Here is a 72,089-nt window from a genome sequence, read left to right on the forward strand (position 1 = left end):
GAGAGGGAAGTCACTGCAATGACCCAGGTATTTTACTTGTGTCAGTGTTGATAAAACATGTGCACAGCTTGCAGACCAGGTGTCTTCCTGACTTCACCCATTGGGCTGTGTTAAGTCATTGATCCTTCTATCAGAGGTAGAACTGCTTACTAGGCAGATGAAGTAGCATTAGGTGACCCGTAGTTGGAATGCCATTATATAGTCATCTAACAGAAAAATAAGTCCTGGAAGAAAGGAAAAGACCTTGAAGATTGTTTAGCTAATGTAGTCAGTGCGGGCTGCCATAACAAAATACCATGGAGTGGTTGGTTTATCCTACAGAAATTTATTTTCTCACAGTTCTGGAGACTAGAAGTTTAAGATCAATATTTTAGCCAATTTGATTTCTGATGAGATCTCTTTTCCTGGCTTGCAGATGATTGCCTTCTTGCTACATCCTTATGTGGCCTTTCCCTGATCCGTGCATGTTGAGGGAGAGCTCTGGTGGCCCTCCTTCTTTTATAAGGACACCAATCCCACTGGACCAGGGTCCCATCCTCATGACCCCATCTAATCCTAATTTACTTTCAAAGGCCCCATCTCCAAGTACCATCACATTAGGGATTAAGACTTTTAACATATAAATTTGGAGGAAGACACAATTCAGTCCATAACAGCTAAACACTGGTCTCCAAGTAACATCTGAAATGACCAAGGTCACATAGTTAGAATAAGATCTGAGAGAGCTGCTCATTCATCCTACCTTGTTTTGTTCTTTCCCACTGGTGGGTAGTCATTTGGCTGAGTTTGTCAAGAAGGGCTCTTTTTTTCTTTACCTATTTGGTAGTCAGGAGGCTTCTGTAAGAATTGTGCTTCCTTATGAGCAAAATAAACAGTTACCTACCTAGAATAATTTGGCTTGTCCCAACCAATCCTAAACTATCCTTGACTTTGTCACCTGAAACTTCTACCATGAAAGAAATTCCACTGGATAAATGCACAGCCTTTAATAGTGTAGAAAGCCTGGTTAGACGTAAGTCATTTAACATTTTAGTGTGAATTAGTTGATATAATCTTTTCTGATAAGAGAGCTTCTATGGATAAATGCTAATAGGAAAACCTTTCGGTTCATTCTGTCATCAGTTTGAATTTCAGTTTCCTCATCTGTCAAATGGGGATAATGATAGCATGGATAGGGGCATTAAAAATAGATTAGAAAGACCTATAAAATGGGAGAAAATATTTTCAAATCATATATCTGATAAATGGTTAATGTCCAGAATATATAAAGGACTTCTACAGCTCAACAACAAAAAATAACCCAATTAAAAAATGGGCAAAGGATTTGAATAGATATTTCTTTGAAGAAGATATATAAACGGTCCGTAAACACAGGAAAAGATGCTCCACATCATTAGGGAAATGAAAACCAAAACCACAATGAGAGAGCACATCATACCCATTAGGATGGCTATTATGAAACAAAACAAAACAAAAAACTAGAAACTCACAAGTGTTGGTGAGGGTGTGGAGAAATTGGAACCCTCCTGCATTGCTGGTGAAGAATGTAAAATGGTTCAGCTGCTCAGGAAAACAGTTTAGTGGTTCCTGAAAAAATTACATAGAATTGCCATGTGATCCAGTAATTTCACTTCTAGGTAAATACCCAAAAGGATTAAAAACAGATACTGGTACACCAATGTTCATAGCAACATGATTCACAATAGCCAAAAGGTAGAAACAACCCAAGTCTCCATCAACAGATAAATGGATATACAAAATGTGCCTACAGTGGAATATTAAGCCATAAAAGGAATGAAATTCTGATACACACTACAACATGAGCTTTCTGTCCTCCAGCTTTATAAACATTAAACACATTATGCTAAGCGAAATAGGATAGATATTGTAAGATTCTATTCCTGTGAAGTACTTAGAATAGGCAAATTCATAAAGACAGAAAACAGATTAGAGGTTATCAGGGCTGGGGGAGAGAAGAAGGGGGAGTTATTGTTTGATGGGTACAGAGTTTCTGGATGATGAAAAAGTTTTGTAAATGGATAGTGGTAATGGTTGTACAACATTGTGAATGCGTGTAATATCACTGAATTGTATGCTTAAAGGTGGTTAAAATGGTAATTTTTAGTTTATATACATTTTACCACAATAAAAATATTTTAAAATGGATTGGATATATTACATTGATATTTGATCTGCACTTTGTCTAGGAGTGGTATATTAAAACTTTGTCTAGGAGTGATATATTAAAACTTTGGATTCCCAGTTACAAGGTGAAATTATAAGAGGCGCAAGAAAGCAACACAGCATATCAGGGTAACCTAGCAGAGAGAGGGAGACCAGTAGTCAAACTCCATGTCATTGGTATATGCATTGAGCCTTGGTATCTAAGAGGGTGACATTATCAATAAACCAATAAAGGAGATACTTCGTGAGCTCCTACTCTATTCTAAACTCTGCTCTAGGCATTTCTGGGGGTTGTCTGTAGAAATCTACAGCATAATTCCTAATCTTAAGGATTTATAATCTGGTTGGGAACAGCAGCTTAATCACACGTAAGGCAACTGATGAGAAATGCAAGATTGGGTTGGGTGATTTAAAACTGTGAAGTACTAGAGTAGGGGAGATTTAGCAAAAGGGCTAGTGGTGTCTGGGAAGGCTCTGACCTTGAGTGGGGTCTCAGTGTGGGTTAATGTGTTGATGAGCCGGACATGTGCCAGATCTGCTGCATTATTGATGGGTCTCCTCATGAATGCTGAGCGGTTCGGGGGCCTGGTGTTCCAGCAGAGGCTAAAGCATTTATCAAAGCTTGCCATGAAAGCCTGTACTAACTGGATTAGCTGCTAACGTGGACTGAGGCTTTCAGTGGGATTAACCCCAATTGCAGTGAATTAGTTTCTCTTTTTTATCCTTTTCTTTCCTTTTCTTGTAACTTGGCTGTCTGGCAGAGCCAGGTAGGACAGAGGGTAAAATGCCCAGGTTTAAGTTTCTGGAGTTAAAGAAATCTGGTGAAGGAATTTTTAAAGTGACCTTTGCCTGTTTTTTATACCCTGGGGGATTCAGTTCAGAGGTGAGGAAATCTTACCTCTCAGCCTCTCATCACAAGTTTCTCTATCTTTCAACCTCGTAGGCTCAACTGCTGCTTTAGGATTTCTGAAAATGTGGGGAGGCCTGAGGCCAAAAAGACAGCTCCAGATTATCCCAGTGTGGAAGCTGGAGAATTGGTGTTTGTGAGACTAGTTCAAGGTGGTTTAATCATTGAGCTCCTTTTCTAGAGAGTTTTCCAAGTTCTTGATGGTACTATCATGGCTTCATTGATGAAGAATTGTCCGGAAAACCTCATCTTCTCTTGCTTTTTTCTCTTCCTTTATTCCCTCTTGTTCTTGTTCCTTCCATGTTAATTGAGTATTGCTAAAAGAAAACTAAGTTCTGGGTATGCAAAAATGAATAAAAAGCTCACAATTGATCCTTAATAAATGTTTTCCACACTGAACTGAATATATAAGCGTGTTCCCTTGCTGTTGGGGGCCTCTGCCTGGCATTCAAGTCTGACCATAAAGTGGCTCCACTCACTCTTACATTCCTCTGAAGGATCCTCTCCTCCAAAGATGTCCATCTCACCTTTTAAACACAGTGTGTGCATTCCAAGCTTGATGTGCTGACTTCTCTACAAGGAATCCCTTTTCTCTATCCCTACGTCTTGACCCTTCAAATCCCGTTGCCTTCCTAGATAGTTTTGCACACATTACTCTAGATCCTATGTTCTCTCCATCCTCTGCCTCCATCTTGTTCTCTGTGCTCCACTAATAATTAACGTGTACACAGCAGACTTTATCACCGACTCCTGGCAGATGCTACTACACTAGAGAGTGTCTTCACGTGCATTTGTTTCTATCTGTTTCAATATCATTGGGAAACTTTATTGGCTTTTCTCCACATCACCACACACCGAATGATTGCTTTTGCAGCTTGTCAGGTCTTTATTGGGCACCTAATCCCAGTATTGCCTGGAGTGGTTTTCAGCAGCTCTTCCTCTAATTCCTCCAAATTCTCTCGTGGCGTAGATACTCAGTCTCAGCTCTGGCTCTGTCTGTGCCTGAGGGTTATGACTTGATCTGTGACCAAGGTCTAGAGTCGATTTATGTTTGGAGTTATATCATCACAGTAAATACCTATAAAATTGCAATTAATTGACTTTTCATCTGTGCGACATGGATATTTTGTTATTACCATAGCCCTATTGCCCAGCAGAGAGCCTGACACATATTAGGCACTTTAATAGTTATTGAATAAAGAATTAATGAATTGCTTCACTCTGTGGTCAGGATCAGAGCCCAGTGTTGGTTGGGGTTAAGGCTAATTCTGTGCCTAAGTTTAGCTGGCAGTCTGTGACTAGTTTCAGGACAAAGTCTGGCTGTTTGTAGGTGAGGTCAGGTTTTACTCTTTGAGTGGGAGCAGGGCTCCGTTTGTGGTCATGCTCAGGGCTGAGTGGGAGGTCAGGGTTGGGAGTCAGTGTCCAGTCAAGGGAGACAGTAGTCAAACCGGTCCAAATGGGATCCAATTCTTGATCTCAAGCTTACTGTCACTGAGTGTGAACCCCAGCATTAACTATCCACTGGGAATGGGAAGCAGATCTCCCAGAACACACTATCTGATTTCAACCTAGAGCAGTAGATGGACTCTGTTACATTTATACCCCCTACTGGCTGGACTTCAAAGATTATTTTCAACTGAATTTTGAGTAAGGGTATCTTTTGCCTTCATTTATTGAAGGTTTCCCTTCATAGTTTAGAAATGAATAGTCTAATTTCAAGTTCTAGATTAAGGATTGCCCTACAGTGAAGTTTGGGCAGTGGTGGAGTTGTTGAATTATGATTTTAAACTGTTCAGTGGTCCCACTTGCTCACTTGCTCTCTGTCCTAGTTAAGTGTCAATCCCTGACACCTCTGTTAGGGTGTCTCTCTGACTCTGCTGCTGTGTCTGTTTTGAGTTCCTCTGGCTGGCTGTCTCGCTGCCCATCTCCAGGTTTCTTTTGTCCTCTCCTGGGTTTTAGCAGTCACCTTGCTGGGTTCTTGCTGAAGCAGCACTGCTCCCAGGTGATTAATAACTTGGAAGATGGCTCTGAATATGGTGATGGATTAATTCCAGTGGAGAAAGAATTACTTGGAGGCCAGATGCCTTGGAAAGGAAATGACTACTGGAAGCTCTTTATCTAGATCTGGGCAAAGTTTTTCCCCCACTTAGGCCACTACTTGGATATACAGAACCTCCTGTTTCACTGCCAGAGCTTCTTATAGCACCTCAGTTTCCAATGTCCTGTTACTATTTCATTATGAAAACTTACCATTTTAGGGTCCTACACTCTGTTCTCTCCTTTGAGCTAAAAGACTCAGATTTTGATCTTGGATCTGTCATACATCAGCTGTTTTACTTTGCACAAGCCATTTAATTTTTAGGCCTCAGTTTACTCATCTGTAAAATGGAAAGAATAGTCTCTATGAGGATAAAGGGAGGTAATAAATTTGTCAGTTCTTCGTAAATTGAAAAGTTTTGTGCAAAAGTAAGGATCAGTTTTATGGGTCTTCCTATATAATTTTTTTCATCTTAGAAGAGGGGTTTCAATGTGATAACTTGGAATCATGAATAATATTGCAGTTATTAGGACAGGTCAGGGACATACATATGTGGTTGGAATGATGGGCACTTTTCAGGGATCTTTATTGGAAACTGATTTTGTGTAGATATCCACTCTTCTGATTGAAGTACACAGTTATTCACACACAAATAAAATGTAAACTTATACATGACAGAGGGAGTAATTTGAGGATAGAACATTTTACCTTTTCTTGTGAATCACCATGATTCTCAGTGAGTCACATTTTATTTACTAGAACTTATATGTTATTATCATTAGTAATATGTGTCATTATTAATTAATGGAAGGAAATACAGATAACATTTTATTCTGCTCTGTCATTATTCTCTTTGGATCTAAGATGAGAAAGACGTTTTGCTCATGTTTATGGTTTCACCATCTTGGAGGAGAGGCCCATGACACTTATGAAGTCTTTCATGTTTGTCATCTATCTTCTTGGATGAGGGATCTTTCTTAGAAACCTCATTCAGCTAATGGTTTTGGAGCACCTGCAATATTGCCATTGGGGATCAGCTAGAACAAGATAGACAGGTACTCTGTCCTCATGAAGCTTAAGTCTGCCATTTTATTTGCTAGGTTCTGTTCTAAGCTCTATGAATGGAATGGTAAAGAAGATATACAGGGCCCCTGTTCTCATGGAGGCAGACAAGACACAAATAAAAATGTATTAGGTTACGTTCCATAAAGAGAATGAGACCGGGTGATTAAGCAGAGAGTACCTAGTGGGAGACTGTAGATGGTATGGTCAAGAAAGGCCACCTTTGAGGGTATGACCTTTAAGCTGGAGCTTAAATGACAAGAACGAATATGCCATGCATAGATTTAGGGCAATGAAAAAACAAAAGAAGGTCGATGTAGCTGGTGCCTTATGGGCAAATGGAAGGGTAGGAGAAGATGAGATTGATGGTGAAAATTGTCTAGGACATTGTGTGTTGTCGATTCTTAGTGCATCAGAAATCCACTCATTTTAAGCAGTAAAGTGATATGTTTAATACGTTTTAAAAAGATCAGTAGCTTATTCTGGCTATTTGTGGACAATGGATTCTAGGACTGAAATGATAGCAAACTCGGGGAGACATACTAGGAGATATTTCAGTAGTCCAGACAAGGGACAATAGAGATTTGGACTGGGGTATTAATAGTGCAGATGGAGAGAAAAGGAAGAATTCAAGGTATGTGTCAGATGTAGAGGAAAATTTCATGTTGGAAGTAAGGGAAATAAAGAGGAATTGTCATCACCATATTTTAATATTTTACTCATGTATCTCTTTTATACACTGTCAGCTCCTTGAGGTCAGAACCTGGTTCTTTCAATATCCCTTGCACGTAGCACAGTGTTTTGTATAATGGGTATATGCTTAATGAATGAGTAAATGCATGCATACATGTATACAAGAATACAAGTAGAAAAAAATTTACCTTAAGTTATTCTTTTCCTACTTAAAATTTAAAAGTCGTATATTTGTATTTGATACGTATTTTTGTTTACTTTTCCTCTTCATAACTGAGTTTTAATAACACCAGAGCAGCAAGATGATATTTATATTAAAGCCAACTATCTCATGACTGTCCAGTAGTGATTAAACACCTCAAACAGTGGCAACCTTACTTTACCAAGGTAGAGATTCTGTGGACTTCATCTTCCATCTTTTACCTGGTTAAAGCCTCTTTTCTCCCAGCAGCTCTGCTTCTGGGCACAGGTCAATTGTAGACTAAAATTGACTGCTCATTGAGAAATGAGGGCTAGGTAATTAAGACTGGAAATTCGAGCTGCAAGTGCTGTCAGACTTTCTGCAAGGACTTCTCAGCCTAAGGAGCTAGGCTCATTGAACAGGGACTGGTATGGATGGAGGAAGATTTAAATTGGAGCTGCTTTTCCATAGGCTTTGGAAAGCTGCTGATTCATCTTCTAAACCAGGCCAGATCAAAGGCAAAGACGAAGAAAAACTTTCTCAGGCATTTGCTCTAGGAGAGGAATGAGAGTTTGGCCTTCCACATAGAAATAAAGTGGATTGTAGGTTCTATCATCTCATGGGGACTACAGAGACCCTACTGACTGCTGTGGCCCTGCCGGGAAGTTTGAAATGCCTATTTCTTCCTTGATTTAAAGCACCAGAGGTTCCCTTGCAGATGCTAATGTTATGATAAAGTTGGACTGGATGATCTATTGTCCATGTCAAAGCTGATATTTTAGGATATTACAATTCTTGATCTTTGAATAGAAGTCCATGGAATTGTAGACATTTCTTCAAGTTAAAGCCAGGCACAGGCTAATAAATCCATTCCAAGTTCTTTCAATCCCAGCCATGGTTCTTCCACTATCATGGTCCTGAAACAATGGCTCCAGCCAGAGGAAGAAACCTGGTCGTCCTGAGATGTTAGAACTGATAGCACATTGGAGATCAGCTAAGTTTACTCTTTCCTTTTTTTTTTTTTTTTTTTTGCCGTACGCGGGCCTCTCACTGTTGCGGCCTCTCCCGTTGCGGAGCACAGGCTTTGGACGCGCAGGCTCAGCGGCCATGGCTCACGGGCCCAGCCGCTCCGCGGCATGTGGGATCTTCCCGGACCGGGGCACGAACCCGCGTCCCCTGCATCGGCAGGCAGACTCTCAACCACTGCGCCACCACCCAGGAAGCCCTCATTCTTTCCTTTTTTTTAGAATTTTATTTTATTAAAAAACTTTTTATATGATTTTAAAGGCTACTTTCCATTTACAGCTATTACAAAATATTGGCTATATTCCCCATGTTGTACAGTACATCCATGAGCCTATCTTCCCCCAGTAGTTTGTGCCTCCCACTTCCCCACCTCCCACCCCTATCTTTCCCCTCCCCCTCTCTCTACTGGTAACCACTAGTTTGTTCTCTACATCTGTGAGTCTGCTTCTTTTTTTAATATTTACTAGTTTGTTGTACTTTTTAGATTCCACATATAAGTGATATCATACAGTATTTGTCTTTCTCTGTCTGACTTATTTCACTTCGCATAATGCCCTCCACATCTGTTCATGTTGTAAATGGCAAAATTTCACTCTTAGTATTCCATTGTATATATATGTACCACATCTTCTTTATCCATTCATCTGTTGATGGACACTTAGGTTGCTTCCTTCAATTGTAAATAATGCTGCTATGAGCAGAAAATTACCGGTAATGAAATTGAATCAGTAATTTTAAAATGCCCAGCAAACAAAAGTCCAGGGCCAGATGGCTTCACAGGTGAATTCTACCAAACATTTAGACAAGCATCAACATCTATCCTTCTGAAACTATTGCAACAAATTGCAGAGGAAGGAACACTTTCGAACTCATTCTATGAGGCCAGGATCACCCTGATACCAAAACCAGACAAATATATCACAAAAAAAGTTGATTCTTTATGTGTCCATTCATTCCAGTATTCATTCACAAAGCATCTATCAAACACCTCAACTCTTCATATGGGAAAATTTAGGCCTAAAGAAAGAAAAAAGACTTGACTGAACTTACCCATTTGGTGGCAGGTCTGAGATGAGTTAGAAACTAGATATCTTATTCTTTCTCCCTTTCCTAACACTTACACTAAACAAAAAATGCCCTCTTGTTTAATTTACAATTTCATCATGATGTAACCACCTTCGTAATTACAGAACAAGTTGATGTCAACACTACATTAATGAAAAAGTAGCCATTTTCTAGTCCCCAATCACTGGCTGCGTGGGAGCTTGGAGAATTGGAAATGAATCACCTTTATTTACATTTGGTTGGTTCAGAAACATCTGAGTAAGAAGCAGTTGAGACTCATGAATCTGGACTTGGCTAATACAAATTGAGATGCGTTCCATGAACTGTAAAGAAAGAGTTTGCTAAGGCAGTCACCATCGTATATCTAATTTCACGACTGTTCCTTCTCTAAAGACTTTAAGAGCAATTTCAAACTAAATGAGAAGAGTAGCCCAAATTAGGAAACTCAGAGACTTGCAGTTTTCTGTTACTTACCAGAACAAGTCTAAGTAAGTGTTGCCTGGTGCATACCCTCAGTTAATTTCATTGAAGCAACAGATGGGAATGATATAGAATTAACAAATAATTAAAAGTATAAGTGCATGGTTCTTATTTGTGTGACAGTGTTTGAAAAATTATTTTCTCTAAGGTTTCCTAAACATTTCCTCTGAATATGTTAAAATACATATTTGTTTGATAAAGCAGGCATTTTAGCTTAAGTTAAATTGAAGTCAGAATGATTCTGTTCCAACACTTACCACTATGTACCCCTAGGAAATTTTATGAATATTTTAGAGGCTTGGTTTTCTCAATAGTAAAATGAGCACAATAATACCAGTTTTGTAGGATTGTTGTAAGTTTTCAATCTGGCAAAACATGTTCAGTGTTCAGTGCAATGCCACTAACATAGGTGTGAAATAGTGCTCAGTGAATACTAGTATTACTATTGTATTTATTAATACGAATATTAGACATTTCAAATATTGGCTTTCCATTTTAAACTATCACAAATTTTATATTAGAAGAAGATAATAAAAACTAAATATGAATACTATCACTGTAAATATTGGTACTGGTGAGCCTGTTGACCTTAGCAGACCCAAATCTGACTCTCTAAGGGAAAAACTGGATACTCATTCCTAACAAAGCCTCCATGAACTTTGAATTATTTAAACTTTTTTTTTTTTTTGGCTGCATTGGATCTTCACTGCTGTGCACGGGCTTTCTCTCGTTGTGGCAAGTAGGGGCTACTCTTCGGTGCGGTGCATGGGCTTCTCATTTTGGTGGCTTCTCTTGTTGCAGAACACAGGCTCTAGGTCCATGGGCTTCAGTAGTTGCGGCACGCGGGCTCAGTCGTTGTGGCTCGCAGGCTCAAGAGAGCAGGCTCAGTAGCTGTGGTGCACGGGCTTAGTTTTTCTACGGCATGTGGGATCTTCCCAGGCCAGGGCTCGAACCCGTGTCCCCTGCATTGGCAGGTGGATTCTTAACCACCGCACCACCAGGGAGGTCCCAACTTCGAATTATTTAAAACCATCCACTTGAAAGGACACGAATCCTGCCCTGACATCTTAGGCCATTATTTTGATATATAGTTTCTTTCAAAGCTCTATCTCAGTATAATCTGTGTCCCAGCCAGGCTGCAGGCTAGTCATACTTTGGCTCTATTGACTTGCCAAGGGGAATTATTTATTTGGCACCAGTAATATGCTCTGTACTGTATGGCACTTGGTGATAGTAATTGCTTTGGTTTATTTGGTATCTTTCCCCCAAGGAATTGAGAGGACTTTCAGATACACAGGGACGGGTAAGCTTCCCCATATTGCTCCTCCTAACTTATAGCCCTGGGCCTCTCACAAACCACTTCGGGATGATGATAATGTTGAGATGTATGTTAGAGAAAAGGACAGTGGTAATGGAGATGAAGAGGAATAGAGGAGGAGGAAGGAAGGAAAAAACTGAGAAGAGGAGCAGAGAAAAGACAAAATGAAAGAGTTCTAATTTCATTGCTGTAGGGAGCAAGAAACATCTTTGAGTAAATGTTACAGGGAACCTGCAGAGTAAGAGATCCCTCAAAACTACGCCACCCGGGCTTCCCTGGTGGTGCAGTGGTTGGGAGTCCGCCTGCTGATGCAGGGGATGCGGGTTCATGCCCCGGTCCAGGAGGATCCCACATGCCGCGGAGTGGCTGGGCCCATGAGCCATGGCCGCTGAGCCTGCGCGTCCGGAGCCTGTGCTCCGCAACGGGAGAGGCCACAACAGTGAGAGGCCCGCGTACCGCAAGAAAAAAAAAAAAAAAAAAGTGTCACGGTTATTTCCTTTGGGAGTCAAATCCTCACCCTGGTACTCAAAGACAGCCATAGTTGAGTTCACCCAGCCTATATAACTTTCTCTCTTTTGTCCTCAATCTTTCCTGAATTAGACTCTCAGGGCTTAGAATTCCTCATTTTACAAGGAAAACATGAATTAAAATACATTACAAAATAAGCCATCATAATTTCTGATGACAAAGGCTCAGTATTAGAAGGGATAAAAGTGGGTAGCACCAGTTTAGTCACCTCCTCAAACAGTAGTCCCTTCCCAAGTAAGTGAGACAGTTGGTTGTCAAACTGCCTTTGTTATGAAAAGCTCCATATCTCACGGGATAAACCATCCCAGGGTTCAGAAGCTCTGGATGTTAAGAAAGGTCTTTCTTAGGTTGACTTGAAGTTTGTTTGTTTTCCACTAATGGCTAGTAATATGCAAGACTTGACAGCCATTGTTCTGTGTGCTTTATAAACATAATTTCCAAGCCTCTCAATAATTTTGAAAGATAGGTATTATTATCCTCACTTCTTTAAATAGGAGAAACTAAGACTCGGGAGTAAATGGCTTGTCTAAGCTCGCATAGCATGTAAGTGCTAGAGCCATATTCAAAGCCAAGTCTATTTGATTCTGTAACCTATTCTCCTTCCACTTCTTAACTGATTGCATTTCCTTCCCTTTCTGCTATCAAACCCTACTTGCTTATAAGGTTACCTTAGATCCCAATTCTTCTATGAAAGCTGTTTTTGAATACATCCTGAGGTGTTCAATTTTCTATTATGAGCCATTATAACAATTTAATTCTTCTTATAGCAATTACTCCATTAGATCATGCATCATGAAATCTCTTCTGCTGTGAACTTAAACTTTATTTAAATATTGTTTGATTCTTTAGAATCATGGAGTACCAGAAGTGAAAGTTACATAAGGGGTAATAAAAATGACAATAGTTTGTAGTTTTATGAGTATTTACTAGGAACCGTGCATTAGTCTAAGTGATTTACTTGCATTAATTCATTTAAACCTTGTGAAGTATGTACATATATTATTTCCATTTTATAACTGAGGAAATGGAAATGCCAAGAAATGAGTTAATTTTCCCATGCTTAATATCTACAGGTTCAGTCAGTTAACTTTGAAATGGAAAGTTATTTTTCTAAAAAACTTATGTGTCAACAAAACCTGATGTGATTTGAACTGATTTTGTGGTAAACCCTGACATGATCTGACATCAGACTACTCATTAATTATTTATGTCACTTAATGTTAATATTCATATGTTTCTGCAGAAATATTTATGTATTTAATTATTGAGTACTACCCCAGACCTTCTTGGTATAGCGGTATGTTGTGTAATATTTTATATGACTTTCCTAACTCTGTCTTCTCATCCCCCATATTTGGAAACACATCTGGCCCTAAAGGCTTTTGCAGAAAGGATTTAGATCTGTACTGAGTGGTAAAAGAACCATGTTTTAAGTCAGACTATTAGATACCAGAGCCTGGATCCATAATAATGATTCCAACTTTTCTTTTTTTTGCGGTACTTGGGCCTCTCACCGTTGTGGCCTCTCCCGTTGTGGAGCACAGGCTCCGGACGCGCAGGCCCAGCGGCCATGGCTCACGGGCCCAGCCGCTCCGCGGCACATGGGATCCTCCCGGACTGGGGCACGAACGCACATCCCCTGCATCGGCAGGCGGACTCTCAACCACTGCGCCACCAGGGAAGCCCGATCCCAGCTTTAAAAAAAAAAAAATTTATTGAACTATAGTTGATTAACAATATTGTGTAGGTTTCAGGTATACAGCTAAGTGATTCCGTTATATACATATATATATAACTTTTTCAAATTCTTTTCCCTTAGAGGTTATTACATAATATTATGTATAGTTCCTTGTTGTGCTATACAGTAGGTCCTTGTTGGTTATCTGTTTTATATATCGTAGTGTGTGTATGTTAATCTCAGTCTCCTAATGTACCCCTCTCCCCACCCAACCCCTTTCCTCTTTGGTAACCGTAAGTTTGTCTTCTATGTCTGTGAGTCCTTTTCTGTTTTGTAAATAAGTTCATATGTATCATTTTTTAGATTCCACATATAAGTGATACCATATGATATTCATCTTTCTCTGTTTGACTTACTTTACTTAGTATGGTAAGTGAAGTAAGCATCCATGTTGCTGCAAATGGCATTATTTCATTCTTTTTTTATGGCTGAGTAATATGCCATTGTATATATGTACCACATATTCTTTATCCATTCCTCTGTTGATGAACATTTAGGTTGCTTCCATGTCTTGGCTATTGTAAATAGTGTTGCTGTTAACATTGGGGTGCATGTATCTTTTCGAATTATGGTTTTCTCCAGATATATGCCCAGGAGTGGGATTACTGGATCATATGGTAGTTCTATTTTTAGTTTTTTAAGGAACCTCCATACTGTTCTCCATAGTGCCTGCACCAGTTTACATTCCCACCAACAGTGTAGGAGGGTTCCTTTTTCTCTACACCCTCTCCAGCATTTATTATTTGTAGACTTTTTGATGATGAATGCCAACTTTTCTAATACTTCCATGCAAAATATAAGAAAACCAAAAGTCAGGGAAGAACAATGACTTGACCAGTGTTGTACAAATGGTAAAATACATGTTTTTCATATATTAGCAACCTTTCAAACAGGACACTTTTCATATTGACCCTTAACTAAACTCTTAGCTCTTTGAGGAGAGAGGCAGTACCTGAGATGCAGGCATTTCCTTCCTGGGCCCACCATGGCACAGTGGTGAAGAGAACCCAAGACTTGTGGTCACAGGGACCTGTGTCTAAATTGTACCTCCATCACCTAATGGTCAATACGTAGCTATGGGCCATCTCTGTAAGCAAAAACAAAATGAAGACAACACTAAGGGGATGAAAGGGAATGCTGGATATAGAATCTGGTACAGAACAAAGGTTAGACAACTGGAAAATTTTCTTCTTAATGGATTTTTGATGATTGAGTTTAACCTAACAGGCTTTGGTATCCCCTTTGCTTGTCTGTCACAGTGTTAGAAACAAGCTCTGTGCTACAGCCCCTGGACCTCACCTTTATCACTACAGTAGGAAGGACAAGTCCTTCTGAGAACTCCTTGTTTTGTTGCCAGCCAGCCACTCATGACCCTAATTCAGTGAGGCAAATGTGGAAGTGAAAATGATTTATATTCCGTTCTCAAAAGCATGATGTTTGGAACTTGACTTGAGAAACATAATTTTTGAGCTGTATAAATTGAGAAAAATCTTCACAGAAAAAGCATTCATAGTTATTTTATAGAGAATGAATATTCAGGCATTGATGAACTCTGTCACTATCCAGTTATTTTCAAAAAAGGAATGATATTCACATGTGCTAATCCTCCCCCAACTTTTTAAGTAGGCCATATCAAGAGTGATTTACACGGAATGTCAGCTGGGCTTTTGTTTTCCATTAGATAAAATATACTAGGCATAAACCAAGGGTTTGGCTTAACCAAAATGGTGAACACCAGCTAGAAGACTGTCTGCAGAGGAATCACCATGGAAGCTTTTTAAACTATAGATTCTTCATCACTCCCCGAGAGATTCTGTATTCAGTAGTTCTACTAGGACCCAGGCATTTATATTTTATGTTCCCAAGTGGGTTTTTTTTTTTTGCTGCACTGAGTGAGGGCTTTCCCTCTATTTGCGGTGAGCGGGGGCTACTCTTCATTGCAGTGCACAGGCTTCTCATTGCGGGGGCTTCTCGTTGCAGAGCACGAGCTCTAGACGCGCGGGCTTCAGTAGTTGTGGCATGTGGGATCAGTAGTTGTGGCTCACGGGTTCTAGAGTGCAGGCTCAGTAGTTGTGGTGCACGGGCTTAGTTGCTCCACGGCATGTGAGATCTTCCCAGACCAGGGCTTGAACCCGTGTCCCCTGCATTGGCAGGCAGATTCTTAGCCACTGCATCCCTAGGGAAGTCCCAGTTCCCAAGTAGTTTTGATATGTAATCAGGTTCCCAGACGACTTCTCTAAGCAACATACTGGTCTAGGAATGGAAGCTCAGTTATTATTTAGCTTATTAATTTGTTATAGGGACTCATTCAAGTCTTTTGCCAGCACTAATTCCCAGGTTTCTCATTTGTGAAATGGGAGGTTAGTTAACTTATCTCTAAGTTGTTTCTGGTGCCGATGTTTTATGACTTTATTTCTGAGAGTATAGTGATTGCAATATATGGCTCTAGACTGCTTAGAAGGATAGTTTGTTGTTGTTATTGTTGATGTTGTTTGCCAAGATAGGCATTGTTCTGTTACACAAGACATAACAAACTGTGGGTATTGATACCAACAGAACAGCAGTCCAGAGAACCTTTTAAAGATAAATTGTGGGGAAGTTCCCTGGTGGTCCAGTGGTTCGGACTCCGTGCTTCCCTTACCAGGGGGCCCGGGTTCAATCCCTGGTCAGGGAACTAAGATCCCACAATCCGCGTGGCACGGCCAAAAAAATATATAGACATATTGTGGTAAAAACACGTAACGTGAGATCCACCCTCTTAATAAGTTTTAGACTGAATACTACAGCACATGTCTGAACTTTTCCCTGCACGACTGAAACTATATACCCACGGAACAGCAAGTCCCCATCTCCCCCTGCTCCCAGCCCCTGGGAACCACCATTCTACGTTCTGCTCTGATGAGGATGACTGCTTTACTCACCTCATATAAATGAAATCACGCAGTATATGTTCTTCTGACTGGATTATTTCCCTCAGCATAACATCCTCAGGGTCCATCCATGTTGTAGCACGCAGAAGGATTTCCTCCCTTCTTATGACTGAATAGTATACCATCATATGTATGTACCACATTTTCTCTATCCACTCATCTGCTGATGGATATTTAAGTTGTTTTCGCATCTTGGCTGTTGTGAATAATGCTGAAGTAAACACAGGAGATCAATCAAAATCCTGATTTCAATTCTTTTGGATAAATGTTCACAAGTGGTATTGCTGGATCATATGGTAGCTCTGTTTTTCATTTTTTGAGGAGGATCCACACTGTTTTCCATAGTGGCTGTACTATTCTACATTCCCACCAACAGTGTACCAGGGTTCCAGTTTCTCCATATCCTTACCAACAATGGTTATTTATTATTTATTTTTTTGTAATAGCCATTCTAACAGGTATGCAGTGATACCTCATTGTGGTTTTGACTTGCATTTCCCTGATGATGAGTGATGTTGAGCACTTTTTCATGTGCCTGGTGGCCATTTGTATATTTTCCTTAGAGAAATACCTATTAATTTCCTTTGCAAATTTTTAATTGGGTTATTTTGGGTAATTATTTTTAATTGGGTTTTTCACTAGTAAGTTGTAGGAGTTCCTCCTGTATTTCAGATATTAATCCCTTTTTGGGATGTGATTTGCATATATTTTCTCCCATTCCATAGGCTGTCTTTGAGGGATCCATGATTTCAATGCAAGAAAACTTAGATTTTTTTCTTCATTCTTTCTTTAAAACCTAATGGGTAGTAGTCAAGCCCTTAACTTCTCTTGACTCAGTTTCCATATCTGCCAAAAGGAATAACACCATTCTTAAATTAATTCTTTATCTTGTGAACACCAGATGACGTAATGTTTATTAAGATGCTTTGCATCATACGCTTAAATTATTGTCATTTTACATAACATTATCAGAATACAACTCACATGTAGGATGTGTTTATAGAAAGCTAGTTTCTCTTAGATTTGTCCATAACAAGAGTCATAGAGATCTTTTTGCAGTCTCTAGTAGGTGGTAAGGAATGTGGTTGTATGTGACTTCTGAAATGTCTGGTCATCCATCTCTCCAGCTATTCATCTATGTATCCAACTCCAGTTAAGAGTATTTATCGTCTCATAATTATTTCATTCATAATTATTATAATGATATTTAAAATAATTACTATAATATTGTAATACCTTACATGTACATGGTGCTTTACAGTTTACAAAGCACTTTGCTATGCATACCATAGCAGTCCTGAGAGGCAATTTTTTTTCCCTATGACATGGCTCTCTACTGAAGGTGGTCCATTTAAGCAAAATTTTAGCTGTATTCTTGCTAATGAGAAACAGAGATGGCTGTCTTAAATAATTGTTTATCTCTTTAACACATTGATCACATAACTTGTATCCTCATGTTAATATCATCAAGCTAGTTAGAGGAAGTGGCTAATTACTTAGCAGGTACCCAGGGCCCAGAGAAAGTCCATGACTTGACTAAAATTAAATAGAAATTTAACCACAAGGGAAGCTCTCTAGTCAGCGTTTCCTGATTCGGTCCAGACTCTGAACGCCTGTATACCTGATGAACCCCAGTATTCTCATCACAACAGCATCCCCGTTGGCCTCATCCCAGGGAGCTACCATCATTGGCTCCATGCCACCTCCTTCTCTGCAGTGCCTCAGATGAAAAAAAAAACATGTCACTCTTCTCCATGTCCTAACCCCATTCTGTCACTCCTGCCTGTATGCTGGTGAAATATACTTTTGGCTTGGGGAAGAAGATTTGCAAATCGCCAACTCAGAGAAGGTCCTGTTGGGGGTTGGAGTGATGCAGTGACCAAGTTCCGGGGGGAGAAGCTGTTCTTTGGAGACGGCTGTCTCCTCTGCGGTCTCTGTACTGAGAAAGGTCACTCTGTTTCCTGTATCAGTTTTCCTAAATTTATTTTGTAATGCGATATATATAAACATATTATTTATATATACTCCCAGGTGCAAGAACCATAGTGTAATGAGGAGACATTGGAATTCATGAGTACAGCCTTACCATTTTACAGACGGGCAAACTGAGGCCTAATGAGTCTGAAGGATCTTGCCCAGTAAAATTGTCATGCACATGATACAGTGGCAGAGCCAGCTCAGAACTCAGGGAAGTCTTGCCTGACTCTGCACAGAAAAAGTACAACCACCAAACATTTCCAAATCAACTCATATGTCTCCTTTATAGCACTTGTAAAAATTAAAACTACATAATTATTTATTTATTCTGTTTACTGTCTTTCTCCTCCACTAGGCTGGGAGCTCCTCGGGGGAGGAACTGGGTTTGTCTTGATCGCTGTCCTATCCTCAGTGTCTCGCAGGACGCCTAGCACACAGAGAGTTCTTAATAAATATCTGTTGAGTGAGTGAACAAATAGATGAATATATTAATGATAAATTAATAAACAAGCTAGGAATAGAGGCTGAGTTTTAAGATTCCGGAGTAGTAGTCCTGTGGAGCAGACTGTCCCTCCATATTTTATATCTTGTAACATATTTTATATTTAATGACGGCATGAATGCATTTTTCATTCATTTTGTGTACAAAGGCAAAAGGTCCCCTTGCTTTTAGGATGACAAATACAAAGTGATATAAAATTATAAAGTATATTGAGGACTGGAACAGGACCAAGGATTGGTTCAAAGCTGGTGACAGGATCTGATGGCCCAGCTGACTGACCCAGGGAGGCTAGTTGTTCCAAGGGTTTTGTTTCCTATATTGCATCCCACCCCATCCTGTCTTCACCTTCCATCCCTTGCTGCCCTCTTCATCTCACTCCTCACCCACCCATTACAGACCCTTGCCCAGTTTTCCACGTAAAGGACAGGGAAAGCTGATTCCCAGAGCTTGGCTATACTTTGTCACTGGGGGTTGCCTGGGTGTAAGAGCTAGTGTTTGCCCAGATGCTCGAGTCAGCTGGATCCTTTTTAGGGCATACACTCAAGTCTCTCCCTTTCCTTCCGCCCTCACCCCCAGACGTTTGTGATCAAAGGCAGCCACGTGTACTGGTGACACTATTCTCCTGTTTTGGTCACTCCTGGGTCACCAGGTTGAGTGCTGGAGGATCATCCTGCTGCATTATTTAGTCTAGGTAGGCTTCCTGGAGCAGAAGGCCTTCGAGGTGTTTGGATAGCTTGTGAAGGATTGTCTGTCCATTGGCCAAAGTTTATCTTTTCGTCTTCTTGCCTGAATCATGGGCCAATAAATTCCTCTGTCTGGTTTTGATTCTTGCTTCTCTGAACCATGTGACAGCACTAGCCCTTACCTCAGAGGGTATTGTCTTAAACACTGAGGTTTGAAAATTAGTTAATATCAGTCTGACATGATGTCCTATTTCTGATTTAAGTGTGCTTCCAGTTAGAGAAGTAGCAGATCAAGAAGGGAATTTAGGCTTCACCTTCCTTGGGATATTGAAGAGCAAACTGAGTTCCAGAAGAGAAAAATGACTTTTCCAAGTCCCCACAGCAAGTTCCTCTCCAGTTATTCCAGTTTGTGATTTTTAAAGCTAGCCATTGTTAGTCACAAATAGACATTTGAGAAGGTGGATAAGAATCACCTAGGAAGCTTGCTAAACATGTTCTCTTTCAGTTGGTCTGTAGTAGGGCCCAGGAATATACACTTTAAACTCCTTTCCCATGTTCTGTTGTCTGAGGACTACACTTGCCCTGGTGTGGACCCTGAGGACACCCTGATCGGTAAAGTTGGTGCAGCCAGGCAGGAAAATGACTATTGAGATGGCCCAAGATGATTAAACAGAGATAGACAAAAAGAGGTTGGAGAAGGTGATGGTAGTGGTGATAGAGGTGGAGGAGGATGAATTAGTGGTACATCTTAAACAGGGTCTTTTGATAGCAAGCAACAGAAATCAGCTCAAGCAGCCTATATAATTTTTCTAGAGCTGCCATAATAAAATACCACAGAGTGGGGGCTTAATCAATGGAAATTTATTTTTCATAGTTCTGGTGTCTGGAAGTCCAAGTCCAAGGTGTCAGCACAGTTGACTTCATTCTAAGACCTCCCTCCTTGGCTTGCAGATGGCTGCCTTCTCGCTTTGACCTCCATGGTCCTTCCTCTGTGTGCACACATCCCTTGTGTCTCTTTGTATATCTAAATTTCCTCTTGTTAAAAGGACACCAGTCAGATTGGATTAGGGTCCCTCCAATGGCTTCATTTAATTGCCTCTTTAAAGTCCTTATCTCCAAATACAGTTACATTCTGAAGTACTGGGGTTAGAGCTCCAACATGTGAATTTTGAGGGGACATAATTCAGCCCATAACACTGTCCTAGGCTCACAGAGTTGATAGGGTGCTGAGAGACCAGGCTTAGTAATGGGTAAATCCAAGTGGTCTAAGTGGAGAGGATGAGGTAAGTGGTCCTGGGAATAAGAGAATAATTTAGCCTGGAAAAACCTAATGTTTTTATACTCTTCATTTCCCCTTCCTGGGGGTTATAGGCATACTTTCAGTCTTGCTGTGTTTCCATGAGATGAGATAGAGTTAAGTTGTAAGGCTTCATCCAAGTTCAAAAATATCAACCGTGCAGATACATGTTGAAGACACGATTTAGCATAGTGAGTGAAAGATCATGACTGTTACTTAACTTTCTCTGAGGCAGCCATGAATAGAATATAAGGGTGTACACTGAGAAATCTAGATTTAAGTTCCTACTTCCACTTTTTGATGGAGACGCAGATAAATAGAATACTGACAGTAGAAAACAACCAAAAGTTTAAAACTGATAATGAAATAACAGATGCTCAAATGTACCAACTATATACCAGGCACCGTTTTAAGAGCTTTACATATATTAACTAATCATTACAGCAACTTTATGAGATAAGCATTGCTATTATATTCATTGTCCAGATAAGAAAAGTTGGTACAAAGAGTAATTTTCCCAGAATCACCCTGTGAGTCATAGAGCTGGAAGTTGAACTCAGGCAGTCTGACTCTAGAGTTCTGTACTATGCTGTCTCTCAATGAAGAGTGCAGAAAATTGGAGATTTTTCTAGAACAATCGGTTTTCAGATGTACTTTAAATTACCATAAGGAAATGTGTTTATTCTGTATGAAGCATCAGGGCAGATCTAGAATCAGTGGCTGAGGAGATACATTGTCAAGCAGTTTCTAACTCAACTGTATAAAGAAATTTGAAATAGTTCAATAAGGATTGCGCTACTATAGCAGATAGAGTTGATGGCCTATACCTAATAGACATTTTCCCTTTTTCTTTGCTTATAAAACTATTCTTTGTTCCAGAGGGCAGTGGGTCCAACTCCAACTGCATTATTCACAATTGGTCAAGGCCAACGGTGTCAATCCTCTACCCCTTTGCCAATGACTGGTTTAGGGATGGGCATGTGATCATGTTCTGACCAATGAGATGCTAGGGAACTCTTAGGAGACTTGGAAAGTTTTTCTACAATAGTTATTAAAAGGGAGAGATATATGAGGAGAAAGCGTTTGGTGTGTACCACTTTTCTTCTTGTTTTAATAGTATCAGATGAGAGAAAGAAAATTGAGCCAGTGAGGAAAACCATCACTGATTTCCTATGAAATGGAAAGAGCCTTGGAACTTGGTGACTCTTTTGAGCAACCAAGCAACCCTGGTGCCATTTCCCTTCGGACTTCTTGTTAAGTGAGATGTCAAAACTTTGTATGGTTAAATATACTGTTACTGTGGCTCGAATCATCCTGATACAGCTGCCTTAGAAGATAATGAATTCAATCCTTGGAGGTATATAAGCAGAACCTGGAGGCCCACTTATCAGGAATGTAATAGCAGGGGCTCAGGCTTTAGATGGGGTTTTACTGGAGAATAATTAAGGTCACTTCTAGTCCTAATAGTCTGTGATTGTCTTCATGCCCCTATACAACCCTGGCGCAATCACTCTGTGTGACTCCCTATGTCTGTGTGTATTGAGTCAGGCTGGCAGCCACGGTTGACATTCTCTATGAGTCACTTGTAGTGTCAGGCCCTTGTAAAAAGGCAGAGGCTGTGATGTCACAGTTCCTCCAGTGACACAGCATCAGGGGACAGCCAGAAATAGACATGTGGAAGCCCTTGCCACCGGCGCTCTCTCGTACTCTGACACAAGTCACATTTAGCTCAGAAGTCAGGCTTCTGGAGAAATGGTGAACCAAAATAGACAGGATGTCTAGTCACTCTCCTAGAATTCCCCATCTGCTCTGACAAAGTTCTGGGGACAGCCAAGGTGAAACTCGCCAAGCAGAACATTGAGACAGTGACAGAGATTTAGCTGGGCTTCGGTTCCCCATCACAGTGGGCCCCTCAGAAAAGAAGGCACTGAGAAAACCTCTAGAGGCAGCTTTGTCCTCAATGCATTCTTGAGATCTAAGGTTGGGACGTGTTGGAGACTATGGTTTGCTTCATCTCTTATGTCCTGGTGCTGCGGGCTGCCGGTTGCTGCTGAAAGTAGCAGCCAAACCCTTCAGAGCCATACCAGCCACCTGATGGGGAAGCCACAGACCTCTGGCACTTTTGCTTAGAAACAATTTTTACATAATATCGATTATCATAGCAGCAGATAATGTTTGTTGAGATTTTAGGGGATCAGTAGAAAATATGTGTCTTTTTCCCTAAATCTAAGCCAATTCAGCGATGGATGTAAGAATCGGGAACATGGTTATCAGTGTCAACTCTGTTACTGATGAAAGTTAGGTTGGAGCATTTGGCTGAGGGATGAGGAAACAATGGATGTCCTAATACTGCAGCTCAGAAAAGAACATTCTCAGACCAGGAGAGCATGTCCAATCACAGGCATCCCCTTAGAGAGTAGGAATCTCCTTTGATGAACCTAATGCATGGCTGAGAGCAGACCCCAAAGTACCCTTCCAAATGCACACTCGGATAAATCTCCTCTCCCTTGGGAAGTGTGAGTAAAAGTGGGAAGAGAGTCCAGGAATGTTGGTGTAGCTGAAGTCCCTGCACATGGAAATATGATGAGTGAGAAATAAGTGTTTTCCCAACCATACTGGCTGAGTCCTCAATATTCGGTAGACACTGTGCCAGGTACCTGCATAGCCTATACAGTTTAATTTTCTTTTTAACCTTCTGAGGAAAGTCCTAGTATTATCTTCATCCCACAAATGGAGAAACCGAGAAACTGAGGCCCAGAAAGATCAAGACCTTTGCTGAGGTGGCAGACCCAGTATGTGATGAGAGGGGATCAGGATGGAGCCGTGTATGAGGCCAGAACCCACCGTCAGGCACCATGCTGCACCTCCTTGTCATGACTGCGCACTGTGGTTGGGGTACCATGAGGAGATGGGGGAACACAGAGTTCATGATCAGGAGACTTGGGCTCTGACCCAAGCTCGGCCATGTCTTAGCCTCACAGTTGTGGTGTCCTCACCTGCAAAATAGGGATTGTGATGCCTTTTCTGAGAAGCTCAGGAAGTCCCTATGAGGGTCAAGTGAGATCATGGGTATTAAAGTGTTTGGTAACTGGCAGGCCCCAGGCACACATGTGCATCTGGGAGTGGGAGAGCTCTGAGTTCCATCCCTGCCTCCGCTAAGAACTTTCCCAATGATGTGGTCCAGCCTCTTGATTTGCAATACCTCAGTTTCGCCACCTGTAAAATGAGCACACTAGTCCTTGACTTAACTAACCTCTCAGAGGTGTTGCGATAACTCAGAGGGGGTAAGACTAAGACAGTGCTTTCTTAGTGCACTATTGATATTCAGGAATATGATGAGGACTGTTATTTTCTGTGAGATGTGTTGAGGACAGTGACTATTTTTGGTGATAAAATGATTTTTTTATACTCTCATAGACTCACTTATCTGAAGAATTTAAAGGTTGGTAAATTTAGCTTTGCATCTCAGCAATTTTATTATACAAAAAATACTAAAAGAAAAATCTTTATCTAATTCAAATGATTCAACTCAGAAACATAAGCAAGTATTAGCTTTGTAGTCAGCCTTATGTGCTAAGGGGCCACGGGGCATAAAATAAAGATCCAAACATGCATATAGTGCTTACCGTGTGTCTATTATGATTCTAGATACTTTAAATATATTCATTTATTTAATGTTCACAATAACCCAGGGAACAGGCATATTATTATCTCCGTTTTGTAGGTGGGGAGTAGGGGAAACAGAGGCTCAGAGCGGTTAAGTGACACGCCCAGAATCTCACAGAGCATAAGCACCAGAATCAGGGTTTGAACTCAAGCAGCGCAGCTTCAGAATCTATTGTCTTAACCATTAGAGCAGGACTTGAGAAGCATGGTTAGCCCCTGCCTTCAAACAGCTTGCAGAACAGTTTACGAACCAGTTGAGAGGCAAGAATTACATAGGTAATAAATAAATTAGAAAGCCATACAAGGCACTGCTGTGTTGAACTACGTGCCAAATGATGCTGTCTGAACTACAGGATTAAAAGATTCAGAGTAGAGCAAGGGCATGGAAGTGATACGGGAGAAGTGGTACCTGACCTGGGCCTTTTAGGGCAGTAGGATTTGAATAGGTAGGTAAAACAATAAGACCATCCATGTGGTACTTGGCCCAGCCTAATGGACCTCTTAATTGAGAAAGCATTGGCTGAAAAAATACCACTAAATAAGGAAATGTATCGTACAAAGAAGACGGCTCTAGGAATCAACAGAGAACAATATTCCAGACCACTTACTAATCGTATGACAATTTGTGCTTCAGTGTCTTCGTCCGTAAAATGCAGATAGCAGTTCCAACTTTGCCTTCCTTCCAAAGTCAGACTCATTTTGATAATAACAAAGTACTGTATACATATGCAGTGAAGTAATATTTTTAAAATAATTTATATTTTTAGATAATTTAAATTTTTATCTTTTTTCTTCCCAATTACAGGGGCTTTACCCTAGTTGACTGAGGAGTCTTTTGCCTAGAAAAAGGAAGGGCAAGATTAGGAATGCCACAGGAGGGATACACACCGAAATGAACATCCATAAAACCAGGCTGTAGTTTACTTGAGAGGGGGTTGCCTAAATTCTTGTAGCTGCCTGTTTGGCATATATCAAGACCAGGCTTTATCTAAGGGATGTCTGCCCCTGAAGGCCAGGTAGAAGAGCCTGCCCCTTTCTGGCTTCAAAGCTAGTAGGAAACAGAAGGAGAGAGAAGGGAGTGAAAGAGCAGAGCAAAGAGACATGGTCCTAATTTTCTCATCCCTGTGTTGGCTTTGGCATAGGAAGCCAGAAGTTCATTAGAGAAATTGGGGCGACATTGACTGAGATTTGCTTCTTCACCAGCCTAGGGCACAAGATGGACCTGCCAGTCCTGTGTGGTGTAGGTTAGTCCCAAGAATACTCGACAGTGTGTTTGGGGATCTTGCCAGTGTGAGTTATGGTGGTAGGGGCAAGCTGGTCCTGCAGTGAAGACTGAGGGTAGACCCGCTAGGTGGGGAGTGGAGTTACAGCCAAACCTCGAAGTCTCTGCTGCTAGCAGTAGGTGGGGTGAAGCCCAGGTGGCCAGGGGCCCCCAGTCTGTTTTCTGATTGAAGAAAAAGAGAAAACAAGAAGCAGTGTCCTGCCAGCTTCCCTTTCTGCCATGTGGGGCAGAGGGGCAAGTGGATATCAGTTGGACAAGAGATGTGATTTCTGGACCACAGTGGGCAGGAGACCATCCTTCTACCTATATATCACCATGAACAATTGTTAACCACAACTGTAGACTTCTCCCTCTCTCCATGTTTTCCTTATACACAGAATTCCTCTTGCTGGAGAAGCAGGGAGAGGCTTTTGAAAGAGTAAAACATTTTTATTCTAAGGAGACTGATACTACCTAAAGTGACCATTTAGACAATAAGAGCAGACAGGTTTTAAACTAGATTGATCATTTAGTTCATTTTTCTGCTAACTGTCAGGTGAGGGTTATAGACAAATGAAAGTTCACTTACAAGCAAGATATCCAAGTTGAAGTGGGAACAAAATTGTGTGATTCAATTATGTATAATGGTATTGTTTTTAAACATTTCTGACTGAAAGTAACCCATCTAAATATTGAATTTTTAAATATTGAGCAACATTAACCTTTGGCTGAAACAAGATAATATTTGTAAAAGTTCCTGGCACATATTAAGTGCTAGGTGAATATTAATTGTTTTCATGTTGTTTGGGGTCAAGGTCAGGAAATAGAACCACTGTGTTCTTTGTATCACAGCTCTTTTAGAGCCTGAACGCTGGGCAAGATGGACCCAGAATAGCATCACTGGTTTTCCTTTGTGTGGTGATGTGAGGAAGTGTGGTCCAGAGGAGAGATTCCCAAACCTGGTCCTGCATTAGAATCATCTGAGCTGCTTATTTAAAAATATAGATAATTTCTCCTCTGGTTCCCCTTGTGATTATGATTCAGTATTTCTGGGGAGGTGCCAAGGCATCTTTTAAACACCATTAGAAATCTGTTCGGATGGCATTGTAAGTACCAAGCGGCACTGTGGTACATCTTCAGTTATTTTTTTCCTTCTTTGATTGTTGTTGACTCTCACAGACTCATGTATGGGTAGACTAGAGAACGTCTGGTTTGTTTTTTTAGTTTTGTCTGTGTCTAACCAGCTCAGCTTCTGTCAATTCCCTAAATTCCAAAACAAAATAAACGTAAGGAATGATGAGATTTTTTGTTGGCCAGGTCAGAGAAAATGGCATCTCCCCTTTACTTCAGAACACGGTCTCCATGCCAAGAGCAAAGATTAGGTGTGAGGGGAAATCCTTAACTGGAAAGAACCATTTTCTTGTTGTTCTCTCCTTTTTTCCTCCCTGTTTTCATGTCCCAGAGGTCCATTGTTCCTATCAACTCTCAAAGAGGATTTTTATTGCAGCTCAAATTGCTTAGCAAGCAAGGTGCATGCTAGAATTCCTATAAGAAAGTCTTCTTTCTTTAGAGTCCTAGCACTTTCTCCCACTTCTGCCACCAGTTTTAGGGTGCCGTTGCCTTACTATGGCCTCCCCAGCACTTTCTGAGTCATTATTTTTGGTTGGTCACGTGACCAAAACTGGTGCCCTGGCTGAAGCTGGCAAATGGCCATTGTGCTGAACATAATCGTTCCAGTAAAACATGGCTGATTAGCAAATAAATCTCCATACGCCTTTCTATTCTAATTTTGCTGTTAGAATTCTGGCCCCTCTCAGAGGTCACGCTAACCTAGTTAAGGCTCTAGGAGAAAATACTGTCGTTCCAGCTCATTGCATTTGCATTAAAATGTGTTTTCCTTCAGCTGACATGCTAACCAGCAACTCGTCATCTGCAACTTCTCGCGAAATCTGAACTGCAGGGCACCATCCGTTATTTAAGCTGGAATCGGGGAAGCTCAGTGAAAATATATGATGGGCAGCAAGACATGAAGGCCCTTAAAGTTCTAGCTCTGTGCACTTCACTCTGGATAAAGTAAAAAGATTTTGATGTAAAGAAGATTACTGCATAGTAAAGGATGCTAACTGCTTGGGTCCTTCCACTGTCGCATCCTGTAGAGATGATATGGTATTGTGAGAGCATGAATGTCAGAGTCAGACTTCCTGGTTGAGATTCCTGTTCTACTACCAACAAAGTTTGGGGATTTGGGCAGGTTACTTAGCTTTTTTGTGCCACAGTGTATATTTCTATAAAACAGGAGTGTTAATAAAATAGTACATATCTCACTGGGTTACCATGAGGCTTAAATGAGATCATTGCTGTAGAGTGATATGTTACATATGCTCAATCGATGTTAGCTATTATTATTATTTTACTATTAGTATTATGTATGCTCAGTCGATGTTAGCGACTTATTTATTTATTTTAACATCTTTATTGCAGTATAATTGCTTTAAAATGGTGTCTTAGTTTCTGCTTTATAACAAAGAGAATCACCTATACATATACATATATCCCCACATCTCCTCTCTCTTGCGTACTCCTATCACCCTCCCTGTCCCACCCCTATCCCACCCCTCAGCTCGGTCACAAAACACCGAGCTGATCTCCCTGTGCTATGTGGCTGCTTCCCGCTAGCTATCTGTTTTACATTTGGTAGTGTATATATGCCCATGCCACTCTCTCACTTTGTCACAGCTTACCCTTCCCCGTCCCCGTGTCTTCAAGTCCATTCTCTACATCTGTGTCTTTATTCCTGTCCTGCCCCTAGGTTCTTAAGAACCTTTTTTTTTCTATAAGATTCCATAGCATATGATATTTGTATTTCTCTTTCTGACTTACTTCACTCTGTATGACAGTCACTAGGTCCATCTGCCTGACTACAGATAACTCAACTTCATTTCTTTTTATGGCTGAGTAATATTCCATTGTATGTATGTGCCACATCTTCTTTATCCATTCATCTGTCGATAGACACTTAGGTTGCTTCCATGTCCTGGCTATTGTAAATAGAGCTGCAATGAACATTGTGGTACATGACTCTTTTTGAATTATGGTTTTCTCAGGGTATATGCCCAGTAGTGGGATTGCTGGGTCGTAAGGTAGTTCTATTTTTAGTTTCTTAAGGAACATCCATACTGTTCTCCATAGTGGCTGTATCTATTTACATTCGCACCAACAGTGCAAGAGGGTTCCCTTTTCTCCACACCCTCTCTAGCATTTATTGTTTGTAGATATTTTGGTGATGGCCATTCCGACTGGTGTGAGGCGAGATACCTCATTATAGTTTGATTTGCATTTCTCTAATGATTAGTGATGTTGGGTATTCTTTCATGTGTTTGTTGGCAATCTGTATATCTTCTTTGGAGAAGTGGCTGTTTAGGTCTTCTGCCCATTTTTGGATTGGGTTGTTCGTTTTTTTGATACTGAGTTGCATGAGCTGTTTGTAAATTTTGGGGATTAATCCTTTGTCATTTGCTTTATTTGCAAATTATTTTTTCCCATTCTGAGGGTTGTCTTTTCGTCTTGCTTATGGTTTCCTTTGATGTGCAAAAGATTTTAAGTTTCATTCGATCTCATTTATTTTTGCTTTTATTTCCATTTCTCTAGGAGGTGGGTCAAAAAGGATCTGGCTGTGATTTATGTCATAGAGTGTTTTGCCTGTTTTCCTCTAAGAGTTTTATAGTGTCTGGCCTTACATTTAGGTCTTTGATGCATTTTGAGCTTATTTTTGTGTATGGTGTTAGGGAGTGTTCTAATTTCATTCTTTTACATGTAGCTGTCCAGTTTTCCCAGTACCACTTATTGAAGAGGCTGTCTTTTCTCCATTGTATATTCTTGCCTCCTTTATCAAAAATAAGGTGACCATATGTGCATGGGTTTATCTCTGGGCTGTCTATCCTGTTCCATTGATCTATATTTCTGTTTTTGTGCCAGTACCGTACTCTCTTGATTACTGTAGCTATGTAGTATGATCTGAAGTCAGGGAGCCTGATTCCTCCAGCTCCATTTTTCTTTCTCAAGATTGCTTTGGCTATTTGGGGTCTTTTGTGTTTCCATACGAATCGTGAAACGTTTTGTTCTACTTCTGTGAAAAATGCCATTGATAGTTTGATAGGGATGGCATTGAATCTGTAGATTGCTTTGGGTAGTATAGTCTTTTTCAAAACGGTGATACTTCCAATCCAAGAACATGGTATATCTCTCCATCTATTTGTATCATCTTTAATTTCTTTCATCAGTGTCTTATAGATTTCTGCATACAGGTCTTTTGTCTCCTTAGGTAGGTTTATTCCTAGGTATTTTATTTTTGTTGCAATGGTAAATGGGAGTGTTTCTTTAATTTCTCTTTCAGATTTTTCATCATTAGTGTATAGGAATGCAAGAGATTTCTGTGCATTAATTTTGTATCCTGCTACTTTACCAAATTCATTGATTAGCTCTAGTAGTTTTCTGGTAGAGTCCTTAGGATTCTCTATGTATAGTATCATGTCATCTGCAAACAGTGACAGTTTTACTTCTTCTTTTCTGATTTGGATTCCTTTTATTTCTTTTTCTTCTCTGATTGCCGTGGCTAAAACTTCCAAAACTTTGTTGAATAATAGTGGCGACAGTGGACAACATTGTCTTGTTCCTGGTCTTAGAGGAAATGATTTAAGTTTTTCACCATTAAGAATGATGTTGGGGCTTCCCTGGTGGTGCAGTGGTTGGGGGCCCGCCTGCCAATGCAGGGGACACGGGTTTGTGCCCTGGTCTGGGAGGATCCCACATGCCACGGAGCAGCTGGCCCCGTGAGCCATGGCCGCTGAGCCTGCGTGTCTGGAGCCTGTGCTCCGCAATAGGAGAGGCCACAACAGTGAGAGGCCCGTGTACCACATTAAAAAAAAAAAAAAAAAGAATGATGTTGACTATGGGTTTGTCATATATGGCCTGGGCTTTATTATGTTGAGGTAAGTTCCCTCTATGCCTACTTTCTGGAGAGTTTTTATCATAAATGGATGTTGAATTTTGTCAGAAGCTTTTTCTGCATCTATTGAGATGATCATATGGTTTCTCTCCTTCAATTTGTTAATATGGTGTATCACATTGATTGATTTGCATATATTGAAGAATCCTTCCTGGGATAAACCCTATTTGATCATGGTGTATGATCCTTTTAATGTGCTGTTGGATTCTGTTTGCTAGTATTTTGTTTAGGGTTTTTGCATCTGTGCTCATCAGTGATATTGGCCTGTAGTTTTCTTTTTTTGTGCCATCTTTGTCTGGTTTTGGTGTCAGGGTTATGGTGGCCTCATAGAATGAGTTTGGGAGTGTTCCTCCCTCTGCTATATTTTGGAAGAGTTTGAGAAGGATAGGCGTTTGCTCTTCTCTAAATGTTTGATAGCATTCGCCTGTGAAGCTATCTGGTCCTGGGCTTTTGTTTGTTGTAAGATTTTTAATCCCAGTCTCAATTTCAATGCTTATGATTGGTCTGTTTATATTTTTTATGTCTTCCTGGTTCAGTCTCAGAAGGTTGTGCTCTTCTAAGAATTTGTCCATTTCTTCCAGGTTGTCCATTTCATTGGCATATAGTTGCTTGTAGTAATCTCTCATGATCCATTGTATTTCTGCAGTGTCAGTTGGTACTTCTGCTTTTTCGTTTCTAATTCTATTGATCTGAATCTTCTCCCTTTTTTTCTTGAAGAGTCTTGCTAATGGTTTATCAATTTTGTTTATCTTTTCAAAGAACCAGCTTTTAGTTTTATTGATCTTTGCTATTGTTTCCTTCATTTCTTTCTCTTTTTTTTGAGGTTTTGAATTTTATTTTGTTTATTTTTTATACAGCAGGTTCTGATTAATTATCTATTTTACACATAGTAGTGTATATATATCAATCCTAATCTCCTAGTTATCACCCTCCCACTCGCCACTTTCCCCCCTTGGTGTCCCTACGTTTCTTCTCTACATCTGTTTCTCATTTGTGCCCTGCAAACCAGTTCATCTGTACCAGTTTTCTAGGTTCCACATATATGTGTTAATACATGATATTCGTTTTTCTCTTTCTGACTTACTTCACTCTGACAGTCTCTAGATCCATCCATGTCTCTACAAATGGCCCAGTTTCATTCCTTTTCATGACTGAGTAATATTCCATTGTATATATGTACCACATCTTCTTTATCCATTCGTCTGTTGATGGGCATTTAGGTTGCTTCCATGACCTGGCTATTGTAAATAGTGCTGCAGTGAACATTGGGTGCATGTGTCTTTTTGAATTATGGTCTGCTCTGGGTATATACCCAGTAGTGACATTGCTGGGTCATAAGGTAATTCTATTTTTAGTTTTTTAAAGAACCTCCATACTGTTCTCCATAGTGGCTGTATCAATTTACATTCCTTCCAACAGTGCAAGACGGCTCCCTTTTCTCCACACCATCTGCAACACTTGTTGTTTGTAGATTTTCTGATGATGCCCATTCTAACTGATGTGAGGTGATACCTCATTCTAGTTTTGATTTGCATTTCTCTAGTTATTAGTGGTGTTGAGCATTCTTTCATGTGTTTGTTGACAATCTGTATATCTACTTTGGAGAAATGACTATTTAGGTCTTCTGCCCATTTTTTGATTGGGTTGTTTGTTTTTTTAATATTGAGCTGAATGAGCTCTTTATATATTTTGGAGATTAATCCTTTGTCATTTGCTTCATTTGCAAATATTTTCTCCCATTCTGAGGGTTGTCTTTCGTCTTGTTTATGGTTTCCTTTGCTTTGCAAAGCTTCTGAGTTTCATTAGGTCCCATTTGTTTATTTTTGTTTTTATTTCCATTACTCTAGGAGGTGGATTAAAAAAGATCTTGCTGTGATTTATGTCAAAGAGTGTTCTGCCTATGTTTTTCTCTAAGAGTTTTATAGTGTCCAGTCTTACATTTAGGTCTCTAATTTATTTTGAGCTTATTTTTCTGTATGGTGTTAGGGAGTGTTCTAATTTCTTTCTTTTACATGTACCTGTCCAGTTTTCCCAGCACCACTTACTGAAGAGACCGTCTTTTCTCTATTGTATATCCTTGCCTCCTTTGTCATAAATTAGTTGACAATAGGTGCGTGGGTTTATCTCTGGGCTTTCTATCCTGTTCCATTGATCTGTATTCCTGTTTTTGTGCCAGTACCGTATTGTAACTTTGTATTATACTCTGAAGTCAGGAAGTCTGATTCCTCCAGCTCCGTTTTTTTCCCTCAGGACTGCTTTGGCTATTCGGGGTATTTTCTATCTTCATACAGATTTTAAGATTTTTTGTTCTAGTTCTGTAAAAAATGCCATTGGTAATTTGATAGGGATTGCATTGAATCTGTAGATTGCTTTGGGTAGTATAGTCATTTTCACAATACTGATTCTTCCAATCCAGGAAATTGGTATATCTCTCCATCTGTTTGTATCATCTTTAATTTCTTTCATCAGTGTCTTATAGTTTTCTGCATGCAGGTCTTTTGTCTCCCTAGGTAGGTTTATTCCTAGGTATTTTATTCTGTTTTTGCAATGGTAAATGGGGGTCTTTCCTTAATTTCTCTTTCAGATTTTTCATCATTAGTATATAGGAATGCAAGAGATTTCTGTGCATTAATTTAGTATCCTGCAACTTTACCAAATTTATTGATTAGCTCTAGTAGTTTTCTGTTGGCATCTTTAGGATTCTCTGTGTATAATATCATGTCATCTGCAAACAGTGACAGTTTTATTTCTTCTTTTCCAATTTGTATTCCTTTTATTTCTTTTTCTTCTCTAATTGGCATGGCAAGGACTTCCAAAACTATGTTGAATAATAGTGGCGAGAGTGGACAACATTGTCTTGCTCCTGGTCTTAGAGGAAATGATTTCAGTTTTTCACCATTGAGATATTTGCTGCGGGTTTGTCATATATGGCCTTTATTATGTTGAGTTAGGTTCTTCATTTATTTCTGATCTGATCTTTATGATCTCTTTCCTTCCGCTTACTTTGGTTTTTTTTTTCTTCTTTCCCTAATTGTTTTAGTTGTAAGTTTAGGTTGTTTATTTGAGATGTTTGTTGTTTCTTGAGGTAGGATTGTATTGCTATAAACTTCCTTATTAGAACTGCTTTTGCTTCATCCCATAGGTTTTGGGTCGTCGTGTTTTCATTATCATTTGTTTCTAGGTATTTTTTGATTTCCACTTTGATTTTTTCGGTGCTCTCTTGGGTATTTAGTAGAATATTGTTTATTCTCCATGTGCTTGTATTTTTTACAGACTGTTTCCTGTAATTGATATCTAGTCTCACAACGTTGTGATCGGAAAAGATACTTGATATGATTTCAATTTTCTTAAATTTACTAAGGCTTGATTTGTGACCCAGATTATGATCTATCCTGGAGAATGTTCCATGAGCACTTGAGAAGAAAGTGTATTCTGTTGTGTTTGGATGGAATGTCCTATAAATATCAATTAAGTCCATCTTGTTTAATGTGTCATTTAAACTTGTGTTTACTTATGTATTTTCATTTTGGATGACCTGTCCATTGGTGAAAGCAGGGTGTTGAAGTCCCCTAGTATGATTGTGTTACTGTCGATTTCCTCTTTTATGGCTGTTAGCATTTGCCTTATGTATTGAGGTGCTCCTATGTTGGGTGCATCAATATTTACAATTGTTATATCTTCTTCTTCGATTGATCCCTTGATCATTAGGTAGTGTCCTTCTTTTTCTCTTGTAATAGTCTTTATTTTAAAGTCTATTTTGTCTGATATGAGAATTGCTACTCCAGCTTTATTTTGACTTCCATTTGCATGGAATATCTTTCTCCATCCTCTCACTTTCAGTCTGTATGTGTCCCTCAGTCTGAAGTGGATCTCTTGTAGACAGCATATATATGGGTTTGTTTTTGTATCCATTCATCCAGTCTGTGTCTTTTGGTTGGGGCATTTAATTCATTTACATTAAGGTAATTATCCATATGTATGTTCCTATTACCATTTTCTTAATTGTTTTGGGCTTAGTGTTGTAGGTCTTTTCCTTCTATTGTGTTTCCTTCCTAGAGAAGTTCCTTTAGCACTTGTTGTAAAGCTCGTTTGGTGGTGCTGAATTCTCTTAGCTTTTGCTTGTTTGTGAACGTTTTAATTTCTCCATCGAATCTGAATGAGATTCTTTCTGGGTAGAGTAATCTTGGTTGTAGTTTTTTCCCTTTCATCACTTTAAATATGTCCTGCCAGTCCCTCTGGCTTGCAGAATTTCTGCTGAAAGATCAGCTGTTAACCTTATGGGGATTCCCTTGTATGTTATTTGTTGTTTTTCCCTTGCTGCTTTTAATATTTTTTCTTTGTATTTAGTTTTTGATAGTTTGATTAATATGTCTTGGCATGTTTCTCCTCGGATCTATCCTTTATGGAACTCTCTTTGCTTCCTGGACTTGATTAACTCTTTCCTTTTCCATATTAGGGAAGTTTGGAACTATAACCTCTTCAAATATTTTCTCAGTCCCTTTATTTTTCTCTTGTTTTTCTGGGACCCCTATAATTCGAATGTTCGTGCATTTAGTGTTGTCCCAGAATTCCTTAAAACTGTCTTCAGTTCTTTCCATTCTTTTTTCTTTATTTTTCTCTGCAGTAGTTACTTCCCCTATTTTATCTTCCAGGTCACTTATTCGTTCTTCTGCCTCAGTTATTCTGCTATTGATTCCTTCTAGAGAATTTTTAATTTCATTTATTGTGTTGTTCATCACTGTTTGTTTGCTCTTTAGTTCTTCTAGATCCTTGTTAAACATTTTTTGTATTTTCTCCATTCTATTTTTAAGATTTTGGATCATCTTTACTGTCATTACTCTGAATTCTTTTTCAGGTAGACTGCCTATTTCCTCTTCATTTGTTAGGTCTGGTGGGTTTTTATCTTGCTCCTTCATCTGCTGTGTGTTTTTCTGTCTTCTCATTTTGCTTAACTTACTGTGTCTGGGGTCTCCTTTTCGCAGGCTGCAAGTTTGTATTATTGGGTGTCTGCCCCCAGTGGCTAAGGTTGGTTCAGTGGGTTGTGTAGGCTTCCTGGTGGAGGGGACTAGTGCCTGTGTTGTGGTGGATGAGGCTGGATCTTGTCTTTCTGGTGGGCAGGACCGTGTGCGGTGGTGTGTTTTGGGGTGTCTGTGACCTTATTATGATTTTAGGCAGCCTCTCTGCTAATGGGTGGGTTTTTGTTCCTGTCTTGCTAGTTGTTTGGCATAGGGTGTCCAGCACTATAGCTTGCCAGTCATTGAGTAGAGCCGGGCCTTAGCGTTGAGATGGAGATCTCTGGGAGAGCTTTCGCCATTTGATATTACATGTAGCCTTGAGGCCTCTGGTGGACCAATGTCCTGAACTCAGCTCTCCCACCTCGGCACAGGCCTCACACCCGGCCGGAGCACCAAGACCCTGTCAGCCACACGGCTGTCCAGCTGTGTCATAGAGTCCCAGGAGGTACTCCTTGCCCCCTACGGTGATGCTGATGTGAAGTGGCATGAGGCTGGGACGATGTGGTCCCCAGCTGCCCAATCCTTTCTCCCAAGTCCTGTAGCCACGTTTCCCCCTTGAGGCTTGGGGCAGTAGGGAAGGCGGCTGTAGGAAGGTCAAGGAGGTCAGCCCTGGGTGCCGAGGGGGGTCACGACTTTTATTAGTAACTATAACACATGTACAGAACGGTTAATCCTTCATGTGTCTCACTGATATAATTCTTTTTTTTTTTTTTTTTTTTTTTTTGCGGTACACGGGCCTCTCATTGTTGTGGCCTCTCCTGTTGTGGAGCATAGGCTCTGGACGCGCAGGCTCAGCAGCCATGGCTCACGGGCTCAGCCGCTATGCGGCATGTGGGATCCTCCCGGACCGGGGCACAAACCCGTGTCCCCTGCATCGGCAGGCGGACTTTCAACCACTGCGCCACCAGAGAAGCCCTGATATAATTCTTAAAGACCTATTTGAGAAAAGATATCCAGGTGCTGAGACTACAACAGTAAATGAGAAGGGATGGTTTCTCCCTCTGCAAGGATTACATTCCAGAGAGACAGCCTGGAAGTTAAGTTACGAATCACTGCAGGTTCAAGAAGAGGGTGGAAGATCATTTCGCAAGAATGTTATAAATTTGTTTTTATTGATTGGGAGGTTATAAATTGCTTAGAACAATACCTGATACCATATACTAAGCCTGTAATAGTTTTATTTATATTATTGTTGTTATATTAATGTAATTTCCATCTGTACTTACTTGTATTACTTGTTCAAACTTTATGACAACCTTGTGAGCGGTTGTCTCACAAGGTACTATGATTACAGTATGTTACTGATGAGGAAATCAAGGCTTAGATAGGTTAAGTAACTTAATGTCGCATAGGCTTTATGTGACAGAACAACAATTTAAACCAGCTACATTGGCTCTTTTGGAATTCTTGTTTGCTTATTTGTCATAACCTGTGTCTCTCAAAGCAATTGCAGAGGTTTAAAAAGTCTGTTTTCCGTCTTTTGACTTGTACATTCTAAATCATTCTCTTCTTTTATTGGGAGAACTGTCAAATATTTAGTGATGCATAGTGAGCTTTTGAAGGTCCTTGGCTCTAACAAGTTTCAGTGGACTGAATATTTGTGCCCCCCTCAAGTTCATATGTTGCACTCCTAACCTTTAATGTGATGGTGTTCGGAGGTGTAGAGCCTCATGATTAAGTCATGATGGTGGAGCCCTAATGAATGAAGTTTGTGCCCTTATGAAATAGACCCCAGAGCACTCCCTTTCCCCTTCTGCTATGTGAGGTTACAGTGAGAAGACAGCCATCTCTGAACCAGGATGTTATTTTCATCAGACACTGAATTTGGTGGTGCCTTGATTCTGGCCTTCCCAGCCTCCAGAACTGTGAGAGTTAAATGTTTGTTGCTTAAGCAACCCAGTTTATGGATTTTTGTTATAGCAGCTTGAACAGACTGAGACACAGATCTTTGTAGGGAAGGGGACCACAACATTTGGTCCCTAGGGATTCCCTATGGTTTGAGCTCTCACTCATTATTACATGACCTTGAGAGTTATCTACCTCACTTCCAGACTTCAGGCAAGACTGTGTCTAATCCTTCCTCAAGAAAACGTCTAATTTTAAAAAAATTCTTGCTGACAAGGGGAATCTATACTCTCCCTTTATGAACTTTAAATAAACTTGGACTAAAAAAAAATCAGAGTTGGAAGAAATTGTAAAGATCATTTAAACCAACTCCTCCAATTTGTATTTGAGGTGGAGACCCAGGGAAGGAATGGGAATTGCCCAAGTTTAACTATTGTACAGCATGGTGGCTGAGCATGTGGACTTTGGAGCCAGATGGCCTGGGTTTGACTTCCAGCTCTACTGCCTCCTAGCTGTGAAACCTCTTTGTAAAATGGTGGTAATAATAGTACATACTTCAAAAGGTTGTTGTGAGATTAAGTGAGTTACTGTATGTCAACAGAGGAACAGAGGCTGGCTGACCATAAACTACACATAAGTATTTACTGTTCTTGTTGTTGACAGAACTAGGATTTGGGTCCACATTGCTTAACTCCCTGCTTAGTGCACTTTTTATTTCCTTAAACTTTCTCAGTCATGATCTTCTTTGCATCTAGCTGAGGTTCATCTTACTTTAGTTTGACCCCTGTGCACTGTTCTGTTCTTAGTCTGGATATATTTTTAGTCCTTATGGATACTACCTTCACAAATTAGATCATGGGACTCTGAGGTCATATAGACCTAGGACTGAATTCCAACTTTACCACATATAGTTAGCCTCCTGTACCTCTTTTTTTCATTCGTAGACTGGGGTTAAAGAACAGTACCTACCAAAGCTTCTGCATGACAAAGGAAACAATAAAATGAAAAGGCAACCTACAGAAGGGGAGAAGATGTTTGCAAACCATGTATTGGACATTATCTAAAATATATAAGAAACTCCTACGACTCAATAGCAAACACACACACACACGCACAAAGAATCGAATTTTAGAATGAGCAAAGGAACTGAATAGACATTTCTCCAAAGAAGACATACACATGGCCAACAGGTACCTGAACAGATGCTCAAAATCAGTAATCATAAGGGAAATGCAAATCAAAACAACAATGAAATCTCACCTCACACCTGTTAGGATGGCTATTATACATATATATGTACATATATACACACACATATATATATATATATATATACACACACACACACACATACACACACATATATACCTATATGTAGATATGTTGGCAAGGATATAGAGAAAAGGGGACACTTGTACACTGTTGGTGGAAATGTAAATTAGTATAGACACAATTTACAACAAATTTGGAAAACATTATGGAGGTTCCTCAAAAAATTAAAAAGAGAAGTACTATATGATCCAGCAATTCCTTTTCTGGGTATATCCCCAAAGGAAATGATATCCGTTGAGGAGCTATCTGTGTTTGCATGTCCATCACAGCATTCGTCATAATAGTCAGGATGTGAAAGCAATGTAAATGTCCATATACAGATGAATGGATTTCTTAAATGTAGTATATACATAAAATGGAATATTGTTTAGCCTTAAAAAAATGGAAATCTTGCCTTTTGCGACAATATGGATGAACCTTGAGGACATCACGTTACGTGAAATAAGCCAGTCACAGAAGTACTAATACTACAGGATGCCACTTACGTGATGAATGTAAAATAGTCAAACTCATAGAAGCAGGGAGTAGAACGGTGGTTGCCAGGGGCTGGGGGAGATGGAAATGGGGATGTCTTAGTTATAGGGTACAAAGTTTCAGTTGATGTATAAGTACTGGAGACCTACTCTACAGCATAGTACCTGCCTTAGTCTGTTCGGGATTCTATAACAAAATACCACAGACTGGTTAGCTTATAAGCAACAGAAATTTGTTGCTTATAGTTCTGGGAGCGAGAAGTCTGAGATCAGGGTGCCAGCATGGTCAAGTAAAGGGCTTTTTCCAGGTTGCAGACTTCTCATTGTATCCTCACAAGGCAGAAGTGACTAGGGATCTCTGTGGTATCTATTTTACAAGAGCACTAATCCCATTCATGAGGGCTGCACCCTTATGACCTAATTACCTCCCAAAGGTCCCACCTACTAATACCATCACTTTTGGGAGTTAGAAGTTCACCATATGAATTTTTGGGGGGACACAAACATTCAGGTCATCACTGTTCCTATAGTTAATGATACTGTATTGTACACTTAATATTTTGCTAAGAGGGTAGATCATATGTTAAGCATTTTTATCACAGAAAATAATGACTATGATTAAGAGGGCAGGAGGAAACTTTTGGAGTTGAAATATTTAAGGCATAGATTGTGGTGATGAGTTCACAGGTGGTGTACTTATCTCCAAATACGTCAAGTTATATACATTAAATATGTACAGCTTTTTGTATGTCAATCATATCTCAATAAAGTGGTTTAAAGAAAACTCTTTTTAGGGTTGCTGATAGGATTAACTGAGCAACTATTCATAAAAGCACTTAGCAGAAGCCTGATGCTTGTTAAGTGCTTAATACATGGCAGTACATTATTATTACTATTGTTACAGCTCTTTGTGGAACAAATCATAGGAGTATTTCCAAGTCATAGGAGTATTTTCCTCATGCAGATTATCTGAATGAGCTGAATCATCAGTGAAAAGAGAAAATGAACAGCTCAAAAATAGGACACCTGAGAGAATGGAGCCAATATGACACTTGGGTGAGTTAAACTTATAAGCCTCAAGCATCAGACCTTGGACTAGATGATTCAGAATTTTCTGAGGATGTTAAAATATGGATTACTGGGGTCCCATCCCATATTTATTGAATCAGAATATCCTTCAGGAAGTAGGTCCCAGGAATATGTATGTTTTAAAGCTCCTTAGGTATACTTTATGGACTGCCAGATTTGGTAACCATATGACTAGGCTGCCACGTACATGGAGTGACTTACAGCAAGCCAAAAGATTGTCTTATATTATGATTTGTTTCTCTCATGACCTTCCATTTATACATCCATTCCTCCACCTGTTCACCTATCCATCAGCCAAACATGTGTTAGTGCCCAGGGTTTGCCTTATGACCTGCTACTGCTGTTGTTGATGCAAAGATTAATGATCAATGCTCTTAAAGAGTTGATAGTCTAAGAGATTAGATAAATTAAGTATAAATAATATATGATGAGCTATAAAGTGCTATAGGAGTTCATAAAATGAACACTTACTCCAGGTTGTGGTGGAAGAATCAGGAGAGCTTTCACTGTATTCAAGAGAGTCCTCTCCCCTGGGGTTCCTTCTTGGATTCAAGCTTCCCCTGCTCCTATCTGTTTGCAAGACTATGGTTTCTATAGCTTTCTGACTTACTCTTCACATATTAGATTAGAGTTACATGGTTGCTTACATGCTTTATTTATGTGCTGAGGCCCAAAGTGAAGGCTGCATCTTAATCACCATCTTTTCCCCCAACCTCCTAGCTAGGTGCCTGGCTCTGGTTGAATACCTGCAGGAAGTGCTCAGTAAATATTGAAGAAGTTGGGTTGTTGTAATGGATATGCAAAGAGGGGAAGCAATAGGAGCAAGCCTGGAGAGGCAGGCCTGGGGCCAGGTCATGGAGCGCCTGGAATTTGAGTCAGGTTTGGGGTTTAGTTTTTAAGGCAATGAGCCCAAGACCATTTTGAAAGTTACATCCATTGCCTATAAGAAAGGCAGAAAGGGCAAGAACTAAGGCAGTGTATCTCAAAGTGTGGCAAAGTACAGCGATGATTTTAGATATAAACTGTGATGAATTACATTGAATTATGTAGTGAGGCTCTTCCCTTTTCAGTTCCATTTCAACTCATCTGATTAGTTCAAGGAGACATTCTCAATTGGGTGCTAGTATTTTAACACCTCTCTAAAACTTTCTAATCCACGCTTTGAACAAAGAGAAAACATACTTCGGCTCAGAGCCTTGGCAAGTATATTAGTTAGCTATTGTTATTTAATATGTATGCAGCAAACATTCAAAAAACAAAAAATCCGTCTGTGTCTTTCAACAATAAACCTTTATTTAGCTTGAGAGTCAGCCATTAAGGCCAGTGGTTCCTTTGGTCTTGGACTGGATTTGCTCTCAAGTTTTGCATTTAGAATCTCAGCTGACTCTCGCCTGGAGCAACTGGGCTGTACTTCATGCATTTCTCACATCCTTCCATTAGGCTAGCCTGGGCACATTGTCACCGCAGAGGAGTGATCCCAGTCACACAAGAGCTTTCATGCCTCTGTATGTGTCGAATCTGCTAACACACTCTTGGCCAGAGCAAGTTCTATGGCTGAATGTAGAATCAAGGAATGGAGAAGTGGACTCGCCTATTTAGTGAGAAAACTGAAATTCAAATGGTAAAGAGGCATGGATACAGGAAGGGGTGAAAGAATCATTAATGGTCTCAGTATATCTAGCATAGCAGGCAAGATTGTCTTGCTAGGATTTTGTAGCATGTTTTTCATTGTTATTTTTTTCAGCTTTATTGAGGTATAATTGACAAATAAAATTCTGAGATATTTAAAGGGCCCATTGTAGTGATTTGATACATGTATACATTGTGAAAGAATTCAGTTTATCTAGTTAACTATCACATCCATCATTTTACATATTTGTCTTTTTTTTTTCTATTTCTTGTGAGAACATTAAGTTCTATTCTCTTAGCAAACTTTAATTATATAATATAGGGTTGGGCTTCCCTGGTGGCGCAGTGGTTGGGAGTCCGCCTGCCGATGCAGGGGACGCAGGTTCGTGCCCCGGTCCGGGAAGATCCCACATGCTGCGGAGCGGCTGGGCCCGTGAGCCATGGCCGCTGGGCCTGCGCGTCCAGAGCCTGTGCTCCACAGCGGGAGAGGCCACAACAGTGAGAGGTCCGCGTACAGCGAAAAAAAAAAAAAAAAAGAGAAACATATAATATAGGGTTATATTCACCAGGGTATACATTAGATCCTCAGAATTTAATCATCTTTTTAAAAACAATTGAAGTATAGCTGATTTGCAGTATTGTATTAGTTTCAGGTGTGCAACATAGTGATTCAGTATTTTTATAGATTATACTCCATTTAAAGTTACTACAAAATAATGGCCATATTTCCCTATGCTGTACAATATATTCTTGTTGCTTACCTATTTTATACATAGTAGTCTGTATCTCTTAATCACATCCTCCTACCTTGCCCCTCCCCACTGGTAACCACTAGTTTGTTTTCTATATCTGTGAGTCTGTTTCTGTTTTGTTATAAACATTTATTTGTTTTATTTTTTAGATTCCATATATAAGTGATAACATAGAGTATTCTTCTTCCTGTGTCTGACCTTATTTCACTAAGCTTAATACTCATCCACATGGTTGCAAATGTCAGAATTTCATTCTTTTTTATGGATGAGTAATATTCCATTGTGTATATACTACAACTTCTTTATCCATTCATCTGTTGATGGGTACCTAGGTTGCTTCTATATCTTAGCTATTATAAATAATGCTGCTGTGAACATTGGGGTGCATGTATATGTTTGAATTCGTGTTTTCATTTTCTTTGGATATATACCCAGGAGTGGAATTGCTGGGTCATAAGGTAGTTCTATTTTTAGTTTTTTGAGGAACCTCCATACTAATTTCCACAGTGGCTGCACCAATGTACATTACTACCAACAGGGCACCAGGGTTCCCTTTGCTCCACATTCTCTCCAACATTTGTTATTTATGGTCTCTTTGATGATAGCCATTCTTAAATATGTGAGGTTTGTGGTTTTGATTTGCATTTCTCTGATGGCTAGCCATATTGAGCATCTTTTCATGTGCCTATTGGCCATCTGTATGTCATTTTTGAAAAATGTCTATTCAGGTCTTCTGCCCACGTTTTAATTGTTTTTTTTTAATTTTGATATTGAGTTGTATGAGCTATTTATATATTTTGGACATTAACCCCTGTTGGTCATATTATGTGCAAATATTTTCTCCTATTCAGTATGTTGTCTTTTCATTTTGTTGATGGTTTCCCTTACTGTGCAAAAGCTTAGTTTGATTAGGTCCCATTTGTTTGTTTGTTTATTACTGGGGTATAGTTATTTTACAATGTTGTGTTAATTTCTGCTGTACAATGAAGTGAATCAGCTATATGCATACATATATCCCCTCCCTCTTGGACCTCCCTCCCACCCTCCCATCCCAGCCATTTGTTTATTTTTGCTTTTATTTCTTTTGTCTTAGGAGACAGATCCAAAAAATACTGCTATGACTTATGTCAGTGTTCTGCCTATGTCTTTTCTAAGAGTTTTAAGTTTCAGACCTTACATTTAAGTCTTTAATCCATTTTGAATTTATTTTTGAATATGGTATAAGAAAATGTTCAAATTTCATTCTTTTATGTGTAGCTGTCCAGTTTTCACAGCACTACTTGTTGAAGAGACTGTCTTTTCTCTACTGTATGTTCTTGCCTCCTTTGTTGTAGGTTAATTGACCATAAGTGCATAGGTTTTTTTCTGGGCTCTGTATTCTGTTCCCTTGATCTATGTGCCTGTTTTTGTGCTAGTACTGTGCTGTTTCTATTACTATGGCTTTGTGGTATTGTCTGAAGTCAGGCAGTGTGATATCTCCACTTTTACTTGCTTTTTCTCAAGATAGTTTTGGCAGTTCAGGGACTTTTGTAGTTCCATATAAATTCTAGGATTATTTGTTCTAGTTCTATGAAAATTGTCCTGGGTGTTTTGATAGGGATTACATTAAATCTGTAGATTGCTTTAGGTAGTATGGACATTTTGTTTGTTTGTTTGTTTGTGTTTTTTTGCTGTACGCGGGCCTCTCACTGTTGTGGCCTCTCCCCTTGCGGAGCACAGGCTCCAGACGCGCAGGCCCAGCAGCCACAGGTCACGGGCCCAGCCGCTCCGCGGCATGTGGGATCCTCCCAGACCGGGGCACGAACCCACGTCCCCTGCATCGGCAGGCGGACTCTCAACCACTGCGCCACCAGGGAAGCCCGGTAGTATGGACATTTTAATGATTATTAATTCTTCTATTCCAAACCCACAGCTAACATCATACTCAACAGTGAAAAGCTGAAAGCTTTTCCTCGAAAATCAGGAACAAGACAAGGATGCGCACTCTCACCACTTCTACTTAACATAGTATTGAAAGTCCTAGCTACAGCAGTCAGACAAGATAAATACATAAAAGACATCCAAATTAGAAGGGAGGAGTTAAAAATGTCAATATTTGCAGATGACATAATACTATATATATAGAAATCCCTAAAGTCTCCACCAGAAAACTATTGGAACTAACAAATGAACTCAGGAAATTTGCAGGATACAATATTAATATATAGAAATCTGTTACTTTCCTATACACTGATAATGAACTATCAGAAAGAGAAAGCAAGAAAACAATCCTGTTTACAATTGTATCAAAAATAATAAAATACCTGGGAATAAACTTAATCAAGGAGGTGAAAGACCTATGCTCTGAAAACTATAAAACATTGATGAAAGAATTTGAATAATAAAAAATAAAAGAAATGGAAAGATATCATTATTATTATCATTATTATTATTATTTTTTTTTTTGCGGTACGCGGGCCTCTCACTGTTGTGGCTTCTCCCGTTGCGGAGCACAGGCTCCGGACGCGCAGGCTCAGCGGCCATGGCTCACGGGCCCAGCCGCTCCGCAGCATGTGAGATCTTCCCGGACCGGGGCACGAACCCATCCCCTGCATCGGCAGGCAGACTCTCAACCACTGCGCCACCAGGGAAGCCCTCATTATTATTTTTTTAAACTATCCTTTTGTGGGGAGTGTTATAAGTTTTCACTTGTGGTAGTAATAAAAAGTTTTCTTTTAAAACAAATTTATTTGAGACAAATGTAAGCAGGTGTAAAGAAAAAGTATTTTTAAAAAGTAGCCCATGTGGTACACAGGTATGGCAAAAATGATCAGACAAAGAAAATGACAGGTTTGGAAAACTCTGAACCAGGATGATCACAGCTGGGACTCTGAACAGGGAATGTATGGAAGACGGGTTGCAGACTCGGCAAAATAAGCTTAAAAACCACATAGGTTCAGTTGTGTTCGGTTAAATGAACATATATTAAGTGTCAACAGCCTGCCTGACACAGTGGCAGGAGCCAGAGATACAAAGATGAAAAACTAGAAGGCCTTGTCCTAAAGCAGTTTATAACCAAGTGGGTGAGAGACGCATAGCAGCTAACTTGGATCTACTATGGTAAATTCTATATTTAGTGGACGTGCCCTGGGTACCTACAGAAAGGGCACTAAGCTTAGGCTGGGGAGTGGGCACTGGGGAAGGGTGACCAGCAAGTTCCCTGGAGAAGGCTCTGGAAGAATGAATACAGGTTTCTTGGTAAGATGAATGAGCAAAGGCGTGAAGAATGTGAAATATTCTTTGGGAAAGTTCATTCTTATTGAAGTCTGATGTTTGGGGCAGGAGAAGAGACTGAGGAATTGAGGGCAGCCAGCTAGTAGACAGCTTTGTTTGCTACCCTAGACAGCTTAGAATTTACCCTGTTATGGACAACAGGGAGTCAGTGATGGTTCTCAAGCAGGGAAAAGACATATATATGTATGTATTTATATTTATAATATATGTATTATAATATATTTTATAAATAAATATATTAAATCACATTATACATATATAATATAGATTTATAATACACAAAACACATTTTTTTCTTTTTTACAAAAATTCCTGGCAGGTGGTTTTGCCACTTTTGTTTTGTAAACCCCCAGTGACCAAGTCCTCATTATCCTACAGTTGAGCCTGCTATAGTCCTGATTATAAGCAGATAAAAAAGATAGACTTTGGGACACAAAATCAGAAATCAGGACCATGCAGTAATCCAGGTGAGGGACACAGAGGGACTGAAATGATTAGGGAGAGTCCAGATGTAAAGAGAGAAGAGAACTCTTGGGTTAATGCTAACTGCTGTAAAAATGTGAATTGTGGTTGTGATTGCTTTAGAGCCCAAACTTATTGCATAAACAACTCCCAAACCACATAAATACCTATTTTTTCTTATAATTGGACAAAGCAATGCTGACACCCAGTGGCTGGTTCAGATTGCCTGCAGCTCCCAGAGAGAGGATCCCAAGGGACAGAGATAGACGTCAGCTTGCCTGACCTGGCCCTCAGAGCATCCCAGAATCCTTCGCTGAAAGGGCAAGTCTAAATTCAGCTAGAAACGGCTGGCCATGTGATATGTTTGGCACCACACAAGGATGGTTCCTTGTGAGTTTAATGCAGACAAAAGAGCTAAATTAAACCTGCAGATGAGAACAGCATTGTATCAAAGTCAGCCCCTTCTAAAGCAGAGGCAAAGCAATTACCCTCACTCAGAGTTCCCGGGAGAGCGCCTATCCAAAGCACCAATAAGAAAATGGAATATTTAAAGGTCAGTTTTACAGTCAAATCAACACTCTGTTTGCATGGCTGTATTCCAGACTCCTTGCTTTGGATGGAAGCCACTCAACCCCTATTCCAACAGAGTCAGAATGTGTTAGAGCCACAAGAAACTTGACAGATCAGGTGGTAAAACAGGTCCAGGGAGGGGATATGAGTTTCCCAATGTCTCAGAGCAAACTAATGGCAGACTGCATGGGTTATGCAGCAAATATTTATTATAGTTCTGGTGGCTGGAATGTCCAAGATCATGGTGCTGGCAGTGTCTGGGGAAGGTTTACTTCCTGGTTCATTAGGTGGCCCTCATCTCACTGTGTCCTTACATGGTGGAAAGGGGTGAGGGAGCTCTCTGGGGTTTCTTTTATAAGGGTGACAATCCCATTCATGAGGTCTCCAACCTCATGACCTAATCACCCCCAAAGGCTCCACCTCCTAAGACCATCACATAGAGGGTTAGGATTTCAACAAATGAATTTTTTTTGCAGGATGTTCAGTCCACAGCAAAGGCCAAAACTTGTTACCGTCTGTACGTTGTTGATGCCCGTCATCTACTTGATATCACTATTTGAACATCCCAGAGGAATGTTCAAAGCCAAACTCAAGATCTTCTACCCATAAAGTTGGTTTTCCTATAGTGTCTACTATCTTAGTAAATGACACTACCATCTACTGCACAAACCAGAAACAGGGGAGTTATCCTTGACTCCTTTTTCCTTATTCCTCTAATTCAAGCAACAGGCTTGAATATATCACTTCCCAGATATCCCTTATATTAATCCACTTCTTAATGTCCTCCGCACCCTTGCTCTTCCCCCTTCCTGCTTTTTTTCACTATAGCACTTATCACCATCTGCAACATGTTTTACTTGTTTGTTTATTGTCTCTCGCCTCCCTACCAGAATGTCAGCTTCCATGTCTGCCCTGGTTTATATCCCCCTGCCCCATCCTCAAATATACTCTATTATATTATACCCTATTCTTAGCTCTTATCAGCATCTGAAATTATATTTATTTGTTTAATTATGAGACTAGGAACCTCATTTATCTTGTACTTGGTTGTTGACTATTTTAGCAAGAAAATGTTACTGAGTCAAAAGAACAAAACTTGGGTCTGCTTGCCTGCATGGAGCAAAGCCAGTCTACTGACACTGGCTTGTGGTGAAGGAAAGTACAATGTTTATTGCAGGGCACCAAGCAAGGAGTCTAGGGAGCTAGTGCTTAAAAGGCCCAGACTCCCAAAGGCTTGCAGGGAAAGGTTTTTTTTGTTGTTGTTGTTTTTAAATTTATTTATTTATTTGTTTATGGCTGTGTTGGGTCTGAGTTTCTGTGCGAGGGCTTTCTCTAGTTGCGGCAAGCGGGGGCCACTCTTCATCACGGTGCACGGGCCTCTCACTATCGCGGCCTCTCTTGTTGCAGAGCACAGGCTCCAGACGCGCAGGCTCAGCAGTTGTGGCTCACGGGCCTAGTTGCTCTGTGGTATGTGGGATCCTCCCAGACCAGGGCTCGAACCCATGTCCCCTGCATTAGCAGGCAGATTCTCAACCACTGCGCCACCAGGGAAGCCCCAGGGAAAGGATTTTAAAGACAGCGTGAGGGAGAGGTTTGCAGGGTGCTTGATCAGCTTGTGAATATTCTTCTGATTGGTTGGTGGTGAGTTAATCAGGAGTTAACACCATCAACCTTCTGGTTCTAACTGGTCTGGGGTCTACGTGCTTACAGACAGCATACAGTTAACTTCTTCCACCTGGTAGAGGTTTCAGTATCTGCAAAACAGCTCGAAGGACATGGCTCAGAATATTTGTTAAACTTTTTTTTTTAATTGAAGTATAGTTGATTTACACTGTTATGTTAATTTCTGCTGTACAGCAAAGTCACTCAGTTATACATATTTATGCATTCTTTTTTATATTCTTTTCCATTATGGTTTATCTCAGGATATTGAATAGAGTTCCCTGTGCTATACAGTAGGACCTTGTTGTTTATCCATCCTATATATAATAGTTTGCATCTACTAACCCCAAACTCCCACTCCATCCCTCCCCACCCACCACAACTGCAAATCTGTTCTCTACGTCTGTGAGTCCATTTCTGTCTTATCTACATAAGATTAGATTAACTGTTAATCTGTAGATTAACTTATCTACATAAGTTAATTTGTGTCACATTTTGGATTCCACATATAAGTGATATCATGTGGTATTTGTCTTTCTCTTTCTGACTTCATTTAGTAGGATAATCTCTAAAACCTTCATTTTAACATCAAAAACATACTGTATATTAAGTGGATAATGCACATTAAATGATACATTTCTATGGCTCTTAGTTATTTTATTTTTAGCTAATGTAAATGGTTTTATTAGACATGACACATGAAGACTAAATTGGATTTCATTCCTCTTTTTTTTTTTGAGGGACACAATTTAAAAAAACATTTTATTGGAGTATAGTTGATTTATTCAATACAATGTTGTGTTAGTTTCTGCTGTACAGCAAAGGGAATCAGTTATCCATATACATATATCCACTCTTTTTTAGATTCTTTTCCCATATATTACCTATAGCCCTTGAGGAGGAACTGAAGGTCCTTGACTTTGTTTAATGGTTAAACTACTATTATTTTGTCTTGCTTGACTGTTTTCCTTTCTTTCTGTATTCTCTCACTTCTCTGATTAAGTTTACCTTTGGAACTCGGGGAAGGCCTAGGAGGCTCAAGATTTTCTACAGGCAGGAGGCAGGCAGAGGACATTGTGTGGGCGGTAGGGGTGTGGTGTCTGTACTGGGAAGGCCCCAGAGGATCCTGCTCGGTTACAAAAGAACTTCATCTGTTTGGTTCACTACTGTATCTCCAGTCTTAGACCAGTGCCCAGTACCAAGCAGGTGCTTGGTCCATGCTTGTTGAAGGAGTGAACATGCACATATATGTGCATGTGATGGGCCAGTAGTTCTTGGGGGTGGTGGTATCTAGTAGAGGATGAATAGGGTTAGCAACTGCCTAGTTATTGCCTAAAACCCAACTACCTGTGTCTGGTCATTTCAGTGGTTTATAACTATGGAAGCAAATGTTACTGATCTGACAAAGGACTCAAAAAGGCAGGCTGCTCTAATGGAGGAAAAAAACCCCTTATTTTAAACCTGGTTTCTGAAAGGGAGATAGGACACCTGGAAGACACAGTCTCAGGCTAACCCTGTCTGCTGCTTTTATTTTCTGCTACTTTCTATTACAGCCAACACCTGCAAGGAAGATGGTTTGTTACTGGTTCATGCCACAGTTTAGCTGGTCCTCGACTGAGTCCACTTATTTACCTAAAAAACTGAGCTGCTCTGTTCAAGGTGCTGTGGGGAGACAGATGGAAGGTCTCCTGCTTCCACTGTAGTTCAAGCGCTGGCCCCACCTTTGCATTCTTCAAGTAGGAGTCAGAACACTCTTACCCTCTCCCTCTCTCCTCTCCCTCCCTCACTGGCTTAATACGTAAAGTTTATTTTTACTCCGTAACAACCCAACATTAGTGTTCCTGGCCAGCACGAGGACGCCTGTGAGATTATCTAGAGACCCAGACACCTTCCGTCCTGTAACTCTGACCTCTTTTAGGGCCTCGGGGACTTCTGCAGAGGGGGAAAGAATGGGGAGGATCGTGCATGGGAAGCTTTTGTGAGGCAAGTGCACGATCTCTTTAAAATATAAGTTGTCCGGGATCTTACCCTGCCTACAACCTTCAGTGTCTTCCCACTTGCCATAGCATAAATTCCAGATTTCTTACCATGGCCCACAAGGCCTTACACCTCTGATCTCATTTTCCCTTTGTTTTTCCCTCCTCACTCACTCTGCTCCAAGACACACAGCCTTTTTTTCTTGTTTCTTAACATACCAAGCTTTGATCTGTCTCAAGTTCTCTGAGTTTGTTATCCTCTCTGCCTGAACGCCCCAACTCAGCATGGCTGCCTTCTCCCCTTGATTTAGCAGAACTCAGCAGAACTCAGCTCAGAGAGGCCCTCTCTACCTGCCCTAATTAACACCCCGTACCCCTTCCTCAAAGATACTCTATTTTATTGCATTCATTATTTTCTTCATAGCTCTTATCAGCCTCTGAAAATTACATGTATCTGTTTATTCATGACAGTAAGGATCTCTGTTGTATGTGATTGTCCATTTCTGTAGTTCAGAAGAGTATCTGGCACCTGGTAAGTGCTTAGGACTGAGTACTGAGTACTTACCCAGTGGCAAACACTCCTTGAACCACTGCATAACATTTAATTCTCACAACAACTCCATAAAGTCCCTACTATTACAATCCCTATTTCATAGAAGAAACTGAAACCCAGAGAGGTTAAGTAACTTGTCTAGGGTCACACAGGTAATAATTAAAAAGCTGGAATTCTGATTCTATGACCTTGACCACTGTATTGTATCACCCCCACTCAGAATCCTAGTTTTGGAACAGTATTTGGTGTCATCGGATCACTTCACCACCATCAAATGCATAGATATGCTCCATGACATTCCTTCTGAGGTTTCCTAACTTTTCTTGAGCATTCTGGGGCAGAGAACCCAGTTCATTATGGAATGTTAATTTCCCCTTCATATTGAGATATATCTGCCTCCCTATCACTTCTCCCCCAAAGTTCAAATTCTACCTCCTCCGCCCTCCGTGCCCTAGGGAAGCCCATCACCAGTGACAAGGTCTTCCTCTTGACACTTCTCTCCTCCCAGGTGAATAGTGCCAGCGTCACCATGGACATGGTTTATCTTCCTTACCTTGCAAGGAAGTGCAAATATCTGCCCAGGCTATATACAGGTGAACCCCTTCTTTGTTCCTGTACCTCTTTTGGGAAGCTCTGGACCAGCCATGAGTTAGTGGAGTTTCTAAACCCATCACATCTGATTTCTCTGAATCTTGTCTCACAGCCAGGATGGCACAAAGGCAGTTCCTCTCCGGAACTGTGGGAGCTGTTATCTGCTGCTCCTTGGTTGATGTTATTAGCATTACAGCTCCCGTTTGTTCCTCCTTCACGGACTGAAATCACTAGTGTGGGAGAGGCTGATAAAGAAACTGGCTTATATATGCCTTTCCTTTCACGGCTGATATGCTTGTCCCTTGCGGGTTTTTTGCAGAATAATGGAATTGTGAAGAGAGGAGAAAAGTTATCATTGGGTTAGGGAGTATGGAGCAGCACTGTGAGGGACTGTGTGGGGGTTACTGATTCAGGGGCTGGAGGTGGGCAGCGTTTACAGACAGAGTAAAACGTTTGCCCAAAGAAGGCCACATCAGTTAGAGGTAAGACTAGCTGACCTGTGAACAAACACCAGTTTTACTTATTTGTTGTATGACTCAGGAAAGTTACTTTACCTCTCTGAGCCTCTTTAAAATAGAGGAGCAATACTTAGCTGACACAGCTGGCATGAGGTTTAATTATGCTTTTCTGTTTTGAGTGACAAGGGTCCTCCAGTGCATTAATTCAGATCAGTTGGACTCAACTAAGGTTTCTTTTGTTTGTTAAAAGTCTGTGTTTGTGGGATGTAAATCTCTATCCCAGGCATCTGGCTAAACCCACCTGTGAAATAAGGTGGTACTTTAGAGAGGTAGAAAAATTTTTAGTAATGACAATTGAATATGCCTAGTGCTTTACAGTTTTGCAAAATGCTTCACCATATGCTAATTCATATGACAACCCTATGAGGTAAGGATGCCAATTTTACATTTTATAGATGAGGAAACTAGGACACAGGGAGGCTCTTTAACTTGCCCCAAATCACAGTTATTGAGTGAGTGGTCACTATTTGAACCCAGAAGAACTGGACCAGGACCGTGCCTTGAACTTACGTCTTCTGACTTTAAACTCTGTTCTGGCTTTCCTTCATTGAACTGAGAGTCCTTTGCTGGACTTGTAGAAATCAACCTTGTATTACCTATCTCTGTATCTTCCACGTTAGTGCCTGGCGCACAAAAAGGCACCAAATAGGCATTTATAGAATTTTTAAAGTTTTAAGCAACTGAGGATAATAAATGGATTTTGCAGGAATGGGGTTTAATGAGCCCAGTGTATTAAATAAGACAACTTACAAATGAGGTCCTACGTACCCACCCCAGAACTTGCAAAGATTATTCATAACCCCATTTCTTAGCTTATTTGTGTCTTGGACTGGAACACTGGAGACTTTTACCATGAGAACAATTGTGGGGAAAAAAGTAGCTGGTCCAAAGAACCTGTGTTTTATAACTGAAAAAAGAGAAATGCTTAGGGAAGCAGCATGTAGTACTGGCAAAGGCGCAGGTGTGGGGATCAGTTTCTGGTTCAAGCCGTGTGGATCTTTATGGATTCTATACCTTTATGCATCTACCCATGACTCTAAGGCAACCAGCCTACCCCTTACCCTGCATGACTAGCACTAGCAACAACAGACTTCAAATCACCCCCTTTGTTTATTATCTTTCCTGACCTATCTCTTTTTACATTTCTAGCACTTTGCGTCCTTACCTGTTCCGAGCTGCCACAGCTCCTGACCTCTTACCTCATCTCCCATTCATGGCCTCCTCCTTGGGCCTGGCCCTTGGCACTACTTCTCTGGTTCTGACTTCTGGCTTCCCTGGTCAATTAGGATGAATTCTGGGATTTTTGTTTGCTTGTTTGTTTTGTTTTGTTTTGTTTTCTTTCCAACTGCCCTGAGAAACATACACTCTCATGAGAGTGATTCCCTTCAGTTAGTCTCATTTCTTCAAATTGGAATTGACCCTGTGGAATCTTTTATTTCTGGTGTGTAATGATACTGTTCATTCATTCCTGTATTTATTCATTTCATCTTAGTCTGGTTGGGCTGCTATAATAAAGCACCATAGACTAGGTGGTTAATAAACAATGGAAATTTATTTCTCACAGTTCTAGAAGTTGGACACCTGAGATCAGAGTGCCCCCAGGGTCACGTTCTGGTGAGGATACTTTTTTGGGTGGCAGACTACTGTCTTCTCGCTGTAACCTCACATGATGAAAGTGGGCAAGGGAGATTTCTTGGGCCTCTTTTATAAGGCCACTAATCCCACCCCAAAGGCTCCACACTCCTAATACCATCACCTTCGGGGTTAGGATTTCAACGTATAAATTTTGGGAGGAAACAGACGTTCAGTCTATGGGACCTTCATTTAATCGACCAATATATATTAAGTATCACCTACTTGCCAGGCACACCAATGCTGGAGTACCATGTGACTTGGACACAGTCCTTGCCCCATGGAGCCTAGCACCTAGAAGGGGGTGTGGTGTAGCATGGTGGTTAAGAGAATGTTGGCAGATCTGGATTCTAAACATGGCTCTGCTACTTGCTAGATGTATAACTTTTGTTATCTTTGTCAAGGTACTTAACCTCTCTGAGCCTGTTTCTCCATTTGTGAATGGGGATATCACCTTGTAGAATTATTGTGCTATTAAGTGAAATAATCTGTGTCAGATGCTTATTCCAGTGCCTAACACATATTCAGCGCTCAATCAACATTAGCTATTGTTTTTATTAGTGAGGGACAGATAAGTAAAAGATAATTAGAATATGGTGTGATCAATGCTGTGACAGGGAAAGCATAGGAGACCCTTATCAAGGTTTCAAAAGGCTTTCTAGAGAAGGTGACACCCAATTAATACCTTAAGAGAGAGCATGAATAGTGAGCTTAAGCAAATATGGAGCACTCCAGGGGGAAGAAACTGCACGTGCAAAAGCCTGGAAGAGAGAAACAGCACACAACCTCATGTAGCTTAGTATGGAGAGAGAAAGATTTTGAGAATGAGTGGGGAGAGATGAGGGTGGTGCCCTGCTTACTTCCTTTATCTTGACTCTGTTCTTCCTCCTGCCCCTTCCCAGGCGATGGCCTCATCTCTTTACCCTACTTTTCCTCTTTGCACAGCTGTGATTTGCTAGGGGCAAAAGATGCCCGAGAGAAAGTTGCTTCTCCTTGGTGACTTACTTACAGAATCGCTGATGCAGGTACCCCACGGAAAACTTGGAGCCATGTTCTATTTCAAGACATTCAGCCTTACACAGCAGATCCAGCTGCTGCGGTTTGCTCATTACCCATTAAGGGGACATTTGCATGGAAAGAAGTGATTCTCTTCACCTTGTTTCCCAGGCAGATCTGTCCTGCAGAGAGTAGGTTAGGAGAGTGAGCAAGAGGCCACTGAGACGTGCTTCCAATGGGCCCCTGGTAGAAACACAGAAAGTGAGGCTGGGAGACTCTTGTGTCTCATTTCCACTTTCCTGTGACACAGAAAATTGTGAAAATTCCAAACCTAGGTTCCAGGAATGGTAGGGTGTAGGGAATGGGTGCAACCGGTAAGAAGAGAATGATAGTGATGTTGACAGTGGGAGTATATTTGCAAAGCCGTTAAAATTTGCCTCTCTGATCTGCTATCAATGTCGCACAAATGGCATGTCTCCCTCTACTCCTCCTTTATGCACCCATGGCAGACGTTACTAGCTGAAGGCAGCACTTTTCTTTTACGCCCAGATAGGGCCTCAGAATCCTCCTAAACGTGTGCCTTAGAGATCCACTGTTGAGTGTGTGGAGTTGGCACTTGTAATGAAACATGTTAACTGAGCTTTTGCTTCTCTTTTGATTTGTGGGAAAAGTCAAACCCATCAAATAAAGCATTTTATCCAAGATAAATCTGCACATTAATGGCAGAGATTAGTTACAGTCTTGTGCTCCTGACCCAAACCCCCTAAAGGATTTGCTCTCTTTAAAAGCATCACAAAGGCCAGTTAACAATTCTTCTTTCCAAAAAGATGCCTTTATCATGCTGTTCTCCTGCTCAGCATCCTTCAGTAGCTCCCCATTGCCTGTAGAATAAGGTATAAACAACTTAGCAAAGCGTTCCAAATTTTCCATGTCCTGAGCCCACCTTTAGGTGTAATGGATTCCTGCCGCACCGTTCATACTTGCCCATCAATTCGTCTACCTATATCCTCCAAGCTTGGGTCAAGTCTTTCAGCTTTTCTGAAACCAGCCGATTTTAATCCTATTGATCTTGTTCCCCTGAACAACTCTAACATTTATGGTTCAAGCCACATCACTTATTGGAGTTCTAGAGATTTTAATGGTTGAAAAATGACATCTGGACCATATTGCTCTAGATCCTAACTGCCCTGGAACACAAGAAAAGGGCAAGCTCCACCTAAGGGCGGACTTTTAATTTATGTTAACCCTTTCCACCTGCAAACAACAGCCCAGCTTTGGTCCCAGGGTTGGACGAATCTGATGAAAGTCCTACTGGCTTGAGGTGGAGTGAGAAGGGAGTAGTTAGTAAGCAAGGGTCCTCTGTTCCCTAGAGGCCTTCATTTAGTACATGTTGTCTCTTTTTTTCCCCCATGTTCTTTTTTTCAGCCTATGCGTAGGGCAGTATCTCATTAATTAGTTAATTAATTATTTATCAAGCACCTTCTATTTGTCAGGCACTATTTTTGGGGGCGGGATTTGGGAATACAAAAATAAGACAAAGTCCCTCCTCTCATGGAGCTTGTATTCAGATAGGGGAGAGAGACAAGACACAAGTAATACATAAATAATGCCTTTCTTGTCTAGCACATTCTAGGGGAGCATAATATGTACTCAATAAACCCTAGTTACTTTGGCTTACTTATTTAGATTTGTGTCTTTTTGGTGTGTGCTCATTTATTCAAGTATATTGGTTGAATGTTGAAATAGTCAAGTATCTTTTTTTTTTTTGCTGTACGCGGGCCTCTCACTGTTGTGGCCTCTCCTGTTGTGGAGCGCAGGCTCCAGACGCGCAGGCTCAGCGGCCATGGCTCACGGGCCCAGCCGCTCCGCGGCATGTGGGATCTTCCCGGACCGGGGCACGAACCCATGTCCCCTGCATCAGCAGGCGGACTCTCAACCACTGCGCCACCAGGGAAGCCCAAGTATCTTTTTAATTGCAGTCAACGAAGATGGTCCAGAAGCATGGGATGTAGAATTATGTAGCCTAGAGTCAGTCATATATTTCTAAGTACAGCTACATTTAGAGTATTCTTCTCCGTGCTGGACACCACATTGGCAGTCTACAGAGGGTCTGACAGAGGGTAACTAGGTTGGTATGAGGTCTTGGCATCATGTTACCTAGAAAACCTTTGAAGAAGTGGAACTGTTTTGGAGAATAGTCTAGGATTTTGGTTGGAAGGTGGGCAGTGGTGGTTGATTATTTGTTGTAAACCCTTGAAGAGCTAATATATGTCCAATTTGAATATGAATAAATTTTTTTTTCTGTGCATCCCAGAGGATAAAACCAGTACCAATAAAAATACCAGGAGGCAGTTCTAAGTTCAATTTAAGTTGTTCCCAAATGGGTTACACATACAACTCCAGTCTTGTGTAGAAGGAAGCTCCCTGACCCTGGAGAAGTTCAAGCAGAAGTCGTAGAGTTTATGGGGTGGACATTCAGACATTAAGAAGATGTTTGTACTAGGCTATCTCCGACAGCTGTGTTAACTTTATATCTAATAGTGATTTCTTATAGGGACCACTATTCTGTTTTATGGGCTAGAAAGAATTTTCATGTAAAGTATCGATTTGATCTTTACAAAGGACTGTGCTCAATATACTGGTTAGTACTCTAAATTGAGATCTTCACAAAGAAAAGATCTGCACCATTCCCATTTTACCGATGCGCAAACAGACCTCAGGAGTCCCGTCATCCCTGGCCAAGCTGAGAAACTATGGTATATGGCTTTTGACCCCACAAATAGTTCTCTTCCTCCAGAGTTTAGCCATGCTTGTTGATTCATCTTACAAATCGGAAATGACAGGATAGTGGTTTGTAGCTACTTTGTGCCCTGTATATCCCTGATTTTCTTTTTTGAGAGAGCCACTGTTGCATCATCTCTGATTTTCTATTTCAGTACCTATATGTTTCTTGCTGCTTTTGACTTTTCCTTTCCACATTTGAAACATATATGTATATGCATATGTATATGTGTATGTGTGTGCATGTTTCCTCTCTACAAGTTACCAGGCACATGAGCTGGTTGATCTCAGAGGTAGCTCCTAAGGGGCTAAAGGTTATGGAATTATTTACATGATGCCTGGAGAATTTCATCTTTGTGTTTTATTCTGAGCTGTACCTTCTTTATCTATTCAATTCCAGTTCATCCTTCAAGGTCCTGCCTAAATCTCACCCTTTCCTAGAAGCCTTCTATAACCTCAGATCATGAAATTTTCTGCCTTATTTGACCACTGGTAGCATTTATTGTATATTCCATTCATTTTGTCTTATTTAATTTCTATTTTAAAATTGCCTCACATTGGTAACTTACCTGTTCCTGCTTAGACTATGAAATCCTCAATTGTACATTTTCCCCTTCCTTTGTATACCCCAAATCTCTTGCCACAATGTTGGGCACCACAACATCTGATGACTTTGAATTCACCTCTATGGGCTTCAGTCTTCTCATTGATTATATGTTAAAACATATTTTCCATTTACCCTTAAGAAAGCAGAGGGAGCAGAGGAAGCTTTGGCTCTGGGACGCAAAGATCTTAGAAACTTGGCTCTGCCTCTTTCTAGAAATATGACCTTGGGGAATGTTCTTCACCCCTCCAAGCCTTACCTGTAAAGTGGGAATCATGACAGTACCTACCTTCAAAGGACATCATGAAGGTTACATCAAGAAACAAGTGCAATTTTTGCACATGGTGCCTGGCACATTGTTAATATACAATGAATGTTAGCAGTTATTGTAAGTGTTATTATTCTTACCATAGAATTTGTCAAATAAAATGACCTGGATTTGTTTAAATGATCTGGTGTGCAGACTCTAGGGATATATAACTAGTAAATCAAGAGCCCTGTTTTAGGTGTGTGTACATTTGTATGCTTGTACTTATTTATTTATACCTAGCCTTGTCCTACAAAAGGGCATAAGGCAGCTTATCCACATGCATAGAATATAGCAAAGTAAAGTAAAATTTAAAATAAGAAAAACAATGCAAAAGGAAAACCAGGGAAGAGAAAAGCAAAATTTGGAAATGAGGATAGCATATAAAATATATGCCATGAAATATTTTACCCCTGATGGAGGTGAGCTATAAACCTGCTCTTAAGTTTCTGAGAAGCAAAGAGTAAAATGAGATTAGTTAGTTACCCAGTTTACAGTGCACAGAAGTTAAAAACAGTCAAACTGCTTATGAAAAGTGTTAGATTTTTCCTTGTGGGATTGGAGAAGATTCTTTCATGGTTCCAAGAGAGCTGGGCAACGTAATGTGCGACAGACATCCTGTGGTGATTTAAAAATATGCCCACAAGCTTTTTGAGATTCCTCTCTTCCAAAGAGGGAGGTTCTAGTTCTCCCCTTATTAATTGTGAGCCTTCTGACATTAGGACAAAAAAGGCATTGTGACTTTCTCCTTCTGTCCCCCCACCAACCAGGATCCCTCACTCTAGGGGAAGCCAGCTGCCATGTGGTGAGGATGCTCAGGCAGCCCTGTGGAGGGGTCCTTGTGATGAGTGACTGAGGCCTCCTGCCAACAGCCATGTGAGTGAGCTGTCTTGGAAGCAGATGCTTCAGCTTCAGTTAGGCCTTCATGTGTCTACAGCTCTGCCTGATAACTACAATCCTATGAGAGACCCTGAGCCAGAGCCACACAGCTAAGCTGCTTCCAGATTCCCTACCCTCTGAAGCTGGTGAGAGACTACATATTTGTTGGTTCAGGCTGCTAAATTTTGAGATGTTTTGTGACACAGCAATACATAACTAGTACAATTCTCAATACCTCTTCACAGTGATCACAGTGAGGAATTTCAAGTAGTTGCTTCTTGTGGTGACACACAGTTTATGATGAGTGCAAGTTGTGTGCAAAGCAGTCAGGGGTCAGGCAGACATAGAAAAGACTCCGAGAGCTTACAATTTTGTAGGAGGATACAGGCATACAGATCATCAAGTGTAATGTGAGGAGGAATGGATACGTCTAAATGAAACTATACAAGTAACAAGCTCTGGGAGCTCAGGACGAAGCCCTTAATATTGAAGATTTTATGGAAGAGGTGACACTTGGGTTGGGTGTTGCAGAACTGTATATTAGTTAGGACGCCTTTGGTTACAAACACACAACCGCCCTGTCTTACGTAAAGTTCCCTAGGAAACAGAATCAGATGACGAAGTGCACGTAGGGAGTTTCCTGGAAACTCTTGTTGAGGGTAGAGCCTGTGAGGCAGTAAGGGAAGCAGGATGAGACAGAAGGAGGTGTTAACACTGCAGTTACGCTGCAACAGAAGCTTCAGTCAATTCCGTGGGGAGACTGGATCTGGGATAGCCTTTCCGAATTGTCTGGAATTGAGACAAGGGGTTTATGTACCCTTGCAGTGATCGGTCATCAGAAGAAGTAAACTGCTTCTGGGGAGGAAATATAACCTTGGGTGAGACACTTTCATTCAGTTAAGGGCAATTGCTGGACCATCAGTAGGCAGCATTTGTCCACTGATGGAATGAGTGCCTCAAGCCTAAAGGGGAATGAGGGTGGCACCCCACAGCATCCATTCTACCAGCTTACACTGACTTAGGCGATTATCATCCCAATCATCATTACTATCATCATTGTCATTATTTATTGGCTCCCAGATAAAAGCCAGTGGATAGGGCTAGTTTCATGCACGGTGGATTCAGAATCTCAAACAGTATTTTCCATAATACGTCTTCTTTTCTGGTCTCTGTTTTCCTTTCTTTTGGCTTCATTCACACTCCCAAGTTGTGGCAGAGAAAGCTGCTGTAGGCCTAGGCTTACATCTGCTCTCCTAGCATCTCAGTGGAAAGTGCTATCTTTCTTATAATTTCTAGCAAAAATTCTGGGCTGTCACTGGCCCCCCTGAGTCACCAGCATATCCCTGAACCCATCCGGTGGCTAGGTGACTGTGGATTTTGACTGACCAAGGCTGGATCATGTATCCATCCCAGAGCCAGAGTGGGGTCATTCCCACACAAACCACATGAACTTAATCCCAAGAAAGACTGGATTCTCAAAGGGAAAATTGGAGTTTTGTTACCCCAGGCTGACAAATAGAAGTCTTCCATAGGTAGGTGGAATGTCAATAGGAAGTAAAAGGAGAGAAGGTCCTTCTCAGCTAAGGAATTAGCTTGAGCAATGACATGGGAGTGTTAAAGCATATGGCTTGTTCAGTGACTGGCAAATAGCATATATTTATGCATAAACATATTTGATATATAAAAACCTGTCTCCCCTGATACAGATATAGACCCATACCCCTTTAGTCAAGGGAAAAAGAATACATTGGAAGTGATAAATTATTCAGGTCATATTTCCATATGCACAGAGTCCAATCACAAGAGACATTGTACTCCTTTGGGAAGCCTGTCTGAAAAATGATGGGCTGAGCGAAGGAAGAGGGAAGGAAGAGAGAAGAAGAATGAGGTCTGGCAGGTTTTGCTCTCAGCTGGAGCGAAGCTGAATGAGCCACCAGTTTTCCCTGAGGCCGTTCCATCATGACCAAAGTGGCCTGGATTGGCCGCAGCAGCCTGGGCCGTCAGCTCTGAGGCACATGATGACAGAGTGTGGACCTGATAGGAATTTGTGTTGCTCTCTGAAGGGTGGCAGTTTTGGTGATTACCAGGGCAGCTAGGAGTGAGGAGTTTTTTGGTATAATCAAAAGGTCGTGGTGCCTGGGAGAGAGCTGGGCAAGGAATTGGGACACCTTTCCTGGGCTGCTAGCATGTTGTAGCGATGCAGGTCAGGTACCCATGAAAAGACAGCAATGCATTCTCAGAAGGACCACTCCTAACTCTGTGTCTGGGTACGAGGATGCATAGAAGGTGTGTTTTGATAGGTATGGAGGTGGCATACCTCTCAGGGGCAGTGAACGGAGGCTCCAAGGGGAGTAGGTGGGCATACAACATGGAAGTTTGAGTTCAGTAAAGTCAGATAATGTCTGACCTTACTAAGAGAGATCAAAGAGACTTTAACCGGGACATTGACTTTACAGAATGAAAGCATTTATCTTTACAGAGATAATCTGGTTATACCATGTCATCTGAAGAATGAGAAGAAAATTAAGCCTGAATAGGTTATATTTTTTATGATTACATAAAAAGATATTAACAAATATGGTTTGCATTCAATCTTTCTTTTATCAAAGTATAGTTGATTTACAATGTTGTGTTAATTTCTGCTGTACAGCAGTGACTCAGTTATACATATATATACATTCTTTTTCTTATTCTTTTCCATTATGGTTTATCACAGGATATTGAATAGAGTTCCCTGTGCTGTACAGTTTTTCCATTCCATATACAATAGCTTACATCTGCTAACCCCAAACTCCCAATCCATCCCACCTCCACCCCCCCCCCCCCCGCCCCCGCCGTTGGCAACCACAGGTCTGTTCTCTATGTCTGGGTTTGTACTCAGTCTTATAACTTTGCCTTCCTTGATTTGAAAGTAACTTTTCCCATTAGGGGATCAGATGGTACAGCTCAACCAAGTTAATTCATACTTCCTGAACAAACGAACATACTTGACAAAAAACAGAAAGTTATAGAAGAGAAATTAAGGGGAGAAGAGTTAGCTGGGCAAGTATATGGGCTAGAAGGCAGTTTTCTAAGAGAGGTGGAAGGTGGGGCATGTCTGTACCAGAAAGATGAAGCTAATTCACCCAAGTGATGAGAAGCAGTATGATGTGATCCTGGAAAGATCACCACACACCAGTTTCCCAAAATATTTTTATGAAACCCAAGTCCTAAAAAAATTCTCTAGTCATTTGGGAAATACATTTATCTCACTCTGGAAGATTCACAGGGAACATTAGCTTATTAAAAGCTCTGAGAAGTTCTGCAGGAAACAAAACTGCTTAACTATTTAATCAAATGTTTCTTAAACACCTTTGAATTCCTTTTCATTTTTTGTTTTTTATTCATAACACTGGTCAACATCCTATAGAAAGTGCTTTGAAAGATGCTATGACAGATAAATTGTATGACTTTAGGAATTTCTCTCTTAACCTCAGTCTTTCCCTATAAAATTAGATAATTAGGTTAAATTTATTTTATTGAAGTATAGTTGATTTACAATGTTGCATTAATTTCTACTGTACAGCAAAGTGATTCAGGTATATATATATATATATATATATATATATATACACACACACACACACACAATCATTTTCATATTCTTTTCTATTATGGTTTATTGCATGATATTGAATATGGTTCCCTGTGGTATACAGTAGGACCTTGTTGTTTATCTATCCTATATATAATAGTTTGCATGTACATAATTAGGTTAAATACTTTCTCTAGTTCCCTCTGAGCTCCTTTGATCCTAATTATTGCATATTAGTGGTAGGATTAAAACTAGAAGCAAGGAGGCAGGTGAGCTTCTCTAAGCAATCATCGTCTCTTTCCTGGATCACTGCCATAGCTTCCTCTCTGCTCTGCCACTTTCAATCTTGTCTCTCCCCAAACTATCCCCTCTACTGCAGCCAGAGACACCTTCTAAAATGCAAATAAGATTATGTGTCACATCTTTGCCCCAAACCTTTGAGCTTCCCTCCAGGCTCTAAGGCAGACCCTTGAGACTTTGCATCATACCAGAAAGCCTTTGCTAAATATCTCACTAGCTACCAATACCCAGTGAAATCAAACATTTTTTAGGTTTAAAAAGAAAAACACCTTATTGTTTAACAGAAATGGAGGACATCAGAAAGAAAAGATTCCTAAGATAGCCTGAATACCCAAAGAGAAATATGCAGACCACGTTGGAACTTAGTAGAAATGCTGGGGCTCAGGCCCAGCTCAGCCCTTCTGAATCAGAATTTGCATTTTAACAAGATGATTTGTGTGAACAGGACAACTCGAGAGGCACTGTCTTAGAGATAATCCAAGTCATCGTACAAGTCCTTAACGGTAGGGACAAAGGCACAGCCTTTGGACTCAGGCCTGGCTTTGAGTCCAAACTGTGTCGTGACCTTAGGCAAGTTCTTTAGCATGTCTGAGGCTCAGTTTTCTCATCTGTAGAATGGGAGATTAAAAAAACTCAAACTACTACCTAGGTCACAAATACATTAAATGATTATAATCATTTAATTAAATGATTAAATGATCCTTTAATTAAAGGATTAAATGATGTAATATTAGAGACAGCCTTTGTCACTGTGTTGACATACAAACCTTAATACAAGTTAGATTAATATATTGGGAAGCTAATAAGCTCATAGAGGCCCTCCGCCATGTGGCATCATGGTCTAAAGGTTAGAACAAGGTAGAGGTGAGACAAGGGTATGAAAAAGGGGTAAGCTTTATGGACTCATTCTCTAAGGAGTTACTGAGCATCTACGATGAGCCAGGCCTCTGGAAGGAGCTAGGGTTACTGTGGTGAGCAGGGCACCGTCCTTGCCCTCATGAAGCACACAGCCTGTTATGTCAGAGACATCAATCGGCAGGGAGCATGAGTGACACTGAAAATAGACTTGGCCACGCTCTGTCCTTGCTTGGCACAGATCTCGCTGCGGCAGGGCTGTGATTCCAGCTGATCCTTCTAGCTGGCTCTTGATTCTCCGAAGAATTTCTCCTTGGGGAATTAAAAAAGAGTCTCATTTTGCCCTCTCCCTCAAGGTATTATTTTGTCCATTTGGAAGGGGAAAAATACCCATCAGCTCTTTTAGGTGGAAAATATCTTTTTTCTTATTCCTATGTGAAACCATGTTTTTTCCCCAGGGCTTTCTGGGTCACTGAAACCTCAGCACGTGTCAATTCGTCTCAGACTCTTGGGTGACCCCTTCATTTGCCGAGCAAGCTTTCCTGTGTACACAGGGCTTGGCAGCCTCCAGGATGATTTTTCTAATAAAGACATCTCTCTTTCCTAGCTTGGCAGAGATGGGAGTCCTCCGTGGGTAAGGCTTGAAGAGAAGGGGGGAGTGAGGCAAATGTAGGAATGATCTCATTGCCGTTTCTTCCCTACCCCCGGCTGCCCTCTGAATTTTCCCATGAATTGGTAAAAGTTCCATGAGTTTTGATATGATAAAAAGTAATATTGGCATGAGGAAGGTAAAAAGAAACTGCTGGCTGATTTCTATAATTTTGATGTACTTTAAGCAGTAGTATTTATATAGGAAAGCTTTGCTGGAATTTTCCAGCTAACGCTTTCAGGAGAATAGGGACTTGTCAGTTGGAGATGCTGTCTTGGGTGCCCTGGGACTCTGGTGGTGGTGAGAAACAGCTTTGTGAGGGAGCCTGGAGGAATACAACCATGTGTCTGAGAGAAGGGCTACCCCAGGCCAGAGGAATGGAATTCTGTTTTAAATGAAGCCAACTCTCTCTCTCTCTCTGTGTCTCTCTCTGTGTCTCTCTCTGTGTCTCTCTCTTGTTTTAGGATGTCCCCATGTTTTTTTAAATTTAATTTTATTTTTTCTGGGCTCCATTTTTATTTCTTTCTTTCATTTTTTAAAATTGAAGTATAGTTGATTTACAATGTTGTGTTAGTTGAAGGTGTACAGCAAAGTGATTCAGTTATACACATATATTTATGTATATTTCAGATTAGTTTCCCTTATAGGTTATTACAAAATATTGAGTATAGTTCACTGTGCTCTAAGTAGGTTTTTCTTGGTTAGCTATTTTATATATAGTACTGTGCCTATGTTAATCCCAAACTCCTAATTTATCCTCCCCCCCCCCCACCTTCCCCTTTGGTAACCATACGTTTGCTTTCTATGCCTGTGAGTCTATTTTTGTTTTGTATATAAGTTCATTTGTATCATTTTCTTAAGATTCCACATATAAGAATTATCATATAATATTTGTCTTTCTACTTATGACTAATTTCACTTAGTATGATAATCTGTAGGTCCATTCATGTTGCTACAAATGGTATGATTTCATTCTTTTTTATGGCTGTGTAGTATTCCATTGTATAAATATACCACATCTTCTTTATCCGTTCATCTGTGGATGGACATGTACGTTGCTTCCATGTCTTGGCTATTGTAAATAGTGCTGCAGTGAACATTGGGGTGCATGTATCTTTTATTGAAGTATAATTGATTTACAATACTGTGTTCGTTTCAGGTGTACAGCAAAGTGATTCAATTATATATATATATATTTTTTTCATATTACTTTCCATTATTGGTTATTACAACATAGTGAATATAGTTCCCTGTGTTATGCAGTAAATTGTTTTTGCTTATCTATTTTATGTATAGAAGTTTGTATCTATTAATCCCATACTCCTAATTTATCCATCCCGCCCCTGTCCCTTTCTTCTTTGGTAGCCATAAGTTTGTTTTCTGTGTCTGTGACTCTGTTTCTGTTTTGTATATATAGATTCATTTGTACTATTTTTTAGATTCCACATGTTAAGTGATATCATATAATATTTGTCTTCCTGTCTGACTTACTTAGTATGATATTCTCTAGGTCCATCCATGTTGCTGCAAATGGCAGTATTTCATTCTTTCTAACGGCTGATTAGAAATGGAGTAATATTCCATTGTATACATGTACCACCTCTAAATGAAGCCATCTCTTGAATGATCTCTCTGCGGAAATCACGTAGAGGACTTACGATTGATTAACAAGAGCAATATATTCTTATTCTGATAAAACAAAAAGCAGTGAGGATTGGACTCGGAGGCTGAGCTGAGACCTGAGACATTGTGGCCTCTATATATACTGCCAAATATAAAATAGATAGCTAGTTGGAAGCAGCCACATAGCACAGGGTGCTTTGTGACCACCTAGAAGGGTGGGATAGGAAGGGTGGGAGGGAGACACAAGAGGGAGGAGATATGGGGATATATGTATATGTATAGCTGATTCACTTTGTTATAAAGCAGAAACTAACACACCATTGTAAAGCAACTATACTCCAATGAAGATGTTAAAAAAAAAAGAAAGAAATGGGACGGCAATGATTGTTCACTTCATTGAAACAGCAAACACAGTGTGTGGGTGCCTTGCCAGCATCTGCCCAAATGTGTTTCTTTTCTCCTCTTCTTCCCTTTTAATTTTTAAAAAAATTTCCTTGGAATCTCTGGTTCATCTTTTGTTTATAATTGCTAAAGATGTGAAGTTCTTATTTGTATGATTTTAGTTGTGAGATTTGAGAACAAACGCTTAATCTTTTAAAAGCCTTGGTTTCTCCATCTGTACAATGATTAGTTTGCATCGGATTATGTCTAAAGCTTCTTCCGACCTAAAAGTCTGATTCCCAAGGATGCCACATCATTTGATGACTACTTGCAACAGGTTGGCAATTAGCAATTAGCTGGCAGCTAAAATAGAGTGTGAAGTTGAAAATAGCTGAGATCTGAAAAATACCTGTTACCTTTTAAAACGATATGAGCCATGCTGCACTTTTGTCTTGGTCGTGTGTGTGCTTGTGTGTGTGTAATTGTAGACATTACTGAAAAGTCTACATGGAGTTGGGGGATGATTAACCAACAATGTAAGGTAGGAGGGAAGAATACCTACCATGATGCCGTTATTCCTCTGGGCACTTCTGATGCTCAAGGGCAGACATCACTATCGATCTTATCCTTCATTTCTGCACAGGGCTCCAGAGAGCCACTTGCAAAGCTGTGATGGAAGCTACTTGTCTCCCTTAGTACAAGGCATAAAACCCGCAACACTGCTACTATCAGCAATATTCTCTAACATTTGAGTTCCTGGAGATTCTTCTCATTTGAATATTCATTCATTGAATAGATATTTTTAAGCTCCTACTGCGTTCCAAGCACAGTTCTTGGTAATAGTGATAAGCAATGGAATAAAACAGACAAAATTCCCTGCTCCTGTGGAGCCTTCATTCTAGTGGGAGCAGGGGAAGGATAGACAATAAACAAATTAACAAGTAAATATACAGTGTGTTAGGTGTTGGTACGTGCTATAAAGAAACCAAAACAGAAGAAAGGGTAAATGGAGTGGATTTGTATGAGCTTGGAATTGGACTGCCATTTTAAGTAAGATTTCACGAAAGGCTTTACTGGGGTGGCGTTTGAGGAAAGACCTAATGGAGGTGAGAGAGGTCAGGTGAGAATGGGGGAACGGTCATCCAAGGCGACGTAATCATGCACAGAGGAGCAAAAATCGTCTTCACATGAAAATATTCACTGATGAATTGACCGCTTATAAAATTAGCCCCACCGAAACACTCCTCTCTGCTTAACATTTTTTTCTCCACCCGTCATATCAATATTTTTGTTGGCAAGCCTGCTGATAATTAACAGACATTACAAACATCAAATAATATAAGCAAGAGTAATTCAATGTAGTTGTAAAGTAAAATTACCAGTTATAGGAAAGATAATGATTTCATGAAGCTGTTGAAAGTTATGTGGGAAAAGTGCTTGGGTTGTAAGCAGATGAGGATCGGAGTGTTCAGAGCTAACAACTGCGGAAGAGAGAATCACTGAGGATTAAACGCAATAGACTTTTTCAAAGAAAATGTTTAATCGAAGGACTATGAAAAGCCTTTGGGAAAATTTTTTTTTACTCAAACATTTCTGAAAACATGAACCTGTTTATGATCATCTGTGAACATCAAATCTAAAGAAAAGTTGTATCTTGCTTTGTGCCTTTTTTGGGAAAAGTGCGCCCCAAACTCTCCATACTTGATTTATTCTTTCTTGCTTCTGAGAATTAGCATGGAGTTACAATTCGCTGAATATACATTAGAAATAACTTATTTTAAAGATTTTGGTTTTATTTTTAAACTAAGGTCCCAATGGTATCTCTTCTACTGTTTAGTATAATGTTTTAGAACTTGTTTTAAGTGGCTTTGCTTTAAACTGGCTGATTTCCATTACCAGTAAAATTCCCCTGAAGAGGCAAGTTAAGTTTGGAGGGATGAAGGAACTCACTCAAGGTCAGATGGCTAGAAGGTGGCAGAGACTAGGAAATGCTTTTTCTGTGCTTCCCAAAGGAGATCAGAGTCAGGTTGAAAGAAAACTCTAGCAGATTCATGGTTTGAATCCACATGGGAAATCAGGGCTTGCTGACAGTTAATCAGAAAACCAGCATAGTGACTTCTTTTTTTTTTGAAAGATAGCTTTTTTTTTCTCTTTTAGTAAGTGGACGTGATTCTGTTTTAGGAGACATTCCTCATAGCTTATGGCAGTCTTCAAGGAAGCAGTCCTCTTTTACGAGATCTGTGGAAGAGGATAAAATGTGCTTATTTATCTGTAGAATGTTGTAGTGATGCTCTGAATGTCTTCTCCCCTTAATATATAGTATGTGACCTCTCATTTTGATTAGGATATAGAGTATATACTGCATTAAGTAATGGACCAGCAATTTTAGGAGTCGTCTTTTTCCCTTTACTCCTGGGACTCTTAGAGAAGAAATAGATGCTTTCTGGAGTTTCTAGACTGTTTACTTTAGAAATACCTTGCATTTCCTCATTTGACTTATAGCTTGACATCCATGTTGTTTTGAGGAGTACTTGGGGATTTTTGAATATGCATTTTGCTTAAATCCACATAAGGAGATAATTTACCTGCTATTCACTTCTAAATGTAGATTGATAGATGAATAGATAGGATTTAGTTTCTGTGAATACCTAAACACTTCTGAAACTGACTTTAGGAATCATCTCTTTTTCCTTTTTCATTTTACACTGAGGTTGTACAGAAAGGGAAAGCAATGCACCTGGGTCACACAGCAAGGCAGTGACAGATCTCATACTGGAAGCAATATTTTCTGAATTATGGTTGGGTGCTCTAGTTCACCTCAGTATGACTGTCATTCCTATATGCATTTAGGCATGAGTAGCCAGCCTATCCTATGTTTAAGATATCTGCCAGAACTATCTTTTTCTTTCCTACGTGCCAGTACCCAAAGGAGAACATACCATATTCTGCAGGTGCGCCCGTAAAATTGAGCAGCAGGATTATGGAGATGAGTATGTCATTAAGAGCTGTACTGAAATACCGGCCCTGCCACTTGCTAATGAGCTGTGTGACTTTGGGTAAATGTTTAAAGTTCTCTCTGCCTCAGTTTCCTCATTTGCTAAATAAAGGTAATGATCCTTCCTTCTCAGGTGTATTTTGAGGATTAACTGAGATAATTAATATAAAGCACTTAAGTACTTGAAACTGCTTATAATCAAGCCTAGATGGAGCTCAATAACGTTAGCTGTTGTGTGGTCACCATTACCATGAGCTACAGTGGCCTCAGCATTCTCATCATCAGTATCATTAGCATCTTCATCAGCAGTTTTTGTTAGTGTTACTGGCAAATTGAAATCAAACCACTGAACTGTCCTTTGAATGCATCCGGTCCAACCTTGGTCTGACGACTTAGTATTCTCTTGCATCCATGCCATGTGGCCAGGTAATCTTGGCGTGAATACCTCCAGTGCCAGGGACCTCATTTCTTCCCAGGGTAGCCCATTCTATTTCTAGAAAGGATTTTTTTTTTTTTCGCGGTACGCGGGCCTCTCACTGTCGTGGCCTCTCCCGTTGCGGAGCACAGGCTCCGGACGCGCAGGCTCAGTGGCCATGGCTCACGGGCCTAGCCGCTCTGCGGCATGTGGGATCTTCCCGGACCGGGGCACGAACCCGTGTCCCCTGCATCGGCAGGTGGACTCTCAACCACTGCGCCACCAGGGAAGCCCTAGAAAGGATTTTAAATACAACTAAACTAGGCTTTAAAAGTCTCGAATATTTAAAATAAATGGCCAGTCCTGGAATCATTATTCACATCTGAAATGATTTATATACCAGTTATGTAAGGGATTTGTTTTTACTGTTTTCTCATAAATATTATAGAACAATTAAGTTCTTGTGTCTTCCTTGTCTAAGCATGAAGATTCCAGAACAAAATGTGGAAACTGGCTGACTGGAGAAGGAAGCAGGAAGCCCCATCAGTCTTCGTTTCCAGCCTGGGCTTTGCCACCAGTTGTCATCCTGGGCTGAGGAGCCCGCACTGTGCTGCCAGCTACTCCTCCTCTTAGCCAGTCACGCCTCTTACTTCATCTGGTTGATTGTCCATGGGTATTTGTGGTACCCAACATCTGCCAGATACTGCTTTTCATCCTAAGGATGTGAAGACGAACAAGATAGACAAATCATATGGTCTCATAAAATTTACAATCTTATAGGGGAACTGCAGCAAGTAAGTGAAGAAAGGTGATCATTTCAGTGAGCAATAAGTGCTATACAAAATTAAAACCAGGCAATATGACAGCACATTGGTGGGGCGCGTGCGGGCAGACATTTTAGATTGAACAGTCAGGGAAGGAGGTGACAGTTAGGCGGAGGTCTTCATAATAAAGAGGAGACAGCCATGAGAAGACCTAGGAGCGCGTTGTTCCGGGCAGAGGGAGCATCGTGCAGGAATGAGCTTGGTCATCTTGACGAGCAGAGTGGCTTGACTAGAGGGAGATTTTAGGGCAGGAGGCTGAACAGGTAAGCAGGCCTGAAGGCGATTCTGTTCTAATTGTGTTGGGAATCCATGGGAGAGCTTTGAGAACTGGAGTGATACTGTATGGTTCACATATTTAAAGGTCACTTTCACTGGTAGATAGATTGTAAAGGGGCCAGAGTGGAAGTAGGAGGTCATGAGACTGTTGCAATTGTCCAGATTAGAGACAGTGGTGGCTTGGACTGGGTTCTTAGCAGTGGAGATGGAGGGAAGAGGACAGATCCAGGGGATACTTTGAAGATAAAGAGCTGAGAGAAGTTGCAGGGGGTGAGGCCAATTAAGAAGTCAAGGAAGCCTCTACGTGCTGGGTTTGAGCAACTGGATGTCTGGTGGTACCATTTACTGAGCTGGGGAAGATTGGGGATAAACACATTTGGAGGTGAAGATCTAGAGTTCTGTTACGGACATATGGATTGCATTTGAGATGGGTGTTGGACGTCTCAGAGGAGAGAGGATGTTGTAGCTTAGCATGCAAGTCAGAGGTGAAGGAACACACTGAGCGAGTTATTGGCCTGGGATGGTATTGAAAGACGCAGGGCTAGAGAGAGTGCTGTCAGTGTGCTGTAGCAAAATCCATTCAAAAATGTTGGCTGACAGCAGCCACTGGATTAACAAGTTTGTGCCATTCAGATTCTCTTACTCTGTCTTCCTCTAATCGAGAAAACATACCTGGAGGGCCATGACGATACAAGATGCTGGTTGGGATCAATTACA

Source organism: Pseudorca crassidens, chromosome 3, assembly GCF_039906515.1.
Source record: "Pseudorca crassidens isolate mPseCra1 chromosome 3, mPseCra1.hap1, whole genome shotgun sequence".
In the NCBI taxonomy this organism is placed as follows: Eukaryota; Metazoa; Chordata; class Mammalia; order Artiodactyla; family Delphinidae; genus Pseudorca; species Pseudorca crassidens.